This window comes from Oreochromis niloticus, linkage group LG22 (assembly GCF_001858045.2).
Source record: "Oreochromis niloticus isolate F11D_XX linkage group LG22, O_niloticus_UMD_NMBU, whole genome shotgun sequence".
Lineage (NCBI taxonomy): Eukaryota > Metazoa > Chordata > Actinopteri > Cichliformes > Cichlidae > Oreochromis > Oreochromis niloticus.
In genome coordinates this window covers 31,244,821-31,312,854 of record NC_031985.2, presented here as the reverse complement: position 1 = coordinate 31,312,854, position 68,034 = coordinate 31,244,821, and the positions used below count along the sequence as shown (strand labels likewise).

The 68,034-nt window shown below is 40.1% G+C and overlaps 2 protein-coding genes across 3 annotated transcripts; both read left to right on the top strand.

Annotated features, from left to right (window-relative positions):
- The first annotated feature begins 7,357 nt into the window (after positions 1-7,357).
- Positions 7,358-35,067, top strand: LOC100690188 (hippocalcin-like protein 4). 2 transcript variants are annotated; one of them, XM_003443761.5, is made up of 4 exons: positions 7,358-7,533; positions 26,106-26,279; positions 28,496-28,711; positions 28,792-35,067. In XM_003443761.5, exons 2-4 carry the CDS (start codon positions 26,118-26,120, stop codon positions 28,987-28,989), a joined length of 576 nt encoding a protein of 191 aa, XP_003443809.1. In that variant the 5' UTR covers positions 7,358-7,533; positions 26,106-26,117; the 3' UTR covers positions 28,990-35,067. The 2 variants fall into 2 exon arrangements, with proteins under 2 accessions (XP_003443809.1, XP_019206549.1); XM_019351004.2 differs by having other exon boundaries at positions 7,372-7,393.
- Positions 35,068-38,404: 3,337 nt separating this feature from the next.
- nt5c1aa (5'-nucleotidase, cytosolic IAa) lies at positions 38,405-63,505 on the top strand. The gene is made up of 7 exons (XM_003443806.5): positions 38,405-39,185; positions 43,030-43,074; positions 48,644-48,811; positions 48,902-49,031; positions 54,966-55,088; positions 59,811-59,995; positions 60,951-63,505. The coding sequence occupies exons 1-7, from the start codon at positions 39,027-39,029 to the stop codon at positions 61,305-61,307; spliced, it is 1,167 nt and encodes a 388-aa protein (XP_003443854.2). The 5' UTR covers positions 38,405-39,026; the 3' UTR covers positions 61,308-63,505.
- The last annotated feature ends 4,529 nt before the right edge of the window (positions 63,506-68,034 follow it).

Below are 68,034 nucleotides of genomic sequence, written 5' to 3'. Positions count from 1 at the left end.
CAGTAATCTCTTTACATCGCCACAGGCGGGAGAGGAGAAGCAAAAACAAAAAAGGAGAGAGGAGAACAAGGAGCAAAAAACCGAGGGTCGTCTAAAGAGGAGACGTGGGAAATCAGATTTCTCTCGTCTCAGTGGAGCCTGTTGCAGACACAGCGGTAGGTTTGAATCATGAAAAGTGACAGTAAAAGTTGTCGAGCGCTGTGTGAAGTACAATGACTTTGCCCCGTCAGTCCATAAAAAACTGAAACACACACACGCTCGCACACACACCGAGTGTTCAAGGCTGTGTTTAATCATCAGTGCTGGTAATTAGCTGCTATGTCTCCTAGACACTCATCATCTCCCTCTCGCACACCCTCATTGTCACCCTTGAGAGTTTGCGAGAAGGGGATTAAAAAGAAGAAGGAGGAAAGAAGGAAAGGTAGTGAGAGAGGATGAATAAGAAATATGGATCTTATACAGAAGAACCAAAGTTATAATGTCATCTACAATCACCTACAATATATATTTTGTCATATGTTACTCAGTGGTTAAGTGTAGACTGGAATAGATCAGTGTCCTATGACGCGGCATCTCTTACAAGTATTTGAGACTGAAATGTGACTGTGCCAACTGACATGGATTCTCTCCATATGGTAAAAAGCTGCGACGCATCATTCAAGTGAAAGTGTGTAGAAATAGCCTCAACAGGGCCTGTCCCCAGTGACGACGCAAGTTGACACTGAAATTAGTCGTTATTCTCTCTGGACTTGAGACCCAGGGAGGAAAAGCTCCAGTGAATTTATTATGTAACATCAGACAGACAGCAACAAGCTGTTAGCATGATATGATTTTTGAGTCAGTTTGATCACACAGATCAGCCTGAGCACTGATCTCTGTCACGGAAGGAGCCATCGTGACAGTTTCTTTTTGAGCCCCCGTGGATGAGAGGCTGGAGTGCTAAATTATTAGCTAATGCTCACAAACTTAGTAAACAAGTTGCATTCATCAACTCTATAGGAGCATCTCACAGACACAGGCACCAATTTAGCAATAAATGACTTTTAAAGAAAATGATTGAATTTTATTTAACAAAACTGGAGCTCAGACTTCTTAGATAGCCTGCCGGGACAAACACTGCACAGCACTTGGAAGTGGCAGACACCAGCCAGCTATTGACACGTCTGTTGGTATCAGTTTGTCCATCAAAGCTGTCACAGTGTGAATTTTAAGCCTTAATAAAGTTTCAGTCTGTGTGCTTTAAAGAATCTGATCCGTGAACTGAAATTAGCTATTAAATTAAAAATGTTGCTTTTGGAGCTAACGTCATGTGTGTATTAGGAAGAGTGTAATTTTTGGTACTTGGAACGAATCTATGTGTTTGGGTTAGTTTCAAGACATTTAAAAAGTTCTTACTGCATGATCAAATCACTTCAGGTGTTTACCAAACCTCTGAGAAAAATAGACTAATTTTATTAATTAGTCTATTAATAAAAGACTAATTAAAGTATATCAGTGAGCCACACTTTATTACAAAGACATGCTTTCTATAGGTTTTTTAAATAGAAAAGAAAGACTGCTGTCTTTATTTGTCACATACACAATCATACAGAGAACAACATGCAGTGAAATGCTTGTGTCCGAGGCTGCAGACGTGGCCACACCATCTCAGGGCTTGGTTTCAGCATGGGGGGTCTAGCCGGGATCCTTACCGGATACTGCTGCCAGGCAAGAATTGAACTTGCGTCTTCTGCTCCAAAGCTGTGCAGTCTTACAACTACGCTATCCATGTGTAGGGGATAGAAACCAAAATATTTGTTTTATCTTTGTGAGGACACAGATTGACATGAATACCCCAAGTTTAACTGCCACAAACTCATATTCTAAGCCCTGACTTAATACTTGACCCTGAAAAAAATCAAAGTGGGTGGAAAATTTCATCCCTCTGATTGACTACAACTCGAGTGTTTTCTTTGCAAAGATAGCTGGATGTGCTTTTGTTTTTCAGCGACAAACATCTTCAGTCACTCATCATTTGATGAGCGCTTCAGAAGCTTAAATAAACTATAAAGACTTCAAATATAATTTAGTGTAGGGCAGCACAGTGTTGTGGTGGTTAGTCGTGTCACCTCACAGCAGGTAGGTTCTGGGTTTGAATCCAGACTGGCCCCTTTCTGTGAGGAGCTTGCATGTTCTTCAGCTACTCTGACTTCTTCCCACAGTCTAAAGACATGCATAGGGTTAGCTTAATTTGTGATTCTAAACTGGCCCTAATTGTGAACGGTTATCTGTTTCTATGTGTTATCCCTGCAACACATTGGTGACCTGCTGTACCCTCCATCTTGCTGTATGACAGCTGGGATAGGGATAATGCCCAAGCTGAAAAAGACGGATGGAAAATAATTTAGTAAAGTACAAGACCTCCAGTTGTGATTCTCCTCACAAAACAATGAGTGATTGAATGACAGAAGACAACAGCAGGGAAAAGGAGAAGGGAGGGAATGGCAGGCAGGAGTTGCATGGGGTGGGGGGCGTCCTTTGTGGAGTGTGGAAAGGTCAATTAGACAGTTTACAGGACATTTCTGCACCTCACACATACACAACCTCAAACTTGCCCATCAGTTAGCATGATTTTGAATGAATCAGTTCTTGCTGAATTGGGGGGTGGCCTGTATCACAGCTACCTGTGGTTATTTACATGTAATATATCTTTCAGGTCTTTGATTATTATTATAATAGCACACTACTCTCTCTCTCTATATATATGTATATATATATATATATATATATAAAGATCAAATTTTGTCATACTTAAAATGACTTTTCTTTCTGAAGTGTCAACAAAATAAACGGGGAAAGAAGGAATTGAGCAAACACTGAACGGTGCCAAAGTGAGGAGATCAGTGGTGACAGAGGACAGGAGAGATGAAAGGGAGCAGAGAGGGATGAGAGGATGAGGACAGGCTGGATGGGTTGTCTCCCATGGCAACTCTCTGTTGCTGATGGACTTATTCACTCATGAATATTCATAGAGGTAAGAGGGGAGGGAGGGAGGTTCATACTAAATTCATGCCATTTTCAATTAAGCATATTTCAATTAGAGGGCAAGAGATTCATTTCATATCAATTAATGTGGTTTCAATAATACATACTTGAATTACAGGGAGGAGAAGAAAGAGGAAGACAGAAAGACGAATTGGAAAAATAAGGACGGGATTTTGTTAAAATACTTAGTGAAAAATGATTGAAGGACCTGAGACTTAGTGTTGAGGTCAGTGCTGGGGGACATTTTGGGGAATGTGTGCCTTCTTGCTGAGAGCTGAAAAAAGGAATATCACTCTCCTGCTGGTACATTAACAATAAAGCTACAGCCAAGTGCCAACAAGTTAAGTTTAATGATATTTGATTATGAAACCTGGTCACTGAACACAATGAAGCTGATTGGTTGGTATTTCAGGCAAGCTAATGTGCACTTTGGTACTTACACTTCCTGTCTTTGAGGTTAGCCTTAGTGCTGTTGTGAATGCAGGAGTGTAACAGCTCCAGATCCTGGATCAGGTTCCTAAACCTGACCAAGGGCAAAAGTCTTTTTGTAACATCTCGTTTTTAAGCCTTGGGATGAACGTTTCTGCTGTAGGCTTTTAAACCGCACACTAAATGGTTAAAGATGGGTGACTGACAAGTTTGCGGCCAATAAGCATGAGTAATCCTCCACTTTGAAACGTGGTATGACCCAGGTTTACAAAACAAACTTACATTTTAATTCAATATGATCCAAAATTGGTGACTGAGCCCATAAACTCAACAAGTTCTGACAAGTCAAGTCAGAAAGCTGTTTTCCACCAGAACTCTTTTTGTAACTGCAGCTGTTACCTTTGGTTGGCCTTGAGACAGAATGCAGGTTTAAAGCACTCATGCATTTGGCTTTATTTTATGATCTGGAAGCTCTAAAGCCATGTTTTATACTGTAAAAGCCAGCTTTGTATAAATCATGACCTTGTACTGGATAGTTTCCACCATCAAAACTGTACAGTTGGTGATTTAAAAAAAACAAACTGATGTACTTGGGTAATGGTAATAAGGGGGTAAAGTTAAGGACTTGGCTGTAGTCACTGATTTGGACTCCTCAGCTGTGTGCTAGTGGTGCTAGTGCCTTCTGGAACATTTTTCATGGGATTATATACTTTACTTGTAACTGCCAATTAAGGATTATGCCTACCTAAAATATAGTCACTTTTGGCTACAAAAAAATGACCCCCCTCAAAATACCATACAGTCCAAAAAAACCAAAGGGGCTGTTGTTTTTAAAAAAAACCAAACAGTTTTCTAAAAAACAAACAGTGTATGACTATTCAGGTTTTGCAGTCATGTGACCGTCAACCATGTACTATTAACCACCATTAACTTGACAGGAATTTTGGACATGTGATGCTGTAGGTCAAGTTAATAAGGTCGCAGCCACACAGACCTAGAGAACACTCAGTGACTGTCTGGTAACCACTATTTGCAAGGAAACAAAATCCATATTGTGTTGGGGAGGAGTGGTTGCTGGAGGTTAATGACTGTGAAATCAACTGCAAAATCTCCAGTCGCATAGGCCTAAAGACTGGTCAGTGCCCCCTCTGAAGGTGAAACGTTCTCTATTTCCTGTTTGCGCCACACTTTTTGAAGTTTTACTACTGCTCAGCTCCAGTTAGCAAAGTGTTTGCAATTTTCTGATTTCACCCAGCGCCCTCCTGGAACCACTTGGCAGCTGGTTGGGGGCTGCATGTTTTTTTCTGGTTGTCAGATAACTGTCAATTATTAATTAAGTATAATAATTAATCATGCACACAATGTAATAACATTGTCTACTTAATCTACTGTAAGCTTTAGGCTCCTATTTTTATATATTATGGTATTATAATTTACCACTGAAATCCAGGATCACCTTCTATTTAAATCTGCAAGAAAGAGATACAAAAGATCTTTCTTTCTGCTCAATGTCACATGAGAAACCTGAACAGCCATGGGTGAGCACAGTTGAGCATAACACTTATAGAATTATATGATTGCATTAATCTGATTAATGCAGCGGTATCAATGCAATACAATTAGATTTTCCAGGAGTTCAACATTTCACAAACTAGCTCCATAATTAAGTCTAAACACGCTGGTTTGTCCTGTTCTATTTCAGAGTTTTTCAGAACTTACCTTGTAGTGAAGGACACACAACACTCACGCCACAGAAAATAAGAAGTGTGTGTTGCAGTGCTCCTGCAGAGATATGGAGGTTAACCTTGTGCTGAAGGTTATGTCATTCTCAAACGAGAGGCTGTGGCTGACATTGGCTAATCACGCTGTGACATTTTATCTGTTAGAATTCGTTTTTTCACCTACAATATTAAATGCATTTTCATGTATTAGGAAAATAATAAAAAGGTTGCCTGTTAATACAAGTTCTGTTTTGCTCGCTGACATTGATTTCTAATCAAACACTCGGTCTGGATTCTCTTAGTAACAACAACACTGCATTAGAGTATTGGCATGATAGAAATCAATACATGTGTTAACTATTATGTAACTATCTGGGACAAGACTTGAGGCATTAGTGTTCAGTGACAGGGTTGCAATAACAATAAGAAGCTTAAAGACTCTCACCCATGACCCATGACTTCTCTTGTATATAGATTTAATAAAAATGATGAAGAGCTGCTGTCACAAACTGGCTTCCACAGGAGCTGCTTATAGATGAGCTATTTTTAATTTGGAGGTAGGATGTTCTAAATGGGCAGTGCAGTATGTTGCCATTTGTGCTTTGTAAGAATTTAGCCAAGAATAATTGTTAGTATAGTTCCATATATTACACCATATAAACTAAAAAATTATGAATAAAATGTAAAATGTATATACTAGTGCTGTCAGCGTTAATCTTGTTAAAATGACGTTAATGCTATAACTGTGCGTGGGCCTACATGGTGTCAACACGTTAGCGCGGTTAGCAGGCAATCCACGCTAACCTGCTAATGGAAATGTGCCGCGTTAATGCTGTTATGACATTAACATAATTTTAATGAGATTAACGCTGACAGCACTAGTACATACACCGTGTAATACTGCAACACATTTTAACCTCAGTTAAAACGATAAAATCTGACACTGTTAGCTTGCTAGTTAGCGCTAACATTTCCATCATAGCTGACAACCGAAAACTACATATCTAATAGGCATAGCCACTGTGACCTTAATTATTGGATACTGAACCTCTGGTGAGAAATTTGAGCTGATTGTTTTTGCAGTCACAGTCCTGGTGTTTTGAAACTGGGTGTGATGAGCCTGAATTTAAAGACGTGACATGCTCAACGGGACTGTAACTGTAGCTGTAAATCAATGAGCCCACCCTTCATAATATTTTGTATTAATGATCACAGTTTAGAAAAATAAACTTTATATTATGTTCATTGTGGCTTTAAAATAATGATTAGGTCTATAAATCATCTTTACTAGGCTCACAGAGCAAGTAAGCCAAAAGCTACTTTTAAAAATAGATTTCTATTCAACCGGATATCTTTCTGCAAACAAAAGTGTTGCCCCCTGCTGGTCATTATAAACAAAGCAGGTTAAGACAATTCCATGTTATCTTCACTTCACAGTCCCACAAACGACATCTGACTTTTATACAGTCTATTCTGACATGGTATAGGCTATGTTTCCTCCTAGCTGAGCCAAGATTGCAACAAATAAGGCTGAGAAGTGTACAAATAACTTTTTAGTATTACACCATTGTCACCACCATCAATCACCAGCCACATGGAAGTCCTGAAAACCACCTGTAACAGTTCTTTAACAGTGGAACAATTTCCAAGGTGACATTGATTGATCTCAAGGTACCTGTCATGAGTGTTACAGTTAAGAGTCCTGTAGTGTTGCTATTTTGTCTGGTGTCTAATTCTTTGTGAGCTTATGGGCCCAGGTTTCCTGTCTGTTCTGATAAGTAAATATCCACCATGTTATAGGAGCTAAAGGACTCATTTTACAAATAATAAAATAAAATAAAATAAAATAAAATAAAATAAAATGAAATAAAATGTGGCGAATTTGAGCGAGAAGTACCAGAAAATTACACAGGAAAACGAACATGTGTCGTGTGTATTTCTGTTTTCGCTGGAAATGTGTTGTTCTTTACAGTTTTTCACTACTGGGCTCTCTCTCTCTCCTGCGCACGCGGTGCTACAGAGACAGGACGCGAGGGCACAGGCGCGTGCGCTTGTTGTGCGCTCTTTGTTTTATTGACTTGCGGCTCCGTCGAATCACGTGAAAGGGGTCCACCTTTAAACGGAAACCTAGCCAATCTCCAGGCCGGAGAGGCGGGCTTTATGCAAATGTGTTGGCAAGGGAGACGCAGCGGTTCATTCATCTGCTTCCAGAGAGAGAGGTGAGTTAACGCGAAGGTTATTTTACATAAGGGAACAACTGTTTTGGAGCAAAACACCGCCGCGAGAATAGCTGGAAAGAAAAAGAGAGGCTTTTGTTTTCTGGCTGAAAGGAGCTTAATCTTCTTCCACACGTTACAGGGTAAGTGGAGGACATTTATTTGACATATTTGTAAATACTCTGTTTTCATCGTCATTTTAACGTGCACAGGTGGTAGTGAAAATGTGTCAAATCTGCCTTTAATTTCTAAAAAAGAGATTAAAACAAGAAGTCATGGACACTATTTTGCTGTTGGCTGTTATCCAGAAAGGATGAACTTAACTCTCTCCCCTGTTTGTATCACTGTGATACTCTATTTGTCACTGCAAATGAATCAAAGTCGGTGTTTCAGGCAGACTGGACTGTCTTTGTTGAGCAAATAGAGCTTCAAGTGTTTTGCTCAAGGACACTTGGGGCTGTAGAGGCAATTGAACTTGGGTCCACGTTTCCCTGTTCAAAACAAAAGAGGCACTCTGGTGACGACAGCAGTCATTATCACCCTGGCGTTTGTTACATTTGGTGAGTCATTTTTAAAGAATACGCTGTTTTCTTCTGCCTTTACCTGAAAATGCAGCTTTGGGAAGTCAGAGCTAGGATGCCCTTCATGCTTTAGGAACAATAAGTGGCTGAACAAAATAAAGCTCTCTCCGTGTTTCAAGACTGAAACTGGACTCTGACTGTGTTCTGTTAATGGCTTGATATAAGCATGCAAAAGGTGGTTGCATATCCTGCTGTTTTTAGCGAATACATGGAGGCTCTGACTGCCCCCTGAGTGGATGGTTGTGCTAAATGTAACAAGTGCTGTATATCAGGACTCAGTGTTTGTGTGTTTGCGAGAGAAAACTGTATCCATGAGTCATTTGTTGTTGACCTGTGAGAGTGCAGAGTGAGGCAGAGATGGGTGAACAAAGCAGGCTGAGCTGGTGGTTTAGTTTTATCTACATAATTCGGTCCTCTGGATGATACCAGGACAATCAATAAGACCAGCTTTAAATGAGTGTGTGTGTGTGAGTGCTTGTTCACATCACTGGTGGCCTTCTGGGCTTCAAACAGTCAAATCACATGCATCAAAGTATTGCACCGTGTGTTTCTATCTGTATTTCTATTATATGTATATCTATGATAAGTCTGCACATAATGTATGGTGTTTGAAATAATTTAAAAAATGCACTATTATATAAAAATAACAAGACACAAGCACATCTGTGACGGTATGGTTGTGGCAGTGACAAATCATTTTGGCTGTGCAGACTTTTGGCTGCTGGCCTTTAATTGAGGAGGAGCAGGTCCTTAGTGCATGACAGGTCTCAGACCCGCAGGGTACACTTTCACTGCTCTGTTTTGTTTTTAAGTTTAAGATGTAAGTTTTTTTAATGCACCGATTGACTGGCAGGGGCTGGGATCGGCCAGTTTCCAGCGTGGTTGGCCAGGACTGGTGACTAGCCAGTCAGGCTCATCTGTGTCCCATTATGAGCCATTTTGTTTCATTCATGTGCAGCACACGCACAGCTGCACAGGTAAATAGTTGTGCTAACACTCACAGCCAAATGCCAACATAATGTTAGTGTAAAACGTTTTATTGTAACTGCAGTTATAAAGTTTCCCAAAGTAAACTGTTCATAACCACAAACATAATACAAAACTTAAATCACCATCGCCCTGGTGAACATGGATGTTTTCATAAGCCAACAAAGGCAAAGTCGCTAAAGCTAAAGCTATCCAAAGCACGGATTCAAACACAAGCCAGCAGTGTGGGATCAAAAGGTGTGAGGAAAATGATGGAGACAAGTAGAAAAGGGGCGATGTGGTAAAGTTATAAACACACTGAAAAATAATGTAAGTAGCTGACTTTTGTTTTGTGATATAAATGCTGCGGGAGCTTTTGTTTGGTAAGGTAGGATGTTTGGGGTAGAGGTGGGTGTACAGCTACGCACATTAGCAGAGCAGAGTAAAAGAGAAAAGATCCCATAAGTCGCTGGAGTTTGGGAGAAGTTGTAAAGATTAATCGCTTTTTATTTTGAAAATTAAATTGCTGCATTAAACATAATTTGCTTGTATTTGCTTTTAGTTATAGAAAATCAATATCAGCAGGTCACAAAAAACAGAACTTCAAATTTGCTCGGGAAAATGACCGTTGGAGAATCTCTGCTGTTAGCCACCGAGACCCCGATGTGCATGGATGTTGTCATGGTCTCTAAAAAAATGTCCCATTACTTCTAAATTTGTTTTTCAGGACTGTGGAAAGATTTCTAAAAAAAGAAAGGACACAATTTCATAAGTGAAAGTTAGGGTTGCAATGATTCATCCTTTTCCAGTTCCACTAGGACACACATACCCTGATTTAGGCTAAATGCCAATAACAAGAACCAGTTTTATATTACAATTTGTAATAGATTGGGAGCCATTCTGTAAACATTCTGTATTTTTAATATATGTATATATGTATTTTAATATTTAAAAAAGGTTTTAAAGTTTTAAATTATATTTCGGTCTCATTGTGTGTAGCATGGTGAACTTATTAATACAGGCCTTTGGCCAGTCCAAACCTATGGCTTTTAGAGGTGTTGAAGTGAAAGTGTGTTCTTTCACTTTTCAACCATTTTTAGCTGTAAAGAGGCTTTTTATCCTTCACGATTTGACCATTTCTCTACATTTGGATGCAAAGTCATCTTCTTCAGCTTCTGTCACACAAGTTTTTGCTCACCGGTTATCAACTTATGGTTAAATTGTCTTTAAGTATGTAAAGGAAAACACAAAATATAACAGTTAAAAATATCATACATAATGCTGTGAAGCTTTGGCATTTCACAATAACAATACTGTTATTGTGAAATGTTAATACTATTCCGTTTTAATATTTACTGATTTACTTTTCTTTCCTCATATTTCTCTCCTTTCAAATACAGAGAAGTAAAATAAATTCATAAATGTAAATTTTTAACCCCTGGTCTAGATGATTTGTCTAGCAGGTTTGTTCTCCCACTGTATTTAGAAGTCCACTCCACTGAGCGACATGGGACTAACATTAGCATAAACACTGTATGCTGGAAGCCTCGTGGCATGGGTTTCTATGGCTGTGCAGCTCCTGTTGGTGTAATGTGTAGGTGGCTCGATACTTTTGTTCAGATTAGCAGTTTGGTTGCAGTATCATTCGTTACACTGCTGGTCATTCAGTTGCTCACTCATAGTTTAGAATTGCATGACTTAGCTTAGTGGCTATTAACCACCATTATGCCAGTTGTTGCTACAAGTTGACATTCGACGAACGCTAGTTGTGATAGGATATTCAATAATTTGCTATGTTTTGAAGAAATTGTTGGACCTTTTGCCGTTGGCTTCTTCCATCTTGTAGAAGAAGATCCGTCCTTATTGGTTCTTCTGGGAATCGGTGTACTACTAACGGATGGCTAAGTAAGCATCAAACAGTATGTTCAGTTGAATGGCACAGTTCCATAAATCAGCTCAGTGCTACAATAGCTAGCTTTGAATGAGCATCAGAATGATATCTGATCAAAAAATTGGCTGGGTGCATCCCTACGCCAATAACCCCAGATCCTAATCTGGTGAGACACGGCAAAGACCACCTTACAAAACATCTGATTGGCTCCTGCATCCGGTTCAAAGCATTAGGGGTATCCTGAAGTTGTATTTTTATCTGTCTACCATCTTCAAACATGGCTTTCATTTTGATCTTAACTACACACTTGTAATGTTTCCTGACTACATCTTATATGATTGTTATGTTTACATCGGCCAAAGTACTTGAAACAATCCAGTACAGTAGGTGTCTCCAGGGCCACATGTTGCCAGGATGACTTGTGGAAATACAGATAATTCACAAGGTGAAAACAGTATCAGCTACAGTACTGTGGCTGATTGCAAAACTGCCATGTTTGTTACTTAGTTTCAGAGCAATCCATAGCAGGGACATTTATTTTGATGTCCTTGTACTCATCACATAATAGGAGCAGCAGGCTGTTCCCTAAACATTTGGTAAGTTGATCGCCTGATCTTTGCAGCATTGTTAAACACAGCCGAAGCGCCACTGTTATTTCCAACAGTGGGTGGAAAGAAGCTACAGTTACACATAACAGCTGACTGAGTGACAGATCACTGGATAGGAAAACACATTATTATCGTTACATGCTCTTCCCCGGAAAGAAAGACCTATTGATCCACTTTCTGTGTAGTACAATAATATCAGCTCGCAGGAACATGTTACACTACAATTTCCTGTATGTGACTGTTCATTTGAATGTGTTGTTTGTTTTTCCAGTGTCCTCTTTTCCCCTTTTTTTTCATGTCCTACATCTGTGGATAAAAGATGCACTAACCCCCCCCACCCACCCACTTCTCCCTCTTTTTTATTCTCTCCCCTTGTATCACTTCCATTTTGTTGTAAGCCTGTGGCCAGGTGTACTGTGCATCTGTCTCATGCATCACTGGCTCAGTGTGTGCTTTGTGTTTGTGAGGGCGGCTGGCATGAGCTGCTGCATGCGCGTCTCTTGACTGATTGATTCGTCCATTCCTGTCTCATGCTTTATTAGCCAGGGAGGCAGATGTTGCAGTAGAAAAAAATTACTGTGGCAAGGGGTTGGGGGGCACAGTCCTAGCTCCTGTCTGCTTGTGAATGGCTGACACTGGCTGAGGAAAACAAAGGAATGTTGAGTGAAGGAGTTAGGTATTATTGATGAATAACTAATGAACACCCACAGTTACTAATGGACACCGCTGTTAGAGGCTCCCTCCCACACTTTAAAATAAGCAGTTTATGTGAGCCTTGATACTAAAATTGTCCTTAGTTGTTAAAGTGTCTGACTCCTCTGTCTGTCAGCCATGTGATCGTCTCTGGACACAAACGTTCTACCCTTATTTTCATGTTCCTAAAAACATTTTTTGTGCACTTGGTCTCATAGGTGCTGATTCATTTCTGTGTACAAGAAAATCAGTGATCTCCACTTCAATCCACCACATTGGTGGTGGAATCAATCATTTCCCTGTTTGAGTCTTGCATGTCAAAGATTTTTCCCTTTTTCATTTATGAGTTATTAGTTATTATGTTAACTTGTAATTAATTACCATTATAAACTGTGCTTTGGGTCACACAGGCCTAGAGACTGGGCAACTACCTGTCAACCAGTGTTTGCTAGTGAACAATGTGAATTCCCTTAGTGGTTCTCAGTTGGTTGCTAGAGCTGTTGGATGGAATTAATCACAAAAAAGTATACAGTGCACCGAAAATCTTCTTGTGATCACTGTGATCATCAGCAGATTGTTTGGATGCCGACTTGTCAGCAACAACTTGTCAACTGCTCTCTAAGCAACAGTTTGCTTGTGCCTTTTGAAATATTTGGGTTCAATTGTAAGATACAATTTTTACTTTGAAATTAATATTCTCTGTTTTTTGTCGGACTTTTTCAATAGCTTGGAGAGTAAATGGCAAGTGTTTGCAGACCTGTCAGTATCTGCCATGCAAACTCCTAGCGATCTTGACAATCTGCTAACGACCAATGCAATTGCAGCAGTGTGATGCAGCACACTCACCCAAACAACCTCCAGCGATGTAAATTCATGAAGGACACCCCCTGTACTAGTCCCCTTATTCCTCCAAATCTGTCTAACTATCTCACAACTAAATGAATTCAATTCAGTTTAATTCAGTTTTATTTATACAGCGACAACAGCAACAACAGTCGCCTCAAGGCGATTTATATTGTAAGGTAGACCCTACAATAATACATACATAGAAAAACCCAACAATCATATGACCCCCTATGAACAAGCACTTTGGCGACAGTGGGAAGGAAAAACTCCTTTTTAACAGGCAGAACCAGGCTCAGGGAGGGGCAGCCATCTGCTGCGACCGGTTGGGGTGAGAGAAGGAAGACTCAGAGGGGATTGTATGATTTTCTTTCTACCTTTTTGATATTTTTAGAATATTTTTATATAAAACTATCAATGAGCAAAATGACTAAGGAGGTATATATTGTGAAATTCTGAGTCAGCCACAATCTTTTAAACAATCATTTGGCCACCGGGTGCAGTAATGCCAATAGAAACATGAAAACAACAAACATATTTCATCACTTGAGGCAAAAACACCATCATGGACAACCAGGTTATAAAGACAGGCAAAGGGGGAAATATTAGCCACTGGTGACATGTGACCCAAAAGTAAACAACTGTTTCCATGTAGACAGACCATATAGATAAACCACAATATTTATCCCCACAGTTGCTGGAATACTTAAGACAACAATTATAGACATAGACAACAATTAGTGCAGCAGTCAGAAATGAATTATCCAAACTTCAGTAAATGTGCAGCAATTGTGGCAATAAATAAAATACTGATCTTTTAGATATGATGGTTAAAGGTTAGATGAGAAAATGATTCATAAGGGTACATGCACACAGCTGTTTTGTCCCCTGTGTTTCTCCCCAGGCTTTCCTGGTCCTAAATTAGCATTTGAACAGTGTTGAGGTGAGCTGTGTTTCTATAGCAATCTGTCCTTACTGCAGCACGTACCATGCTATGATATAACCTGATATAGAGATTAAATATGAGACTATATTTGTAGGAAACAACATGTCCTTTTATAATTGTAAGAAGTCATTTTGTGCCTTATATAAATGACATTAACCTGTGCAATCCTGCTGTTGTAGGCTGTCTCTCCCTCAGTTTCTCTGCAGAGACGGAGATGTACCAAGGCCAATACACCTCCGCTTGTTCGTCTGTGCCTCAGAATTAGCATTAAATGGGATTAATACCACTACATTAACTAAGTGCAAGATGAAATAGTCATTTCTGATGTCACTTGAAGGTGCCAAGGTTAATAACTTTTCTGGAAAATCCTGCTTACTAATAGTTCTTCTAAGGATTAGCTATGTAATGACTCTCAAACGTCATGGTTTGGGTTCATACCTCAAATGTTGGGTGCATGGTTTTAGTTCATTGCTGTCTGTGTGTGGGCATTATCAATGTTTACATCCAGTCATGCTGTCACAAGTGCTAGCCTTTTTTCATGGGTAGATGGACGTTTCCTTCTGCCCAGTGAAGACCTTTCACACCTGAAGTCTGTGTGAATATTTTTGCGTTAAAATATTTTTTGGACTCACCTATTTTTAATACAACCGTTCACACCGAACATGTAATTTCTCAGGAAGAATTTGCAGCATTTATAAACAGATCTGACCAATCAGTCACCTGCGTTTAGCCATATGTGTACTGAGTAAGGGCACAACTGTCTCATTTCTCTCTTTGAGGGACTATAAAACCAGGAAATATCATCTGAGGCTCTGGACGAAGAGCTGATAAAGAAAAAAAAGAGAATGCAATACAGGTAAGTGCAAAAAGGCTGCAAGAAAAAAGATCCCACTCTGATTGGAAGGACGACTAATATGCTTGAAAAGTTTAAACGTACCCATGTCGTTATTCTGAAAGCTTCAGAAAGCACAAAATAACTTTTCAACTTTCCACATAGAGGACGATTAGCCTTTTTTCCCCCTCCTTTAACATTTTATCAGATGACTGCATGAGAATTGAATCAGTTTGGATGTTTTCCACAGTGTAATGGCCCTCTCTTCACTTCAGCAATATCTAATCAAACACATCAGCATCAGGATGTGGAAGACTCTGGTACATATTTAGATTTTCAATAAAATCACAGATCCAGCTCATATATATCTGTCAGCCATTTCGTCAGGTCCAGTTGGCAGAGGGACTACTTCGATTGGCCGAAAGCCTCATTCTCCATCCCGGATGGTGGCTTGGCAGTGAGCTGGGCAGCTGTTGTCAAGGCGACATATTGTTCAATTTCATTTTTGATGACTTGGTCAGCTGCCATAAAGACCATTCTGGTTGGGGTTTCTCATTCACATATCAATAGGAAGGCAGTCCATGTCTCATCGGACATCTCTGTCTTCTTTTATTCACTTCCTTTGCTTTCTCTCTTAAAAAGAGACACACACACAGACACACACACACACACACACACACACACACTTGACCGTGCAGTTCATAGGGAGGCTGGTATTGGACTGGTATGTGATTGATTGTTCCTCTATTGCTGCTACGGTCCATCGTACTTTTTCCACTCTCACAAAGGTTATTGCCACTGCAAACACTGAGCACACACACAGACACACACACACACACACACACACACACACACACACACACACAGACAAAACTAAAGACTGTAAGAGAACCCAGCTTGCCATTTTTGCTTCCTTTCCAACTCAATTACAGCTTTTGCCAGCTAATCATTTTCAGTCGCTGGGACACCAACACATTGTCCCCTCTGGGATCTGTTTGGTTAAAGCCAGCCTGCATGAGCCTCATCATAATGACTGTGTATTCACCCTTGTTTTGTTCCTTGTGTGTAGTCTCTTGAGCGGCTGTGAAGAAAAATATTTGGACTCTATCGAAGAACTGTGTGAATTCAAATGAAGTATTGCAGTGGCACGATAAACAGCATCCCCATATGATATGGTCAGTACAGGCTACTGCTACAAGAGAATTAAAAAAACATTTATATGTACATGTAAATAAATGAATAAATCTGTTTTTGGGAAAAAACAATGGGCAGCCACCAAAGGTGAAAAAGTAAGCTAACATGAAAATAAAAAACTGCAGTTTCTTGAATGACCACTGGAGGCTGGCTTCCAAAGCTAGTCAGTCTCCATAGAGACGCCCAACTAAACGACACTGAAAAGCATGTTTACAGAGCAGGACAAAATGAGCTATTGGTTTTGATATTGGGTGAATTAATCAGGAAGGAAAGGACCCAAACGCAGACTCATAGGCGGAACGAGGGGGACACAAGCGCTCACATAAACACAGGTACAGAGAGAGACACAGGGCAAAGACACAAGGGGGAACCTAATAATACAAGAACTAAACAGGGACTGTAAGAAACTCCAAAATAGAATAACTATGACTATAAATGAACCTGAACATAAACTATAATACAAAATATTATTAAAACACACACAAATGACCCTGAACCGTGACAGCACCATCCTGTTTGGGGCAACAGAAGACCGCTCTAACTTGACTAGTGGTAAACCTGAGGTGTACACCAGTTTAGTTGCATAAAACAACTCCTCTGACATTTCCCGTATGAGCTCTGCCTTTTATGGCCACAAAAACTTTTTAAACTGACTGAGATGTACCAGTACTCTGTCACTGCTGGAGTTCGGTGTAGCTCATCGCTCCCTGGTGAGAACCCACTAGCAAAAAAATAAGAATAACCTATCAGAAGGCCAAGCAAAGTCAGGCAAATTATTTAAAAAAATAACAAATATGGATGGATGCCCTTTCAGGATTTCAGAGATGGCCTGCTGTGTCACATTCTGATATTCTGATCTAGATTAGACTTCAGAAAAGATGAGTCACTGCCATTAAACGGAAGCTCATCTTAATGTTCTCAGTCGAGGTTGAAATAAAAAAAATTTTCTCAGTGTAATGTTGACCCAAACACTAAAACTGAATTCTAACTAATCCCATCACTGTCACTACTGCTACAGGAAGGCTTTGTCAAATAAGAAAAGCTTATTTTAGGGCACTTGCTCAAACAGCTAACCCTGTTGGTTTTCTTGGGAGTACAATTACTTACTGCCATCTGATCTCACTCTGAGAAGCTTGGAGTGTAGCGCTTCGGTCATACATCAGTCTCCCAAAGTGCTGTGAATTTGTAAAGAAAAGGTACTGTGGACTCTTGCATGGTTTAACAGTTTATCCAGTCAGATAGATCATGCCATCATGCTGGGGAGACAAACACACACACACACACACACTGAGTGTCCTGTGCATTTACTTAGTGTTTACTATCAGCCTGACAGCTGGAATGAACATGCATTAAGGCCCTTCAGACTCAATAAGAAACACGTCTTTCTCTCTTGAATGCCTGTTGGGACAATTTTCTACAAGCTCTTCTTATCTGCCTGACGTCTCACATCTCTCTCCATCCTCCCATCTTTATCACCTTTTCTCTCCCCGTGGTTCTCCTTCTCTCTGTCTGTTGTCTTCTCTCTGAGAAGTGTGAATCCAGATTGAGTCATCCGCTCCAGTCTTTTCTATATGGAGCCTCTTCATTTTTTTCTTCTCCTTTTTCTCTTCTGTCATTTTCGTGTCAGCGTGTGAATGACTATAAGGGTAAGATTGTCAGTGTGTGATAGACCTAATAGGTCTGTGGTTGAAGCCGACGTGTTTGCGTGTCTGTCTGCGTGTGCATTTGCACTGTGTGTTGACGTGAATGGAATGTCGAAGACGTCATCGTGCAAAGCAACAGCATGTTGCCACACCAACTGATCTTTTAGCTAAGAGCTACAGAGCTGACTTTCCAGGGAAACAGCAGTATTTAGGCATTAAAACGTACTCGTATTAGTACATTAGGATGTGATGCCGATTTCTTATTGAATAGGATCCTTTGTTAGGTTAAGGATTTATTATGTCCCTGTGTAAAATGGTAATCTTGGATTCAGGATTCACTGATTGATCTGACTTGAAAATTTAGAAAGAGTATTTAACAGTGTCTTTGCATGCTAATGACATTCTCCATGGGGGTTTAGCATGTTGTAGAAATGGATGGATGTTTGGTTCACCTTGTGTCTGCAGATGATGTTTTTTCTTTAAGTGACTCCCTGGTAACCAGCGGTTGCTAGATAAAAAGTATATTCCACTACAAGTTAGCAAGTGGTTCCTGGAGGTTGCTGGCAGTCGCTAGTGTGAAATTGGTGAAAACATCCTTGCGAATGCTTTGGTTACTAGCAGGTCGCCACAGTAACCAGTAGTTTGGATGGAAGATGCTGACTTATCTGCATCTCTCTGCAAACTAGGATGGAAACTGCAAACTGCATTGAAACTGTGACGCAAACCACAAACCCAGACTGTTCCACTTCAAAGTAAAAGTTAGACATTTTGAAATGTGTCGGTTGGAACTCAGTCGCAACTGTGAAGGTGAACATTGTTCGGTACTGGTTACAGCTTGGAGAGTAAGTGGCAAGGGTTTCCTGACAACTGGGTGTCTCCCATGCAGACTTTTAAGAACTGCATTAATCAGCTGGCAACTAAATAAATCACAAAATATTTTTTTGGTGCATCACCCTCTTTGTGACACAGCCACAACATCTAGGAGCCACTCACCAAAAAAAGCCCAAACAAAGTGCCGAAAATTAAAGTCCAAACCTAAAGATTCTCCAACTGCCACACCTCCAACTTCCTAATGTGGCCCTTGTAGGTCTGTTAACCTCAGATCAGTAACAACAAAGGAAACTGCGTGGATTGGAAAGATGCAGGAGACATCTGACAACATTGCATATTGTTATTGTAATTAGTATAATATAATTATATTCTAATGATATTTTGAGAAAGTTTTGGCTGGCCAGGTTACAAGATGAGGAACTGACCGGAGAAGCAGCTGAATACTTTATTGTTATTTATTGTCACAAATTATAAATTTTTTATTAATTTATTTAAGGAAGTGTTGTTCTACCTTTTTTCAGGCACACATATGTACATGCACACTCCCCCCGTCCCTGCTACCCACCACAATCACAAACTAGTTGTCTAGGAAACACCATAATTCATGTTTAACATGCTGATGAAGAGTAACGATTTCTGTCTCAGTGTGCAGCTGTGTCATTCTCATCCACATTTGGTACCATTTTTGCGGCAGTGTTTCTGTCTCTGTGTTTGATGGGCACAGGTGGTTTTTTTGGGCCAGGCACCGATCTTTGATTGATCAGTTATTTTGTAGTTAGTAGTGCAGGTGACCGCAGCAACAGACCTTTTTAAATCACTTAAGTGGGAAGTGAGTCCGGGGTGTGGAGTCTGTATTTCATGCATTCTTATGATTGCCTTTTTGTTTCTTCAAATACAAATGGCACAGCCTTAAGCCCTCACATAAACCTAACTAAGGTAGCCTAAATGAGAAAAGGACATAGACACCTGTTAATCTGTGTTCTCAGTCTTTCACATTAGCTCTGCAGAGATCTGACTTATTTGCAATGAAAGGCGGCCTAAGCCAAGAAAAAGAAACACTGTAGCTCTCCATAACTTCCATCACCCAAATCTCTGCCACATTAGATCTCTGCTTCTGTAGGATGAGCTCAGAATACGAGAACCCGACCTCCAAATGATTACAGTGAACCCTCAAGTTGTTTGTTTTTGTGAGTTGTGAGCCATATATATTCTGATTCTTCTAGACGGAATAAGAATCCAGCGTTGTCGCTCGACTGACTAGTTTTTGCTTCTTGCCGGCTTTCTCTGGAAACTCTATTATCTGCGACATTTGCTTCACTAACAGAGCGATAAAAGCTCATCTTCCCCAGTAGGAGCCGAGAAACAACACTCCAACTCGGTGGATCGTGTGTGTGTGTGCGCCTTGGAGCGTCCAATCCAAAATAAATTGCTTGTGGCATAACTTGTTTTTTGTTGTCTTTGCTACCTTAGTCAGTGATGTACACATCTACTCAATTAAACACTGAATCATTTAGACTCAGACTGTTAAGAAAAAGTGTGCATATTCATTTAATGAACACCAAACTGACTATACCTTCCTTTTCTGAAGCTAATTAAAGGTTTGTGTGTGTGCTGACCTGGATATTTTGAAGGTTATTATAAGTTACAGAGATCTCAGTCAATTGGTTTGCATTACTGTCTCAGTGCTCCCTACCTAATTAATATTATTATTGTTAATACTTGTTTTTGTTATTTAAAGTGCTTTGCATCACTGCACACAGTGGAAAAACTCACCTGTTCTCACATGAATGTAGTTTCAAGGCAGTACTGAGTTTTAGATGGCAGTAGGAGCGTGGATCACTTATGACTGAGCAGCTCAGTCGTTACTTTCAGGTGTTTCAGGTGAGAGCAGTGCACAAGCACCACCTATTATTCATGTTAAGTTGAATCTCAGTTGCAGTACCATCTTTTATGCTTGTTTTTTTAATGTTATAAAAGCAAACAGATAGCTTGAGCTAGGTTTTATAGAGAACGTGGGCATGCTGAGCATGCTAGCTGCAGAGTGTTACTGCAACGTTGTGCCGATTTGAGATACTGGACAGAAATAATCTGGCTAATTTGTTTTTTTGTTGCTGTTTTTTGTCAGTGAACAGTCTTCACATTTTATGTTGTGCATTGCTTATCGCTGCTATTCTTAGTTGTTGTGCTTACTCAAGTGTTACCAGCTGATGCAAATGAGCTCAGAGTAACAGCCAACTGCCAGCTTGGTAACAGCAAGGCAAGCTGATGGTAACACCAGACAGCCTGTTTTGTGTTACAGATAAATAAACACCACTGCACTCCTAGAGTGATATATGACCAGGGTGTGCAGAGTGCTCCTTTGAATTGAAAACTATGGAAATGGACATATCAACATGTTTAAGCTGAAATATTGTGCTGTTTCAAGAAAAAAAAAATTTGCTCATCAACACGTCTAAAAATGAGCAAAAACCTGCATCTACAAATCATGGAACAGTTTCAGAATAATGTTCGTTAGCATAACATTGTGAAGACTCAGTATCTTTTGTGAATATATCATCATGTACAGTGCTTATTATAATTAAAAGATACAAAGAATCTGGAGGAATCTGTGGGCTTACACTTCTGAAAAGGTATCATCAATGCTGAAAGGTATACACGGGGTTTTAGAGAAACATGCTCTCACTGAGATGACCCTTTTTTTCAGAGAAGTCCTTGTATATTTCAGCAACACAATGCTGAACTGCATGCTGCATCACTTACAACAGCATGGCATTATAGTAGAAGAGCCACTGAGACTGCAGGCAGTGGTGCTGAACTGCCTGCAGTCCAGGGGTTTCACATTGAAAACAATTTGAGAATCGCAAAATGCAAAATAAGTCAAAATGTGACCCAGGACTGTGGAGCAGCTAGAAATCAGGATAGAGCAACATTCCAAAAGTCCAGCAGCTGCTGTCCTCGGTTCCCAGATGTTTAGGTGCTGTTAATAGAAGAGGGAATGCTACATGGTGGCCCTCAGACACGTTGCTCCATTCAAACTCAAAATGACCTTATACTTTCTTTAAAAGTCTTTTTTCGGTATGTTTTCTACATTCTGTGTAAATAAAATGTGGGTTTATGTTTATGTTTCATACACTGTCCCAATTTTGATGAAATTGGCGTTGTACTCTAAAAGTTAAAGCAACTCTAAACTAAAAAAGTCAAAGATGTCTGCAATGCTGAGTATATGTAGAGAGGAGCAGTAAAAGGTTGTGATAATACCCCAGTGTCTTCAATTGCTCCTACAATAATGAATCCTTTTTACAGCCTTCCTTTTCTCTTTGACAGCTGTTAAGAGAATTTCTTTTTGCTTTTTAACCTGATAAGATGACAGCCACCCTTTTCAAAGCGGGGTAATGCTAAAACAACCTGTCACCTATTGAAGTCCCTCATTACTTTTTCTCTGCACTACAGCACTTTCACCTTGTCACAGGTATGCAGAGTCTAAAATATTTCTGCAGTTTGCAGTGATTTGGGGTTCAGTGGCCTCTTCCTGTATGACTCACTGCTATAAAGTAAGACAGGATGATATTTCAGCCATTACACTGACCTCACACTCTGAGGATTTTGTGGGCACTTGGCTGTGGCAGTATTGGCTGTGTCCTGGTGTCAGAGTGTGAAAACTGTCAGACAGGGCCATGAGTCAGGAATGGCGTCACGAAGGCACTGCAGTGGTCCTCTGTGGTGTGAATATGTGCTTGGTGATGGGAGTAATGGGCCATTTTATGGCCAATATAGCGGAGATGCTGTCATGGGCTTAGCTCACATTAGGTGATCATGGAGGTACTGCAGAATGATATCAGTTGTTATGGGAATGGAAAGTTCTCTAGTACTGTGTATATGTTTGTTATATATTTCCTCTGCTATAACTTTCTATTCAGTACTTCATTAACAGAGAAACCACCTTCAGTTATTTACACATTTCTGCCTAATTGTACACGGTAATCTAACTTTGCTAAACAACACAATTTAACCGTTTGCATAAATTTGGTATTACAAATTATATTGGTGTTACTTATTTATTAATAAGGGACTTTTATGTATATATATGTATGTATATATTGTGCTATTCTTACTTAGTGTACTGTCTATCTTTGTTACTGTTTGTTTATACTGGAGCACTGTAACCCAAAATAATTTCCCCTAGGGATCAATAAAGTATTCTGATTCTGATTCTGATATACATAGTCAATAGAAATAGGGATGCTAGCCTCTTGCTAACATTAGCTAGGGTGACCATATTTTGATTTCCAAAAAAGAGGACACTTGGCCCAGTCATGAAGAACTTTAATAATACTGTTTGCTTAAAGAAAATTTTAACATATTTAAACGATGCCTTCTCTGTGCGGTTAATGAATGGTGAAATAAAAAATATGATATAGGCTTTCACATGTCAACAAGGGCAAAAAAATAACTTAAAACCAATGGAATGAAATAATGGTACAGAAATAAGGCCTCATCTGTATAAGAAAAATTACCAGTACCGGGATGGTACGAGGGAAATTTCTTTTGCAGTTCGTCTGAAAAGCTACAGTCGTGCTTTGGCATCTTTTAAACATCACCAGCTGCGCGCTGTCTGTCCCGTCTGTGAGCGCAGAACAACCACTCACAAAGCAGCAGCTCGGGGATGACATTACACATATGGGTCCTCTGTAGGAAAACCCGGACATTTTCATTAATCTCAAAAATCCCCCCGGATGGTCCGGACAGAACGTGAAAAGTGGACATGTCCAGGGAAAAGAGGAAGGTTGGTCACCCTACATTAGCACTACTGTAGAGAAATGTCTGGAACAAAACAGACCACTAGCAGTAATTTCCACTTACTGAATGTGTCTCCTCGTTGGTGACGACAACTTAATCTCTATTTTATATATCCACTTTTACTTCACTTTTTTTAGTAACATTTGGAGAATAGCATTTTTTCCAGGAGGCCAATCAAGCTTAGCTCAGTCGCTAATCAGCTGATCCCCATCTTAGCTCACATAAGCTAACGGCTCAGCTTATACCCTTCTCTGTTGGGAATTCATATATAATGCATGGTTTAGCCCAACTGCAGCACATGCTGCAACCCAACTTTGCAACCCACCCCCACTTTAGCTGCTAAACTAAATCAATTTAATCTGTTGCCATTGACTTGTTTTATTTGTCTTAGGGTCCTGCTACTGACTCAGAACACAGTCATGGTGCCAAAAATAAATGATTACATATCAAAGCCAATAACAATAATGAATGAAATGCGTTTAAAAAGTAATCTTTAAGGATCAGGCACAGTGCATTCCTGTGACAATGTAAAAGTGCTGTAGCACAGAGAAAAAGCAACAGTGGACGCCAATAATTGACAGGTTGTTTTAGCATTACCCTGCTTTGAATGGAGTAGCTGCCATCTTATCAAGTCAAAAAGCAAAAATGGATCCTCTTATTGCTGTCAAAGAGCAGAGGTACTGTTCAAGGAAACACAGGAAAAGATAATAAAAAGCAGGAGCCTTAACACTAGACTGAATAAGGTTGATGTTTATCCTTTTATTGCAGCTCTCTACATTTACTGTGCACTGTGGACATCTTTGAATATATTTAGTTTTCAATAGCTTTAACCTTTGGAGTGGTTATAATTGAATTCAGCATGTGTCAATGACGAGAGCAATTTTAAGGCATTTTTAATGTTTTGGATGGGTTTATTTTGGTTTCCGACAGCTCTTGTGTATTCCCACAGAGGCCCACACATGCTAATTAATACCGTTTATAAAGTGCATATGCAAATATTATAATTGCCAAGTACTTTGCGACAAATAGATTAAACGGCAACATAATTAGCTACCTCTTAAGTGAGTCTCTCCACGGATTTTAACTCCACACTCGGACTGCTGCTGGTAGTCCTTGTTTCGTCTGCAACCTCTTTGAACTCTTTATAGCGGCATATAAACGAGTCCATCTGCTGAGTCCATTTCCTTAGAGTGCTAGTACTAAGTGCTAAAGTCACATATACACACATATATTGTGCAAATCTCTGTTGCTTTATTGTTAGCATTAAATTTCAACAGTTCAATTGGGGCTAGAATAAATGACAGCTGCAAGTGGTTAGACTGACTACAAATTTAATATAATCTTCTTTTTAATTCAGGATATAAACATAATAGCCAACCCAGTATCACTGCAGAACATGTAATAGACATGCATGCATGACTAGCATTACTGTATGCAGAACTTGGATTACCAGCAGGGGGAGATAATATATTTAAAGCCAAGAAGTCAGTAGTGAGCAGAAATGATTAAGCTAGGCTAGGTCAGGGGTCAGCAACCTTTAAGACCCAAAGAGCCATTTGGACCCAGTTTCCACGGAAAAGAAAACACTGGGAGCCGCAGATACTTTTTGACATCTAAAATGAAGATAACACTGCATGCATTCTTTTTTACCGTTTTGCTTTGTATAAACAACTATAGTGTGTTGCTTATGAAATCCATGAAGTGCTACAAAGAAAATGAATTTTTATTTATGTAATGAACACATTTTGAACTCTTAAAAAATTATAACAAAAAAGAAAAACATCCAGTTGATGGTCTCTTTTAAATGAAATAATAAGCTGAACTCATCCACGTAGCAAACAAAAACTGAGCCGTCACCCTTATATCGCCTTTGGGCTTTTGGAGCGTGTAGCAGAGCCTTGACCTGAATTTTAAAAATAATTGGAAAAAAGCATTATGCTCCTAAAAAATGAATAATAAATATTCGCAAAATATCTGCATAAATATTTATTTTACCTGGTTAATGTGTATGGCGGGGCGTGGCCTGCAGTGCCGCTGCAGGAGAGGTGGTTGCAACAGAGCTTCATCCGCAATCACGTCTCGCTACCTAAAAGTCTGTGCTCTCTCTTTTACTTATACTTTTACAATTTATTTTCCCAAACCACGGAGCCGCAGTATAAAGACTAAAGAGCCGCATGGGGCTCCGGAGCCGCAGGTTGCCGACCCCTGAGCTAGGTGCTTAAATGCATATACATGTAAATCCCTCTGCTGTTACTGCAGCTTCCTGCAGCTTCCTGCAACTTCTGCATGCAGGACACTTCCCGCATGCAGAAGTGCTATATTATTTATTATTTATTATGCTATATTATTTATTTCTGATGCTTATGAGGGAAACACGATACTTTAGACCTTCTTACTGTTCACGCATGGAGGTCTGAGGAATCTACCAGGAATGGTGATGCTATTTTCTGGAGAATTGATTGGTTATCAGTCAGTGATTTCATACCTGTTGATCCCTAATCTAGATCTGCTCCAGAGCAGGTTATGTTCACAGCATAAATTATCATGGCAATTCATCCTGATTAGAACTGAACCACCTTCGTAGTACCGAAAACAAACCTAGGATTAACCCTAAAGTTATCTGGATAAGCCAAAATCTGGCTTCACAGTATAGGCTTCTGATCTAAACTTAAGTCTGAGTATTAAAAGTTGTTGATATAAACTAAGAGCAGAAGTTCCAAAGCATTAAATCTAAAACCAAACAGGAATAATATATAAGTAATTTCTTCGTTTGCATCCATCCTCAGAGGCCGAGCAACAAGCTCGGGGCATCACTGCTATTGCTGTTGTTTCTGCAGCACCTGTGTGGTCACCCTCCCGCTCTCTCTTTCTCTCTGCTTCTCTTCAACAGAGGTGAGGCATCATGGGGAAACACAACAGCAAGCTGGCTCCAGAGGTCCTGGATGACCTGACCAAGAACACTGAATTCAATGAGGCAGAGCTCAAGCAGTGGTACAAGGGCTTCCTTAAAGACTGTCCCTCTGGCATTCTGAACCTGGAGGAGTTTCAGCAGCTCTATGTCAAGGTGAGAGTAAGCTGTCTCAAGCATTGCCTCCTCATTCTGTCCCATAGTTATATAAAGAAAAAAAGTTACATCTAAGATGACTCATAGCATTGTTGTGCTGTTACATAGAAAGCCTTTGTTACTGAGGCTGACTAATCAATTGTTAAGCGCACAGAAAGGAGGAGGAGCCTGTATTAATGCCTCTGTTGCTGCCTAAAACTGCCTCCAAAAATATTTGGAGCTTTCAAAATGCCACAGTGCCGCAAAGAGGCCTGCTGATTTTTCATTGGTTGGATGGGGAAAAGATATTTTTAAATCAATTTTGCATATCCTCTCAGGCTCATTCACTCCCACTCGGTTTTAAAGGGCACAGAAAACAACTGCATTTTTTACGGATAATCTCTCCAAAGTTCTGCTGGCAGAAGGAGGAAAAAATCCTTTAATAAGCAGCATGTCATTGCTAACAGGTCTTCCATGGGTCTCTTACAGCCAGCTACCGACATCCTTTAAAAAATATTTTATTCTTAGTCAGTGCTGGAAAGGTAAATGCTGCATTTGCAAATTGCAAGAAATGAGGCTAATTTTCAAGCAATTAATGCTTCAAATCAGAGCTGTAATTGCAGCTCAGTATGTCAGTTTGATGTACAGTTTAGTCCATGTATTTATACACTGACAGCTTTTGTTGTTTTAGCAGTTTAGCGAAACATATTAAGAGTTTTATGTATATGAGGGGTTAAGTGCAGACTTCAGGTTTGAGCTGTTGAACAGAAGTATTGCATTAACTGTATATTTGGGGCTCTGTGACTTTTGTCTTCAGTAATTTAAATTTATGGCTGAGATCAGGTTGAGTTTAGGTGACCGTCTTGGCCGCTGCAAAATATTCAACTCCTTTACCTTCAAACACTCGTGGGTTTCATTCAGTTTGTTTGAGTCGCTGTCAAAGGGTCATTACTGTCAGGTGACATCTTATTAATTTTGCTGCATTTGGCTGAATTTTAGCTTTGGTATTGACAGAAAGAGTCTTTCACTTACAGATTGTACCACATCAACCTCCTAACTTACATGAGCATGACTGGACAAAACAAGAACTGAACAAAATATACTTTTCTTCACTTGGAAGGATCCTGTGGCCCTCCATAACGTTTGTCTTCTGTGGATGTCCAGCATTATTACATTACACTTTACATTATTTTATCAGGGTGGTTTTATTGCCCTCAGGATACTCCACAGTAGAGATTTACCCACTCCTAATGTCCCTGCTGTCTCTCTGATGGACTTGTCTTGTTATGCAGCTTTAGGGATGCCTGTTTTACTTATGCTGAGAGCGCATTTGATTACAGCAGTGGCGTCCAGACAAAAGTCCTACACTATCATCATAGCCCAAATCTGTCTATGTAGACTTTGAGTGAGTTACCCAATTACATTTGAGCCCCTGAAAATAGAGACTTCCTTTTAAGCCCACATTCATGATCTACCTTTAACTTCAATAGGGTTCGGTATATAGCTAAAACAATTTTGGCCTTGTTACTCAAAAAAAGTCATGTATTTGATGTTACTTATTATTTTTCTCAAAAGTAATGCAGTACGTTACTTGATTACTTGTCAGAGAAAGTTGTTACACATTACTTTGGCATTACTCCGTAAAAGTAACATGCTAGTACTTTTAATGTTTTATACACAGCACTGGCTAAAGCTCAAAAAGATGCGTCTGTGTCCAAAAATATACACAAATACAAAATTTTATGGCAAATTTATTTAATGAAATTTTAAAAAATGCATGATTTCAAAATTAAAATAATGTAAAACAAAAGTAGAAATGTAGGGTTGGTTAAACTTTTAGGTAATTTTTAGGGTTCTGAACATATTGGTTCTGCCAAGTACACAGTGAGATTAAATCAGTCAGTGGCAAATTACATGATGGGTAAGCTTTTGTCACCTGACACTGTCACCTTTGTTTTCAGAGCAAGTACAGTATAGAAAAAAGGGGGATCATTTGGTACTGGTACCAAAGGGAAGATACCGGTACCAGTACTGGTTGAGAGATGAATGCTACTCTACCCTAAAGTAACATCAATGAACTTCAGCACCCATGCTGTACTGCATTTGTTTATTCATCGAGGAAAGTATATACTTCAACAGTCAACAGTTGAACCTAAAGCGGCTAATGCGGTCTTATGATGCAAAATACCACAAATGTCTCATTGCAAACTTTCGTTTTTCTCATTTTTAAACTGCAGTTTTTCCCATATGGTGATGCTTCCAAGTTTGCTCAACATGCGTTTCGGACGTTTGACAAAAATGGCGATGGGACCATCGACTTCAGAGAGTTCATTTGCGCCCTGTCCATCACCTCCAGGGGTAGCTTTGAGCAGAAACTCAACTGGGCCTTCAACATGTACGATCTAGATGGAGATGGAAAGATCACACGCATGGAGATGCTGGAGATCATTGAGGTGTGTCTGTGTTAAAAATAAACTGTTAATTGTATTTAAGGCAAAATCGAGCATTATTTCCCCTTTTTTGCCCTCTGCAGGCCATCTACAAGATGGTAGGCACAGTGATCATGATGCGTATGAACGAGGACGGGCTTACCCCTCAGCAGCGTGTAGACAAGATCTTCTCCAAGATGGACAAGGACCAGAACGATGAGATCACCTTGGAAGAGTTTAAAGAGGCGGCCAAATCCGACCCTTCCATTGTCCTACTGCTGCAGTGTGACATGCAGAAGTAGACTGGGAGGGGTGGGGAAACAGAGCGAGGGTAATAGAGTTGAACTGAAATTAGAGAAGGAAGGAGGCTGAGAGAACAGTGAAGTAGGAGGAGAAACGGAGGGATGCTGCTAGAGAGAGGAGGAGGAGAAGGAGAGAGGCAGGGAATCTTTCTTTCCCCCTTTTTCTGAGGTAGTGATGTCTGGAAATAAGCCATGTTTGGAACACGGAGGCCCCCTGATTGATGCCATTCTTTTATCCTGGCCGCCCTGCTGTGCAGCTCTCCTGCAGCTCTTCTGCTTCAGTCTAGCTGAGCGTCTTTATAAATTCAGCCCGATCTGTGGAAAGTGGAAATCCCTCCAGCTCTGTTTAGCGCAGATCAAAGAAATAAAATAGAGATTTACATAGGAAATAGTCTCATTCAGATGTTCATGCTGTCAGGCTCTGTGCCTAGTGTGCAATATTACAAGGCTGCACCACGACTGAAGTATAAAGATCAGCTATCTTTTTTTAATCTTTTATTTGTGTAACATGTAAACTCTTTTCAAGACTTACAACATGTAAATGTAAAGTAGCTTATGTCCAAATTATGTAAGCTAACAAATAATATTGACATCACTCTTTATGGAGTCAAGAGATGCTAGCTTAGCATAGCATGTAAACTGATAACCAGGGAGACAGCTAACCTGGTTACAGTTTTACAGTGGGTTTTGTCGAGTCTTAAGCAACATTTTTCATGTATCAAATACTTTTTATTTGCCAATGTCTCAGAAGCCTTTAACAGCCTATGGAATGACTTTAATGTGAAGAATTTAGGACAATTTGGCATGAAAATCCATTAAATAATCCCCACGCAACATCGACAAATGACCAACTCTCGGAACGAAATAGAATACAACACAAACTCCATATTAGGACAACAAAAAACTAAAGTGTCTTATTTTGCTAGTGGCAACATTAGCAAGCAAGCAAGCTACAGTTAGCTAGCTGGGTCCCAAGCACTAATACACAACATGAATAACTTAATCTGCAGTAATAGTTAACACAGAGGTGGTTAGCTGGCTACCTAGCTACACAATATAGCTTTGGTTTCCAAGTGTTACTGTAATTATAATACTCTTAATATATACAGTACACAGTCCCACATATTAGTACAAGAACATCTCATGTATGTCCCTTTATTGTATTGGAACATTCTAGCATGAACACACCCAAATGTGAGAAACACAGTTTAGGTAATGACTGGAAGTGTTTCCGTGTTTGGACAGAGCCAGGGTAGCTGTTTCCCCCTGAGTCCTTTGGCTATGCTATGCTAAGTGTCGCATGGCTGTAGCTTACCCTAGAGACATTAGAGGGGTATTAAATGAGCACAGGGTGAACAGTGGTGCAGTGGTTAGCACTTCACATCGCAGTAAGTAGGTTCCTGTTGGGGCCATCCTGTGTGGCTTCTCTTAAGGTACTCCGACTTCCTCCCACAGTCAGTGTTGTTCTGCGTTGGTCGTAGGGGCAAATGTGAGTGTCACTGGTTGTCTATCTCTCTGTTTTTGCTCCATAGTAGTCTGGCAACATGTGCAGGGTGTGCCCTTGTCTTTTTCCCTAAGATAACTGGAATAGACTCTAGTCCTCCCATGAACCTCAGTTGGATAAGTGGTTAAGAAAGTGGATGAAAAAATTAAAATGTTGCTTTAATATCTAATTAGATCCAAGTATAAGCTCGGAAAACAGCTCAACAGCCCATGTTTAGATGATATACTCTATGGGCTGTTTTGTTTTATATTAGACCAATAAGGACCTGTTGAACATTAAGAAAGATGTAATGTGTTGCTAGAGGGAGAGAGAGTTGTAAATGAAAGGTACTCTGTGTGTTTGTCTTTTATGGTGTCCCAACGTGTGTATATGAATTCAAGTATATGTTTGTTAGGAGTAAACACACTTCATAAAGCCAGGTCAAACCACCCTGTCTGCAGGTGTTCATTAGTGCTTTTACAGCCAAACACACAGCCAGTTATATGGCAGTAATACATTACAGCACAGTGTCCACAAGCTTTAGCCTTTAAATATGAGGCAGGGAGGTGATTTGAGTCTCAGCATGGTGAGGCATACTGATGTACTGCTCAGTGACTTGTGGCTGCGTCTAAAGGTTTTCCATATTCGATTGAAAAAATCAATATGTAATCAGAAAGGTTAACATACATTATGTTTTCATAAAAGGTTAATAATCAAGTTAAATTTAATTTTATCTCCTAGATAATATAATCAGACCTTTTTTGAGCAGATGCCCCCTTCATGGCCTGCTTTATAATTATTTTATGCAATGATGTCTTGACAACTGACAGTTACATCCGCCTGCCATTTGCTACCACATGTAGAAATATAAGATATTTTTATGGTTTCTATTAGCTCTGTGATTGCAAGGGTTTTTTACTGCCAGAAATATGCATGTGCTCTTTTTTGGTGCATATTTCTCTGTAATTATCACTCTTAGTGGCTACAGTCATTGTAAAAAAATAACTTCCTCTTAAATTGTTTTTTTTTTAGAGTAAAAAAATCCCAAATCTTTACTTACCTGTTTAATCAGGACCTTTTTGGGTCTGCTTTGATATAATTAGTAGTTTGGCAGCATAGAGCACCCTGAGAAACACAGCTGTAAGATTCAGCTGCTCTTTCATTCATTATTTCATTAACAAGTTTAATTTTAATACTATTAGATTTTGTTAAGTCTGGTTTGTGAGGACTGTTTTGTCTAATAATGGACAGAAACTACAATATCTGGCATTTTCTGTTGGCTGTTAAAGTACCTTTAGCTTGCTTACTGTTGCTGCTACATCTGCAAGCTGCTTTGCAACCCACCTCTAGCCCAACACTAATGCCATGTCAATGTCGTGTGCTTTGTTCTGTACCAAGGGTCTGGTTGCTCCTCTCCACTAATGTGCAAGGAAGGATAGGAGATCCTAAAAAAAAAAGACCCCAAATATGCTAAATATAAATCACTGTATTTGGGAATAATCTTTTTTTAAAATAGTCCTGAATGAAATAAAAAAACATGCATCTTGATATAAAACATCCTTCTCTGAGACCAGCAATTTGAGCCGCAGGAGGAGCGAGTGTAGCAGCATGGAGTCGGGATAATCAGGACGGTAATTGCAGGCCTTATGACACAAACGGTATTTCTCAGAAAGGCCAAAGCTGCCTCCATGATTCACTGTTGTTTCACATTAAAAGCTGAAACGGGCATCCCCTCTCCTCCTCTCCCCCCTTTTTGTCTTCTTCCTCTTTAAATGTCAGGGAGGAAACGCTTTGATAATAGGTGGAGGGGGGAGGAACTTTTCTGAACTCAGCTTAGATCTAAAATCAATGTGAAAGAGAGCAAAACGCTGAAGTGAATATGAATGAAAGCAGGTAGCCAGGAGGGGAATTACTGTAGATAACTCATGTTTGCAGTGGTGCACAGACATGAGAGTGGTATCAGTCTTGTTTAAATCTCAGTAAGAAAATAAATGTTCCCCCTCAAAATTAAAAACTGTTATTGTCACAGTTTAAGTGGCTGATTCATCAGTCTTGAAATCGAGCTGAAGGAAGTAAATACTACAGTGGCCTTTTTATTAGTTAAAAAAAGAAGAAGAAATAATGGTCGGAAACCAGAGGATGAAACAAAGTGCTATAGCTAAAATTACAATCCAATCAACGTCATGATCCAAACAATCATTAAACCCATGTGTCTTAAATTTTAAAATATAAAGAATAATATCTTTTTTTTCTTTTTTTTTTAAAAGCATGATAGTATCTTTCAATTTAGCACCTCTGGAAGCCTTTAGAAGTGTCTTGATTCTTCCAGTCACACCTTTTGCACAAAAATATTGTGTTCCTGTCCTGTCAGCCAATCAGATGACCTCCTCCTTCTCAACATCCTCCCTCCCTAAAGCTTCAGAAAGAGCCTCCGTTGTGTGATACTGTAACGATAAACTTACATGTACATTATAATACGACTGTAATCGTATTTATGAATATAAACAAATATATGTAAATGTACCACTAGCTTAGACCTAATTTCATATGATGAAACAGCTACTGTGTGTGTGTGTGTGTGTGTGTGTGTGCGTGTGTGTGTGTGAGAGAGAGAGAGACAGAGAGAGAGTGTGTGTGAAAGGGTGAGGTTAGTGTGTGCAGTGTGTGCAGTGTTTGCGCGAGTGCTCACGTGTTTTGTATTTGTATCATTTGTGGAAAAAGAGATGCCTCAGTCTAGTTTAACTTTGTAAAAATCACCGAGTATTATTCCCCATAACTACATTTGCTTTTGTGGTCCGCTGGTATATATTCAGTATGTACTGTGCTGTCTCTAACGTGGGACATGTTGTTTTGTTAACTTACGGTTGCAGTTCTACAGGTTTCACTCATATGTGGAGTTTGTTGAGCAGGGGGAACCTGAAGGTGTGAGGAGAGGTGTGTTAGTTGGAAGAATGATTAAGAAATATAGTCCTGTGTCACAGTGTCACCCAGTGGATGAAAATATAATGCCACACCTTACTGTACAGTCTCTGTTTATGATGTAATGAACATGCCGGAAGATCAAATGATAAACATGCATACGGTTGTGTTTTTCTCCAAAGAAGTGCAGAAATCTGAAAGTAAATGAACATGTTTCTCTCGGCTTGTGTCATTGGTTTGAGTCTGTAAAGAGGCACCAATGTGAACTTTGATATTTGACACAAATAAATGACATCACATTCTCTTTTATGACAAATACTTTTTTATTTAAGTTTTCAGCAGAATATATATGTATATACATATATATATATATATGTAATGAGTATATGTGGAAAAACTGGAAAAACTATAAGTGAATTTTACTTTAGCTCTCATCCCTCTCCCAGAATATGGAGATTTTTAGCTAGTTGCTAATTGCTAGTCAAGAAACTAGCTAACCTACAAAGTTTACATTCCAAATTGCTAACTTTATAAGTCATCATAGGTTAGAGGTTGTAAACAATTTTGTTTAAGGTAACTTTGGAGAAGAGACTGGTGCTGTTAACCAGCTAAAGGACGTGGCTGCTGGTATTTGAGATATCCAAACATTCAAATACTAGCGCTAAACTAGCTCTAAGTTTAGCTAACTGTACACTGGGTATGTGTAAGTAAGTATTTCCTACTGGTTCCCCATGGCAACTTTATTGGTGATAATACTACGTGTTAGTATTGCAATAATGCGATGTTGCAACCAACGACAAAAAGACCTGTCATTGCAACTATAAGGCTCCTGTGTGCAACTGAAACCTGTGGATTTAAGTAAACCAAATCTCAGTTTTCAACTCAATTGTCGCATTTTTTAAAATGAAAATTGCAGTCAGAGTAAATTGAAAGCTGATACACAAAATAATTCAAACTACACTGTCTGTCTTCTCTGGAAGATGTTTTTGGACTTCTTTTTAAGTAAACCAGTGAAGTTAGGAACTAAAGGAATGGCCTTGTGAATTGTTTCCTGTTTACCCGTCCACACAGCCTATCTGCTTTGGTGCTTATTGCTTTGTTGTTTTGACTTGCTACATTATTGTCATCAGCTTGGTTAATCATCCAATTTTCTATTGACCAATATGCGGTCAAATGGTTTGATTAGAACAGATTGGCTCGCAAAGTGGCTTCACAGTGTGCTGATGTCCGCTACTGATTAGATACCGTCCATCCTAATTAGCCCCACATCGAAGCCGGGGAGCCACTTTAACTTTCAGCCCTGAGATTTGCCGACACAAGAGGCTTTTGTTTTTGTGATTACTTTGTCATGCAATGCCCAACTCAAATATACGTTGAAATCTAGCCGTGCCAAGGACAGGATAGCGTTGTGATGACTGCTGCGGTTGTAATAGGCACGTACACACCGAGCTCTGTGACATGAATATAAATGCTTCATTTCGATGGAGGCTCATTTGTGCTCTTTTGTGTGATCTAATTAAATTCAACCTTTCTCTTTGATGTTCACATAAATGTCTGATTGTCCAGTTGGATAACTTTTTGCTTTTCTTTTGTTTTCAATATTGTTAGACTCCTAGAACAAAGACAATGTCATTATTTTTGTTACATAGAATAAAACACGTGAATGTTGAGAGTGACTTCTTGTTTTGGTGTTTCCTTCGGACTGCATCTTCACACATTTCAGCGTCCTCTCTCTTCCCTGTCTCTTTTATGCTCACACACAACATAAGCATGAGTCACCATCTAGCAGTGATGTCACACTGCTGCAGTGATGTCACCATTCATGCTGTTCTCATGGTAACCGTGCCCAGGCCAAAACGCAGGGATGCGAGTACACAAAACACGCCGCTTCACTACACGTATTTATGCATAAGTGTGCAAATTTTAGGACTCCAAAAATTAATGTCACCGCCGGTGTCTGCGGACTCTCATTAACTCAGCTGGATGGCGAGGACAAATAATGGAACACGATGAAATGACTCATGAGATTTGAGCTTCGGTATTGCTCTCTGTAAGACACGGAAACACTAAAAGACACATTTCATGCACTTGTTTTAGTGCCTGTATTTTTTACAGGACTCTGTATTTGTGGAAACATATAAAGACAGAAGCCCCAGAAACCCATCACAGAGATATTATCAGCTCTCTGCTTTTGGTTCACTCCTCAGTTTAAACTGCACTTACTTGGCCCTTTTTTTTTCCATCACCCATTCCCTAGCCATCCATCACGGATCAATATAAATCTATTCTGAGCCTTGTTGCATCAGGCTTCAGCTCAGTGGAAAGCCAAACAGCCCAAATGTGCACACACACAGGCTGTGAGCAGCAGAGAAACCGTGAATCACACTGCAGCAATAGAGGTCACGGTGAAGGGGGGTGCAGTTTACTGAACAGCCACCAGATGGAGCTGTGAGCCAAGTCAGCTTTGAGGTCCTAACAGCGTGTCAGTGACATTTTAAAAGAAAGTCCTCACAAAGACCACGCAAAGGTCATTTGTTTCATTCCCCAGCGGCGGTCTTGTTTCCATGTAAAAGCAAAATGGTACAAGAGGAGGACAAAGGTAAAGGCATAAGAAATAAGTTCTATATTCAATGCAAAAATAATCCTTTTCTGAATAATGAGTTACCTCAGGGATGCTAAACAGAGTTTACATTGTAAAATTACAGAAAAGCATCTGGCAGCTCTTTCTCAGACTGTCCTGTAATTATTAAACAGGACGTTTTTATTAATTCAGAGAAAATGTTCTGTTTCTTTCTTTTCTCTTAGACTAATGTAGATTAAAAAAACAGGAACTCGTCTGACATTTAACGGTTCATCTTTTACATAATTACTTTGGTGTAGCATGAACTGCCATGAGGGAAGTTTTTATCAGTAAAACCTGTGAAAATACAGTTAAAAATCCCAAATTTCCGTCCGCTTTCACATTTTCCAAAGCCATCCAGTGGACCGGATTGGAGTCCTTCCCAGGTCGATTCTGGCCCCAAGGCCTTATGTTTGACACCCCAGAGTTAGATGGACCAGCCTGCCAAGAAACTTTCTGTCGTGCTGTGAACGGATGGCCCTGAGTGCACAGTCATGGATGAAAGAGCTACTACGTCCTTTCAGCATAAATGTTAGCACCGACAGAGCAACACTGGTGCTTTTTTGATATACTTATTCACAGCAAGTTGCACTATAAATCCAGCTCACATTACAGAGTGAAACTGCAACATCTGCAAGTGTTAGATAGTTTGACAGAGCATGACCATGTTGAAATATTCGCACACGTATGATTTTGAATTCATTTTCACAGGTATTAAACTTAAGAGTTTGGCATCAACCCTTCATCTCACTTGTCTCATTGTTAGGGTTCTCTAATATGACAGGGTATTCAGCTTTATAAAAAACTTATTATGACTGTTGTGAAGAAAACTCCTACAGCTATTGTCCCTCCATCCTCTGTCTACCATCAGCCATAGGTCCAGTTATTCAGTTAAAGGGTGATGATTGGTCCAGATATCACTAGAACACCGGCCATCACATGTTGACTAGTTAACAGTGTTAAAGAAGGAGTAAGCAACACAGATTTCTTGGATTGAAATGTATTAATGCAAAGGTTAAATGACACTAAGGGAAAGGCTACAATAGAATGAGTTCACAAGCAGCAGATGACCATTTGGTAAGTTGAGAACTTGAAGTGGATGAGGAGGCTGAAGAGGTGAAGTAATGGAGAGGGTACTGTACAGTACTGCTCTGCTGTATATCACCTATACTCCGTGTCCCTCCATACTCTCTGTCCTTCCACTGGATGAAGCTGGAAGCTGTTAGACTGGCAGCCCCACCAACAGATACACAACACCACCAAAGGCAATAGAGGAGGACTGTGGTCATTGTGGAATTACCTCGTTACATTTGATGTGGATGTGTCCTTTCTGATGATGATGCTTCTTCTTCTTACCTGTGATTATTTTAGGTTCAGTCGAAAGAAGAAGGAAAAGATGAAAACGCATCAGTTTTAGCTGTGATCTCTGTGAACTTTTTAGGTATATGTCATCATTGGTGACTACGGCAACCCTACCCCCCTAATCTAACCCAAGGCAACCACACTGCAATGAGAAGATTGCATCTACGAGGTGGGAACTCCGACTCTGACCCTGCTGCATATGCATTTCCGTTATATTTAAAGCAAGTCTTATTTTTTGTGCTTGATACTGAAATGAAGTGACAGCACCTGGGTTTAAAAAACAGTGAAACTTCTGTAAGTCACCTGTGAGCTATCATATTTGGGGTTTCACAAATCTGGCCCTGTGTGACAAAAATATTGGTGAACTTTCTTTGTTAGTCTTTTGTGAATTCAGAAAAAATGTAATAACTTTTTCTAAATCTAAGTTAAAACATGTAATACTTTGGTTGTTTTTTTTTTTTTACATTTAGCCTAAAACATTTATGAACTTGTAATTTTTGTGTGTGTATAAAATACAGCAGCAAACCACAGCAGCACTGAGCTCGATGCTGGGCTGTGTTATTAGGAGTACGGCCACTAATGGGCCTGCGTTTTACTCAGTGTGCAACCTTGGTTTAAATGAAGGTTACATCCATTATGTGCTACCTTTAGGCTAATCTATCCCCACTCCCTTAACACCCCCTCCCTCACTGCCTCTTATACTCACTCGCACTCAGTAGTCGAGCATTTGTTGTTTAAAAAGTTGAAATCTATTTACATGTTTCTAAAAACACAGAGTTAGCTGATGTTATAATATGACAAGTTCACTTTTTTCTCTAATGATTTTTCCAGTCTTTCACCTGACTTGCCTTCATCAATCAGGTCACGTGGATAAAAAAAAAAAAAAAGCAGGCTGGTTTGCCTGTAGATAAAATGGCTCATCACTAAGGCTATTTTCTGCTGTGTACTTACCGTGTGCCTGAACATCCCATGAGCCTCTGGGGCAAACTGCATCGTCAACACACGAGGGACGGTGTTGGTGGCGAGGAGGGGGGTGTAGAGGAGGGGCTGTGCTGAATAAGGAAGCGGGGCTGTGATTGGTCGGCAGGAGGGGAACGAATGACACCAGGGAGCTGAGAGAATGATTGAATGGGACAGAGAGGAAGGGGAAAGGGAGGGAGAGGGCAGCGAGGGGATAGAGACAGGCAGAGAGGTAGCAGCAGATGGATTGCTGCACAGCCCGCAACATACTTACCGAGGACAGACTGTATGTGTGACAGCGCGTGTGTGCATGTACGCTGTCACAGAGGAGCACGGTTGTGAATGAGTATTTCATGTCCTGTGGAAGTGGATGCAAGGAGCAGTAATTCTCTTGAAGGGGTGGGGGGAACAAGGGATACAGACAAGTGAAGAGTCAACACTTTCGCTCTTCACACTTGGACTACTTTCAGGGCAGGTGCAACACCAGCAAACCAGTTTAGTAAGCCAATCACCAATGAACGTGACAGAAGAGTCTCCGTAAATGCTACAGACTGAGGCGGGACATATTCTGTGTTTGATTGCATTTTTTTAAACATTTTTCTTTCTTTTTTTTTCGGCTGAGGGGAGGACAGTGTCTTTACCAAAGGTAGAGTAGTCTGGATAGCTTTGGGAGCGCAGACAGAGGGATCCTCTATGGTGAAAATGAGTCTGGAGCCTGTGCAGGTGATGAGCGGACAGGTCGCCGAGTTGCCCAAAGTTGCCCCTTCGTCCAACGGCGACAGCGGAGGATCATGGGAGGGGAAAAGAGAGTTTGACAAAGACCACCTGGGCCTCACTGCCAAGCCAAAGCCAGTAAGTCTCACTCTCCACCCAGAACTGCATGTGTCCCACTTTTATTATGTAATTTTTCCAGATCGCAAGCGGGCGAAGGCCTTGCTGGTTGAGACAATCACATGGAACCAAACAACCCTCTGTTCTCCACTTCCTTCTCTCCACCCTGTTGCTGCCCCCCCCCTCACACCCGGCTTATTCTCTCGCGTCAGCTGTTGACATTGCCCACGTGCGGTTTTAAGCACACCTTATAAAAAGGGGTGACTGGGAATCAGGAGCGGTCAGGCAAACTGTGAGTCTGGGTGTGTTTTTGGGTCCACAGACTATGAGTTCAGAGTCTTATTTCATCCTTTGGCTCGGTCATGAATGAATTGAAGAAAAAAACTGATATCTTCTGTGTCTGCCAGAGTTTCGCATCTGGGCAGGCAAGCTGATAATGATGATCACTCACTGGACGTGGGTGCACAGGCTCATTTACACAAGATTTACTGACAGCAATACACACGATGCCTCGTAATGATGTATTTCCAAATAAATCTAAACATCCGCCAGGTCAACGTCGACCTGTCTAGCATTAGGGTTGCAGTTGCCACATGCTTAATAGGCACACTTTAAGAAACTAGAAGATACAACCTATCAAAATAAATCTCCTACACGTCATTAAAGTTGTTCTGCTTAAAGCTTTTCCATTTGGGAATTCCTAACAGGCTGGGATGAACCGCACCTTTCACGCTAATCCTAGATGGGCTGATGATGACCTGGTAGATGTCAAGAGGATGTTTTATATAATAGATCTAAACAAATGTACTGTAGTGAAATCACATAGAAAGCCAGCAGTCACTTGCTTTAATCTCTTAATGAACAATTCGAATATATTACAAAGTTTGCTTGTCCAGACTGCAGCTTTACTTGATCGCTGGGTCCACAGCCTGGACTTATATTAAACTGTTGAGATTAAAACTCCAGTTTGTAAATGTTTAGCTTGGATCTCAGCTTACAATTAAAAGGGATCAGATCACCCTCTCTGGCAAAGGTTTTGATTCTGTTTATAGCGTTGCAGGATATTGAACAGAACATACTGTATCATTTTCAGGGAATCACGGAACAGGCTGCTAAACTAATCCGAGTGACTCTGAGAGGGCATTACTGTAATGTCACTAACAAAGTGTTTAGTAAGCTCGTACGGTTAGAAGAATAAGGGCAGGAAGAAAAACATTAAAGACTGAGTTATGTATTCACGAGAAATGCAAGCTGAAGTGAAAGGACTCAGCTAAAAGTGTTTAAAAGCTGAGTAATCTGTGCCGCTCGAAGATTAACGCGGCCACATCGGTGTATTTTCGGACTGTAAACATGCATCACCATGTGTCCCAATGATAGCGCTTAGCTATCAGTCTAAATATTACCGCATCGTATTACGGTGTAATGCATTCGTCTGAAAGAGCACGTACCTACATAACAGCATTAGAGAAAACTGCATGTGATTATTCATCATAGGAACTGCACCGAACAGATTACACTGAGTTTATTTCAATGAATGAACTTTCTAATTGAACAAAAGAAATCACCACCTGGTTATGATCTTGTTCTCTATCAGGTGGTATAATAAGTAATCAAACACAATGAAATGAACTTTAAGCAGAACATATATAGGAGGACAAATAAAGGGTCACATTTGGAAGGTGTTACTTCTTTTTAGTTGTGCACTTTTAGTCATGTTACCGTGTCATATTAAATGATTATTTAATTAATTTAAATGGTCTGACAAGTGTAACCAAATAGCACTGACAGACGTTTTCATTATATCTATGCTGAAACAGAACACGTCCAAAGGCAGGTAATGAGGTTTTTTCAACCCTAATTTATTTAAAAACAGTTTAAATGTGGTTAACAGGTTTTATCTTAACTTGTTGTCGTTATTTTAATACAGGAAGGTCTAAAGCAATGCTGCAAACAATTTTTAAATCCTCCAGTATTGTATGAACACAAACATGTCTAACTGTGCAAGTAAATATCACACAGTTTCTACACTTTTTATACCTTTAGTTTTTTATGTTATAGATCATATGAAATGCTAAAGCAAGGTCAAACTCATTTTAGTTTGTGGGAAACACACAGTCCAATTTTATCTTACTAGGCACCAGAAAAACACAGCTTAATAAACCTTTTGTTGTTTTTTTCCTTTTACTGTAAAGACTTTTAAGCACATTCTGAAAATGCTCACATTAAAAAAAAATCAAAACAACAAAAACATCCAAACTAGCAAACTGATGATAAAACAGTTTTTGGTAGAAAAGTTCAGGTTCAACCACACATCATAGTTTTTCCACATTCAGTATAAAGAAATGCTACTGCGGTAAATCAGTCCAACTTCTTGGGCTTAACAACAACAGTTTGGTGCCGCCTGTCAGCAAGGAGGCTGTAAAACTGAATAAATTAGATCAAGATCTCTGACTACATAAATAAATAAATCTGGGTAAATTCCCAGATGAGTAAACATGCAACTATTTTGCTGTTAATAACTGAAATGAGTAATTTATGCAAGATAATTCATAATTTTATTGGGGGGTTTATATTGGTTGGGTCTGATTTTTTGGGGGGTCATAACCCCCCTAACCCCCCTGGAAATTACACCCCTGCCCCTATGTTAAAAGACTGAAATTAGGCTTGTAGACAGAGATGGGTGAGATTAATGATGTAAAATGACTCGCAACTCACAAAAAATGCGTAGTGATGACACATAAAAGGACGTGTGTTATCAATACCCTACTCAGTGATGCCAGGCTGGTCTGTGTCACTGTCTCCCGTGACTTCCTGTAAGCCGCTTTTACACGTTTATCTTAGACAAGATCAAAAGAAATCATAAATGAGTAATTATACCGTCAAACTTTCAACTATCATACCCAAAGTCTGGGATAAAAAATGCACAAACACTAACCAAATACCGTGCACGTTATTCCATGATGCATAACTGTCAGTTAGGTGATAATACTGGCCTGATTTTTAGACCAACTCTCATAAACCCTGTGTTAGCATTGCTGTTTCTGGCAGTGTCCGGTCACTCTGCCGTGTTACCATATCTGCCGGTGTTGGAACAGACTGCATCATCACTGGCCTTTACCTTATCTATAAATATCTGCACCCCCCCATCGCCTCACCCTGCCAGTCTCTGCTCACACTCTCACTGCTTTCATTTTCCCACCACTTCCCCCTCTCCTGGTCTTCCTGGAAACCCCTTTCACCTTTTTTCTCTCCCCACCCCTGCTCCCCGTGGGTAGAAGGGATGTCTCTCAGGCTGTAATATGTAAATAACACATGACTCATGGATACCAGTCCGGGTATCCATGATCTGGGAAGCTCTAACGGGATTAAAATATAAAGGGGGGAGCTGAGCACCACTTCAGAAACACACTGAGGATTTTCTTTTTCTTTCTTTCTTTTTTTATCACCATCAACTTTATTTATACACTTGCCTCTGCCATCACAGACGACAGTGGGTTGGAAATGATTATAGTTACTCTGAGTCCCCAGTGCAGAGGAGCCATATGACTGGGTTTGGAGGCCTGCTGAGAGAGGGCAGGCAGTTAACACTACTGGTATCAAATCACAGCAAAGCACTGGAGTCTGCTCTGGGATCACTCTCACACTGTGTGACACATTATTCACAGAGTAAACCGTGTACCAAAGGTCTGGTACACCTGCAAAACTGTCTGAGATTTTGTGCACGTTAATCACGTTTCTCGTTTGTCTCCATAGCTTTTAGAAATATGTAGAATTATGCGTCAGGCATAGCAGGACATTATTTAAAGGAAATATTGAGATGCTGAAAAAAAGCTTTGTGATGAATAAAAACTGTCATTCTGCTAAGGTGACAGGGAGACGAGCCCGGAAGGTGGAGGGAGCCGTGTTCTTCGTAAGTATGTCCCGGTTGAAAGTTGGTGTCCAGTGCTTCTTAATGACCGTCAGTGCCACACCTTTCACCCTGTTTGAACCTCCTGTGATGGCTGTTGATATACCTGCATGATCACGCCCACTCTACTAACCAACGGCCTGATCTAAAGCATCATCACGTGTGCTGTCATGTCGATCCATTCTGCACGTCTGTATTGGCTGCCATCGGCTGGATCGAGCCAATGAAGGAATATACAGTCTCATAATCACCCTTCACTACACTGAATGTTTTGGTGACTTTGAAATTATAATAGCAGTTTTTAGATGACATCCTCTCCTGCAGGATCTGAAGCAACTCTCACGGTGCATATGAAGCTTTTTCTTTGCTTTAGCAAGTCACAAACCTACTGACATTTGCAACTACGCCAATAACTAAACATCCAGCCTTGGAACCGAGCCTTTTTCAACAGTATCATGTGTGGCTCACTATTAGGAAGTGAATTTGTTTGAAAAAAAAAAAAGTAATGATCTAATATTGTAGTTTATTAAATATTTATTCTTTGTGGCCTTTAATTAACACCATCTCCCAGTGGGCATTCGTGTTACATCAGAGGTACTGATGGGAAAGATTCTCGTGTTTACAACTTCTCAAGATGACAACAACTTGAGCTGGCAACTGTTAATCTGATTGTGCTACATCCAGCGCTAACCAACAAAACAAAGAGACATGAACATTATTAAAAAAAAGATATATTATAGGCAATACTATTTAAAGAGTAAATTAATTACAGTTAGGTCTATAATTTGGCCAAAGACATGATTTCTTTTGCAGCATTACCTCTGCAAACTGCCACAGTAGATTTTTAAATCCAACAATATGCGACTGATGTGCAGACTTTCAGCTTTAATTCAAGGAGTTTAACAAAATCTATGTACCTATGTAAGAATAGAAAATATTTCTATACAAAGTCCCTCACTTTCAGAGGCTCAAAAAACCCTAGATAATTGACTGACAAGCAGTTTTTTGGCCATCTTTCCCTTGATATATATATACATATACATATATATATATGTATATACATACATATATATATATATATATAAGTGTTGAATTTGCATTTTATAGCTTTACAATGTAATTTTTTTAAAAAGGCCAAAGTGAGGGACCCCATTATTAGGCTGAAAAAACAAAGTTTAGAGTCAAGAAACACTTTCACGAATGGAAATACAAAGGGTTTACACTAAGGTGCAAACCACTGGTTGCACAATAACAAGAAGGCCAGGTTAGACTTTGCCAGAGAGATGTAGAAAGAAGCAGCTATCGAAGGTGGGTTCAGGCCTGGCAGAGCATCTCAGTGGAAGAAACACAGCATTTGGTGATGTCCATGGGTTCCACACTTCAGATAGAGTGCAAAAGATTTTCATCAAAGTATTATTTAATGCAAACCTCTTGTTAAAGCCCTTGAATTCAAGCTGAAAGCTGCACTTTTGAAGTGCAGACTACGCAGGATTGATCTATTACAGGCAGACAGTTCTGCTTATTTCCAGCTTCATTTTTATATTCTTGGAATCTACTAGAGTAGTGTTGCATGATTCACAGTTCAAAAGAATCTTTATTTAGCCCCTCAGTTTATTTACCGTGTGTAACATGCCATTTCAGCTCCTCTCCCTCACTGTAAGCCAACTTTCTTCTCAATGGCTATTTTTTTAAAGACATTTGCCAAATTGATGCAGACCTTCTGCTTCCTAACAAAGATACATTTTACTTTGACTAAAACACAAAGCAGATTTTCTTACTTTTCTTCTCTTATTAAGTCAGCAAAAGGAACACTCCACATTTTGTCTATTTTTATGCAGTTTTATTTTAACCGTCACTCCACTCTTGCACTTCTGAAGGTTTTCCTGGTTTACTTAGTTTTGCTAAGACAGGCTGTTTTGTCAGAACTCGTGGACTCGTATGCCCGTGTTTGTATACACTGCCATAGGAAAATCCTTCAAGAAGGCGTCAGGTTTAGAGTCGTGTAATTCCTCTGTCATCACATTCATTGTGCTTTGCAGCCTGTGTTGATGTTTCATATACTGAAACATATGTGGATTAGAAATGCATTACAACTAATAACAAAAAGAAGAAAACAATCATATTTTTGTATGATATGCATGCACGTGCATGTATGTAAAACATGTTTTTCAGTTCAGTGGACACAGAAATATAGAAACTGTCAAAATTAAATAGTGTTTCATCAAATCTATCCTTTAATCTGACTCCCATGTGGGATTAAGCCTAGCCAGGTGACGTGTGTGTTAACAGGTAAGTAGGTGACAGGTCAGCAGGCAGCAGGGTTGTGATGGAAAAGAAGCTAAATGCGGGAACAATGGCACGGCGCACATGTCGGCTTGTGGCCTATTTACAAGTACACAAGCGTCAAAGCTGAGATGCGAACAGCCAAACATCTCAATACACAGAATCCAACCCCTCACTCATCCATGTGGAAACATACTGACTCACAAGCACAATTTTAGACACACTGAAGACAGCTGAAGATCACAGTATAAACAACAGTAAATATACAGTAAAATAATGAGCATCTGATTCAATTAATACTGCATCAGAACAGTAAATTAAAAGACCCATAAGCAACACTCCATTTACGCAGTGTCACATGACACACTTTCACTGGCACATTAGTGTTCTTTGCATCGGCTGAAACGCTTTGCCCCTTCACCCCACTCTTCCCACTACACAGGCACGTGGTCCTCTGACCACTGTGGGCAATTATTGCCAGCTAACCCAGGAGGAATGCAGCCCCCCCCCGCCAACCCGTAAACACACAGGCCTGAGTGTGAACACACACACTGGGCAACATGAGCACAATATGACACCACTGCGCCATCTAGCAGTTCATCTGAGACCATGGAAACAAAACACACATGTACAGACAAAGCTCCAAAGAGCTCTACATACACTGACTCATTGAAATGGACCTCTCAGTTATTGGACCTCCCTGTTTAAATGTATAGAATCTGAAAAGGATGAGGAAACAGGATGGGAGTCAGGAAGTTTTTTGTCATTGTATTCTGAAGGTTTGACATTTTTGCCATTCATATTAAACAGTATGATTCCACAAAAATAAATTACTATGACTACATGCAATGTACTTGTAGTCTTGTTACCTTTGAAAAGGTTTCTTTGATAGGAACTGTTATTAAATAGGACTATGATTGGAATACAACAGCTTGGAAACCAGTTGAGTTGTTGAGTCGAGCTCCCTGTTGCAAAGAGACACATTGCAAATGACTTGTGTTGATCAGTGCAGACTTTCTCAGACTGCTGCCTACGTTTAAAAAGCAGCAATGATCTGCAAGCCTCCAAATTCTGAATGTCATTGGTCTATTTTGTCCTAGTCATAAGGACGTTTTTAACCTACTGCGGCTCAACCATTAGGCTCCAGTTGGTGACGTCCAATAAAAGTAAAAAGTAAAAGGAGTAATACTTGGTTAGTTGCGAGGGGACTGGTAATCCCTGTGAAACCGATGACTGAAGCCCCACTCACACAGGCTTAGACACTGGTCAGGTGTCAGGTTTCATCCTAGTAACTATAGGTTGCTAGGGAGAAATGTGGTTGCCCTGACCGCTTGGTGAGTGGATTTGTATTTAAGAACATTACTAGAACGTACTTTTTAGTTCAGAAGCAAATTAATGCGTTTGTGCATCAACCCTCAACTTCTGCTAACACACTTACTGTTTGACTATCTTTTTTGCACTGCATGTAAATCCACGGAGCTCATGAGCAGGGAAATTTTCTTGTGAGACTTTTTCACGTGTTTGAGGCATAAAAAAGACTTTAGGATTTATGATTTAGACATTTGTCACCATGGTTACATTAACATATGTCACTAACAGTCACAGAAATATGGAAAATAACAAACAACAAGCAGTAGAAACAAATATCGGTCTTTGGTTTGGTCATAATTAATGCTGTAAGGTTGGGGTTTTTTAGAACTTTTTATATATTTACAAAATTAAATGTCTAAAAATCTATTTGGAGATAGATTATTTGGCCCTGCGAAGGTTCTCAAGGACAGGCTTGCTTCTTGTTGACAGTGCAGGGACGAACTATGTTTCTTTTAATTCTAGAGGGTAAACACTGGATGGAACTTGTAAGATGAAAATTCAGGAGGTGTGTGTGTACCACTTCTCCTTAATATTGTTTTGTGTCCCATGGTAAATATGTCTTTTCTAGTTTTATTATTTTATGTTTTGTACTTTTCACTTGCTTCTGCACAATTCTAAATCTGATCTCTGCAATATTTTCATAATTACTACAGCCACATGAGGCTGAGGTGATATTGAAAGCTAACAACAAGCTGTAATCACAGACTGTATATGAGAGATGGACATATTCTCTGTGTCTGAAAAGAGGAGAGAATTTCAAACCTGCATTCATTCTAAAGCTCCGTCCACACAGGAAGTGATTCGCTCACCAAGCTTTGCATTAAAGCCGTTTGGTCATTAGAGGACATACCAGGCTCTGGTAGCCTCGCTAACCCTCTAATGCATTAACTGCAATGTCATATGTGAATCACCTGTATCCTGTGTTCTCATTGGTACACATTTCAATCACTTGGTTCGAAACTGAGAGTTTCAAAAGTTTAACATGTGACCCGCCCACTTATTTAGCAGACAGTCCCTTGATGTTGGCTAACAGCTGCAGTAGGTATGTACTCTATTGGATTTCTCAGATTTCCACTTCTTGCTCAAGATTGTGACAGCCAAAGTTTGAGGTTTTAAAAGGAGAGATTATAAACCAACACATCCACTTTTATATATTCTCAGTGCTCTGAAGCCCAATTTCTTGTTTTTTATATCTGTATGTTAAAGTGTTTGCTATAAATGTTGAAATTATTACTTTAACTTCATATGTAAATAATCCCTGTGCATATTGTTATTAGTAACTCTTAATTTAGAATTGCTTTTATGAGTGCACCGTGTTTAGTTTAACTGCAGTTTGTACTTTTTCTATTATAAAGGGATTTTGCCAACTAGATACTCTATTCTATGAAATTACATTATAATATCAAACAGCTTTCAAATTCACCCAAGATGACACATTCTTTCATCTATATTCTTAAAAAACATAAAGAGACAGTTCCATAAACTCAAACAGTCACAATGTGATTGAAGTGAAGACTTCCATCTCTAATTCAAAAGTCATGAAATTGTCTGATTTCTTTTCAGCCTCTGAAAATGGTTTTAATTCATAAATAGTTAATGCCGTACCTGTAAACAATTTTTGTGACACTACATAGTTGAGTTTCTGAATATACATAGCCTTCATTCTCTATCACTGGAAATGACTCCTGTAATGTAATGGCATTCAAAGACGTTAACGCCGATAGCATTTAACACACTGATGAGAAGATAACAACAATAATAGACCAAAACAGCACGCAGTCTTTAAATAACGGGCACGCATTCCTCTCTGTGTTTCCCATTAACCACTTATAACCTTATCATTACTCTTTAGTTTTGTTTTGTTTTTTTTGTTCATCTTTGTCTTTCCATTGCCCACCTTGACTTTGGTTTTCTGCAGCCGAAGCCAGAGAACGCAGTGACTGTAGCTGTTTCCTCTCGGGTCCTGTTCCGGACTGAACGGGAGCAAAAGGTGTTTGAGCAGAAAGGTGTGGAGGAATATCTGAGATACCAAATTGAACATGAGAACGAACCCTTTGCTCCTGGGCCTGCTTTCCCCTTTGTCAAGGTTAAAGTCACACACAGATGGTATTTTTTAATTCTTTAAGTTTTTTTCGGTCTTGATTTTTCTCAGCTGACTGTTTCTCTGTCTTGACAGGCTCTGGAGGCGGTCAACGCCCGTCTGCGAGAGCTGTACCCCCAAAGTGAAGAACTGTTCGACATCGTTTTAGTAACATATAACCATGCCCACGTCGGAATCCGGCTCATCAACACCATCAACCACCACAGTAAGCCTAAAAACTGTCAGTGTATGGCACTGAAACTGAATTACTTGCCTTATGTGGCACTATTAAAAGATGCTATGCAGCAGACAGAGTTCTCAGTTTAAATAGCTTCCTGTCATGGGATAACAGTCCATTGATAGGTCAATTATATATCTGAAATTTCAAGCACCCACACAGACACTATCAGTTTGACAAGCTTATTATCGCACTTTCCATGTTGCCAGTCTGAACTATGCCCACCGCCCCCCACATCACATCTTCGAAATCAGAGTCTTTAAAGACCTCATTTGTTTTATAATCAGGAGAAAAAATGTAATGTGCTCAGATCTGCTGTATGCAGTAAGTAGCTATCAGCCATTTTTCTTTATGTCCATGACAGTGCTGACACAGACATTGGAATCACCTCAGTTCATATCATAGGTAATAACTGCAAACCTTGAATTTTGGACCAAAACTGACTTTTCTTTGTAGAAATAAAAGGCTTGTTTTTGATGAATGTCAGTTACAATTATGATGATCAAAGTTTCCTGATCTATTAGAAACAAAGAAACATAAATGTTGCTCCCTGTGTGCGCAACAGAGGCAGAATTCACTGGGTACTGATCCCTGTGTAGAAATGTGACTAAAAGCCTGAATCACTGAAACCCACGAAAAAGGAAAACAAGATGTGGCCTTGTATACACTTGCATCTGGATTCTCGTCCTCGCTCCAATGCTTCATTATATTCAGTTTGCGTCTGTTCTGCCTCAGTAAAAATCTCAATGTTAGTGCAGAACAGGAATATTTGGAGCAAACACTGACAGTAAGGACTGAATAAAGAGTGATAGACCAGAGCCAAGGTTTTGGAACTGCGCTCAGAGGTTTGAGCCGTCTAGCTGTGCCAATTGCACATTTATGCTGATGACATCTCTCCTTCGCATTACAAATAAATACAAATATAAAACACTCGTAGTCAAAGGAGTTTGCAAAGAAAAGCGTCTGGACTTCTTGTTGCTTGAAGACGTTTCACCTCTCATCCGAGAAGCTTCTTCAGTTCTAAGGTCAAAAGGCCGAGAGTCCCAGATTTAAACCCAGTGGGAGTATCCCCCCAAGGAGGGACAAAGGACCCCCTGGTGATCCTCTAATCACATGCGCCAAGGTGTGAAAGCGGGTGTGGGACCTAATCACCCAGGGTTTCGGGTGAGCTCATTGTGAAACCTGGCCCCACCTTGTCATGTGAATTCCTGAGGTCAGATGGCCCAGGATGTGAGTGGGCGTTAAGGCGTCTGGGGAGGGAACTCAAAACTGGATTATAGATGGCAGACAGTTGGTGTCGTAAACCACCGCCTCTGTTCAAAGATGGTCGCTCACAGTGGACATAAATGGCCTCTTTCACTCCTCTTTCAAACCATCTGTCCTCTCTGTCCAAAATGTGAACATTGGCATCCTCGAAAGAGTGTCCTTTATCTTTAAGATGCAGATGGACTGCTGAGTCTTGTCCCGTGGAGGTGGCTCTTCTATGTTGTGCCATGCGCTTGTGAAGTGGCTGTTTGGTCTCGCCAATGTAGAGGTCTGGGCATTCCTCGCTGCACTGTACCGCATACACCACGTTGTTAAGTCTGTGTTTTGGAGTGTCCCACCCGCTTTCACACCTTGGCGCATGTGATTAGAGGATCACCAGGGGGTCCTTTGTCCCTCCTTGGGGGGATACTCCCACTGGGTTTAAATCTGGGACTCTCGGCCTTTTGACCTTAGAACTGAAGAAGCTTCAGTTCTAAGGTCGTGAAGTTATTATCAATGATCAGAGGTAAGCTGTATGAAGCTTTTTAGAAAAGAAAAATAATAAATAAATAGCATTTTATGTGTGTCAGTTAGAATCTTAGAAAAAAAGAAAGAAAAAAACTGACATGACAAAAAGCTAAACAATTTTACTTAGTTTTCCTCCAAAATATAAGTTTAGGGCTGCTGCTGATCAATCACAACTAAGTGAAGCAGGTAATCCCTGTATAACTTAAAAATGTAATAAAGTCTATAAATGCATCTGCTTTTTAAAAAATGTAATGCTTCCAATAAGTGCACGCTTTCCCACTAACGTCCAAACCCAGCACCCAAAATGTAGCATGCACAGTTGCATCCATACATCATCCAGAATCTGACGCAGGCTCAGCTGAGAGACAAACAGTGGAGTGTATGAACAGCTGACTGACAGGATCCTTCCCAGGGAAACTCTCAGACCCCGTGATGACATCCCTCTCACAGACCACTTCCTGTTCAGTTCCTCTAATGTTTTCAGATCCTCGGGGCTTCATGACGGGAGTGAGTTCAAGCTTATTTCCCTTTGGGATGTACGAATAATCCAAGGGGCCCGAAAGAAAAACAAGTCTGAGCGAAGCCACCAAAGCAACACTCGGCTTTCCAGATGCCTCCATGTTAGATCCTCTCTGGTGGCTCTGTGTGAGGCATTCAAACAGTCGCTTGACCTCTGAGCGTTCCTGCACACTTAAAGGAAACATGGCTTTTCTGATAACACTGATAAGTGTTTAATGAGCATCTTTCCTGCAGTGGGTCTCTCTGATCAGCACACCCAAACTGTTTTTCGAGGCAGAATCAAGTATTAAATTCCTGTGCTATACACCTATGAATAATGGACATGTGCAGGCATCCACCTGACTTCTATAGGGGCAGAATTTTACCTTGGATAACACAGTAGCTTGTTCTGGGTGCTCTGCTTTGTCTTTTCAGTCATGTTGATTTCCTGTTTTATTACCATGTTTCAGATCTTTTGAACAAGCAAATAAATCATGCAAAGAAGATAGATGAAAACATTTTTCTTAATAGACAGGGGAAAAAAAGATACAAGAACGTCAATGGCAAGCATATTTCCCCTCGAGTGACTCCCACGCTCCTGCACCAGTCTGAAACACAGGATGAGGTGCGGTACAGCGTAGGGGAAGAGGAGGGGGTCAAACTCACCAGGGTCCGACTACAAAGCTAAATAAACCATTAAGAAAATCTTCAGAGGACAGTTGGTTCTTTGAGTAACTGAGAGGAGATTACTCAGGGGGCTTAAAGCAACACAGTTCCTCTGTTCCTTCTAGAGTCCAGCTCGTTTTGCCTAGAGCCTGATTATGAGTCACACTACATTTATCTGCCTTTGTTTCTTTCCTGTGTCTTTAAAAGTGAGCTTCACATTTTGAACTGATTACCAGAACAGCAACAGGCAGGTTTATACATACAAATGTTCCAGAGCAACCAAACTGCACAAAAGTATTGAACTTTGCGTGTTTCAGCCTGAAGAATATTCACTTTGTCTGCCTGCTTGTCCGTGTGTTCTGTATTCAGCACAGAGCTGCACCTGCCTGGTTTGCCTCAACATTTACTCCTATATTAATATTATATTATTATAGTCGACAGTGGGCTCTGCAAATTATTCGCACTGGGGTATATATTTTCCCACATATTTTCCCAGTGTTTTGGAATGACTTGGGATAAACTTACTGAGCCTATAATACATTGGGGCAAAACTTGATCAAAGCTTTTTTTTTTTATCCAGCTTAAAAAACAAACAAACAAACAAACAAACAAACAAACAAACAGACGTTTCTTATCAGCTTGGACTCATGACAAAATGGAAAAGTCAAGAAAGAGCATCTACTTGCTCATCTACATGGACGTCAGTTGTTCTGTGTTTTTGTAAGGTCTCAGTTCCACCGGCCTAGAGATGGATGGGTGATATCCTTTAACCTCAGGTTGGCAGATGGTTGCTGGCAGTCTCCAAGCAAACTTTATTTAAAAAAAAAGGTTTACAAGCAAACCAGAAACGGAGAATGTTCACCTTTGCTTTGCACTTTTCACAGTTTAACCACTGCTTGGAGAGTAGCTTGAGAGTGTTTGCAGACAATTCATTGTCTTCCATGCAAACTACTGGAAATTGCGTCAGTCTGCTAGCAACTATAACAAATCCAAAAATGTTTTCGATCCGCCACCTGTTTTGTGCCCAATTTTCACCTGAGAGCGAGGAACCTCCAGCAACCACTTGCCAACCTAATGGGGGATACATGTTTTTACCTAGAAAATAGAAGTTGCCTGGGTATTATCAACTGATCTGTAGGTCTGTGTGACTGAGGCCTTAGACCAAAGATGGCAAACTCATTTGGCATCGTGGCCACGATAGAAATAGAAATTGGTGTAGAGAAAAAACCCAGGGACTTTTCTGTCATCTAATTGTTTAATTGATACCTAATTACTTTGCTGTATGAATATCCACGAGGGAGGTCTTTATCAGTAAGAAAAGTTGTAAAACTTATGAAAATACAATTAAAAGTCCAAGTCTTCATAGGATGTTTCCGGCACCCGGGCCTGGTGATGGACACCCCTGCCTTAGACTTAGCACAGCTTTAACCTCCTAGGACCTGGCGTCCACATATGTGGACATCACATTTTGGGTTGTCTAGACCAGAATACTAAATTTTGCTCTACATGGGCCTGATATGCACTTACGAGGACATTATAATGCCATTGTTCTATCGAAATTTAAAACGAATGTCCTCATATGTGGATATCAGGCCCTTGTAGAGCAAAATCAGGTAAAAAGATCATTCTTTGTTTTTACATTCATCAGGTGCCAATCAGCCCAAATAGCAAAGAGAAATTAAAAATGCATGCCATGAAAGAGTTCCGGTTTTAGGAGGTTAAAACTGATGCATTTTAATAAGAAGAATGTTTCCCTGCTGCAGCATGTACTGTATGTTATTTTTGGAGTGGTTACAACATATAAGACAAACTCAGTTAACATTCAGGCTATCCAGTTACTGTATCCATATCATCTGCTTTAGAGCAAATCAAATGTGTGTTTTCACTTGCAGCTGACTTTTTACACTAAAGGTCAGTGAGTACAGCTTAGCCTGGAATAACAGTTAGCTTTGCAGCTTTGCAGTCTCAGAAGGTCATTATGATGTCATTAGCTGCTGCGGTTCAGGCTCTAAAATGACAATTTTACAACATATAGAAGCAAATTACATGGTGAAGTAGTTTTAATGTACTCTGATATTTTATTTGCCTTTTTTAAGTTCCCAAACTTTGTGGAAGCCCGGTGTAAAAAAGGCCAGTGGACCTTTATTGTGGATGAAGATAAATTCATGCCTCGGCGATTGCAGCTTTAAATAATTGGAATAACCTTGCCATTTCTCTTTTTATAAATCTCCCACCCACACTAACCTCCTCCTCTTACTTCATCTCCATCTATCTTAGGTGTCGCCTACCTTTTCATTCTATTATGACCTTCAACTCTAATCAAACTCAATCCATCACCAGATATTACTCTATTATTTTACTCCCGTGCCCTTTCTAATAGCCCCCCATCCTCTGTTCCCTCATAAATACCAGCTCATTTTAACCGAGGACACAGATATAATCCGCAGATCTGTACTCGTGGATCTAATTACCTAATATCAGTCTCTTCTCATTTTCCACATACCGACTGTCCACTGCTCGGTGGATCAGTCCACAGCAGCGAATTAAAAGGCCTCCCCAGCCAAAATGTAAACAGACACTTTCCCACCAGTCTTTTCGCTTCCTCCTCTCATCTGCACAGCCTCCGTCTTCCCGCCCTAGTTAACGCCCTCTCTGGACCCTCTCCACGTTTTAAGTACTTGTAAGTTTATCCTCTCACCATGTCTTTAGAACATCTTCGGTCCTTTTTGCCGTCCACGGCCCCCGAAGTGACCCCTTCGTGAACTCCCTGACAGTCAGAGCCCCAGCTTCTAGTGCAAATATAGATTATATAAGCGACTCTTTGAAGTCATGCGGTGTTTGCTGGTATGCTAACATACAAATAGATACATGTATCAACACTGTAATGGATCTGTAATGCTGATGATGTACTGAATGCTGACATTTAACACCAGATGATGTACTGAAATTAAAAACATTGTTGCTATTTGTTCCTCTCATCCACAGACTTGTTCATTGAGAGGTTTTGTATGACGGGGGGAAGCAGTCCTATTGGCTACCTGAAGGCCTGGCAAACCAACCTCTACTTGTCTGCTGATGCCAACAAGGTTAGGGAGGCGCTGACTGAAGGTAAGGCCAGTCCTGCCACAAAGCTGAAAAATACTTAGACGTTACTAAAGTTTACAGCTTTTTCTACGTTTCACACCAGATTTATTTAGTTTTTTTGCATTATGTGACTCTTATATAAAAATGGTTGAAAGCTGTAGCACAGGACTTTTACAAGCTAATAAATAAATAAATGTTTTTAGCATTTTAAAAAAGAGTTTACAGAGTGTTAATGAAGTGTATCGTTGTCTGGTGACTCTGTATTTTGCACAGTTCTCAGCCTGCTGTCTTTCATTGACTGTATATAAAAGATGGCCATTGTGTCGTACTTTATTAGTTTTGGATTGCTCATTTTGAAGCGTTAATGCTAGCTTTTTTCCCCACCATTTTTTTGTGTGTCTCTCTCTCTCTCTGTGTGTGCGTATGTCAGAAGTTTTGTATGAAAGGGAGAACCAGCTTGACAGCTAAAGCTTGTCAGCTTGGTCAGCAAGCGGCATCCATAAACAGTGGCAGTGTTAGTAAACAGTTGACCTTTGCTCCAGGAGGGGCAAAGGGCCTAACCAACCACTTAAACATAAACCATAAACTGTACGAGTGCAACACACAAAGATGGCTGCTAACTGGTAGTAAGTGATGGACAAAGAAAAGACTAGAAAATTCTCTTTCAAATATTAAAGCACAAACGCCTTGCTGGCCCACACAGCAGATCATATTGGAATTAATATTCTAAATTCCATTAAAAAGTGCAAACAGCACAAAAATTAAACTTGAATTAAAGTGAAATGAGGTCTAATAAACAGTGATTGGACCAGAGACCAATACACAGGACTATAAACATGCTTTTAATTTTTGCATTTTAAGATGGGATTTACTGGGGTTTAAATGGCTTTTTGGAACGAGGCCTCTTGTAGTCCTTAGATTAACTGCAGATTTTGTCACCTCAGCATTGACCTAATTTTCTAGTCGTAGAGCGTGGGATGATTGGTTTACCAGAAAAACTAGGAACAACTAAAACAGGAATAGAAAATTGCTGCAAAAAATCTGAGGAATCTCCTGAGGATGGGTTACCGAATAACCACTAATCACCTGAGAGGAGTACATTAGTACAGCATTTGGTTTATGTTCATATAATTACCATCAGTACTATAGTGGAAGACAAAAGAATTCAGATCTGATAACAGTAGATGGCAGTGATCGTGCTCGTATTTGACTCCAAATATGGGGTGCATTGCCACAATAGAAAAATATATTTATGCATGCTAGTATCCGGGTGTCCTCATAGGGATCGGAGTAATTTAAATGGAGTAATCCAGTTATATGTTTGGACATTTAGAAAGTCTCACAGAGTTTAGCATACAAATTAAAGGCAAACCAGTAGCATCAAGTCGTATACGGCCCTCACACACTCCTTTACTTCAGCTTTATTATGATCAGGGAAATGTGTCCGAAGGAACGCCACCGAATCAGAAAGCTTTCATGCCTCACATTTAATGAAATCGTCCTCCCGAGGAAGCTTGATCTTGAATTCTTTTCAAAGCACGCGTCATGTAAGCGCACTTGTTGGTTTGGCCTATTTGCATGCATTTTATTTACATGGAGTTTCAGCACACTTGACCTTTTCCAAGCTGGATAACAAAAAATAGTTTTTGAACGTCTTTCCTATTTTTCAGACACAGATGGAAATGTTTTGAAATATATAGGTTCAAGTATGATTTGAAATTCATAGCAATAAAAAACTGATGTAATCCCTAAATCATAAATCCCCAAATATATGCCATGTCAAACATAGAAAAAAACTACAAGACAGCCTGCAAACACACACACACTGTGCTGGGAGTGTACATTGTGAAATATTTCCATCCTGTTTGCATAAGAAGTAGCAATGACTGACATCTTCTGCAGTGCTGCTGTGACATTACCATAAATCGGCATATTGCTTTTTTTTAGTCTTTGCATTCTATTTGATGGTTTCCATGGTGCCATGGCACCGTGAGGGGTTACCAACATCCTATTTGTTCTAGCTTTGGCTAATTTGTGTCAGTATTTGAAGGCACTGGTCATTTTCTGCCAAAGAAATAAGAGCCATTAAAATGCAACGATGGAAAACTTGTGGGACTTGAGGTGACAACCACGTCCAAAGATTTAAATCCGTTCAGTGCAGCGAATTTCATGCTGCATTATTACTGCAGCCAACAGAGAGGAGGATTTTGTGACAAACACTTTATCATTGCGTGTGAAAACTTGAGCACTTGAAGACAAATTTAAGGAAAATGAACTGGCTGTGTAAAGCTTCAAGTGGCTATGTGACACCTGAGCAGTGCAACTTAGTATTGGTTCAACAAGTCATTGGAACTCTGGGTGATGGAATAACCCTTTTGCTGTTTTGATGATGGTGACGGAGCGTGCTGTATAACATATGGCTGTACTATGAAACAGGATTTGGGCCTTTCAGGTTTAACTTCTGTCGCACAATAAACCTGCTCTGGAGCACGTAAGAAATCCACAAGTGCAAAATGAGTGCCTACTGACCAATCAGTTCGCTGGAAAATAGCATCACCATTTCTGGAAGATTGTTTTTCTTTCCCGACAAGCACCGAGAAGAAATATAAAAGCTCAGGAGCAACATTACTCATAGCTTGTTTTTCCCCGTTGGCCGCAAGCAGCAAATCAGTTTTATTTTTCTATAAGCCTTAACATAGAAATGTAATCCCAACACAGGACGGTCTAAGCCATGCACTTTATGACCTTATATAAAATTTGCAGATAAACCCACTTACTGGTTTGAATTCTGTTTTTATATTTGCTCTTTGTTTGCTCTCACATAGTTCAGCCCTGCTGGGATTGCAGCTGAAAGAATTCATGAATTTTATCTGAGACTTAATTATGGGCTGTCTGTAAATGGACTGCGTTTATGCACCACTTTTGCAGTCTTTCTGACCTCTTGAATCACTTTGCACTACTGTCACATTCACACATTAATACAGCAGGTTTTCATAAGGTGTAGAGCTTTCAGCTGTACTGTGTTTAACCTCGCTCTATTTTTCTCACGTTATAATTTTCGTTTTGTTTGTAAAGTATCCGCTCTGCTGCCAGGAGACCTGTGCATGCTTGTGATTGGTCATATGTTGCAAACGTCACCCTCTTCACTGGGAAGGCCAAAGAACAATATAACCTAAAGGGATCAAGGCTTTCCTTTGAAATGTTAACCATCTGTAGCTGTCAAGGCATCTCCAGGGACTTTCTTCATGTCATTTACGAGCTTTATGCCAGTAATGCACAAGCAGTGAAGCAAAGGAAGTGGTTCTGACATTTTACTTGAAAGCTCTTAATTAGCTGTAAATCCATTTGTTAATACTTCCTCTGAGTGTTAGAGCATGTTTTTAAGGACTGCGGCTATGAAGGTGACAGTTAAAACCTTCCTGATTTGTTCTGTTTCTGGCAGGAAATTAAAGAAAGCACTGAATGAAGTGAAAGATGCTTTTTGCACCTTAGAAAATCAAAAGATTTATTTGTGAACTGAAGCGATGTTTAAAAGCTGATTTTACCTAAACAAGTGATGTCTCTGTTTACTGGATTCTCAACCACTCAATATGCAAATACACTGCTCAAAAAAACATTAAAGGAACACTTTTTTAATCAGAGTGTAGCACCAACTAAATTAAGATGCCTCGCTTTGTCTCCCAGCACAGTCTCAAGAGCATTGGGAAGATTCCTGGAGACAGACAGTTACTCTAGGGCCCTTAACCCACCAGCAGGACTGTTATTTGCTTCTTTGTACAAGAAGGAACCGAATGAGCACTGCCAGAACTACAAAATGACCTCCAGCAGGACACTGGTTTGAATGTCTCTGACCAAACAATCAGAAACAGACTTTATGAGGGTGACCTGATAGCCTGACTTTCTCTAGTGGACCCTGTGCTCATTGCCTGGCAGCGTGGAGTCCAATGGGCATTTGCTGTACAATATCAGAATTGGCAGGTCCACCGCTGGCACCCTGTGCTTTTCACAGAGAGAGAACAAGTTCACCTTGAGCACATATGACAGACATTAAAGAGTCTGGAAAAACTGTGGAGAACGTTATACTGTCTGTAACATCGCTGGTCTTTCAGTGATGGTCTGCAGAGAGATATACATGGCGGGTACGGCTAGGTAATTGCAGACTGACTGCCATTAGTATTAGTATGAAACCCTTGGATCTTTGTCAGGCCCTACACTGGTACACTGGGTCCTGGGTTCCTCAAGGTGCAAATGGCAATGCCTGCTCTCATGTGGTGAGAGTATGCAGGCGGTTCCTGAAAGATTAAGAAATTGATATCCTTGACTGGCCCCCAGTTTACCTCAAATTGTCCAGGAGCTCACTGATCCTCTGATCCAGATCTTGGGGGAGATCCTCCAGGACACCATCCATCATATTATTAGGAACATCCCCCATGAGCCCGTGGGGGCCATACACACTATTCAGTGAGTTGCTGCAATGAAATTACAGGAAAACAGACTAGCCATGAACTGAAACGTGAAGTAAAGGAAGCAGGGCAAAATAACTGATAGAGAAAGCAACTCCTGACTCCCTCCAAAGAAGAAATGCAGAGAGTGCAGTAAAGAATTACGTGCAGGGAACTGAAATGAAGGAATGAATATAATGTAGTAATGTTAAAAACAAATGAAGTGTACAAACACAACTTCCCTTTAGCTGTAATCAACTAAGTGATAGTTGAGCCCTTTATTGTCTTATGCATTTGTGTTCAGGCATCGCAGCAGCCACCATGTTCATGCCGGAGAAGATGACAGAGGTATCCGAGTCCCAGCTGAGAGTGGCATTTGATGGTGATGCTGTCCTCTTCTCAGATGAGTCAGAACGCATCTTCAAGGCCCACGGGCTGGACAAATTCTTCGAACATGAGAAGGAAAATGAGGACAGGCTACTGGACCATGTTTGTATTCTTTCATTGAAATTCTTTGCATTTGTTGATTTTTATTCTATTCAGTTTTATTTATAGAGCACCAAATCACAACAACAGTGACCTCAAGGCGCTTTGCATCGTAAAGACCCTACAATAATAGAGAGAAAACATCAACAATCCTTTAAACTAGCACTTTCGGACAGTGGGAAAGAAAAACTCCCTTTTGACAGGAAGACAGGCAGGGTGTTTTTTAATACGTTTCTCTTAACAGCATCTGTGGTGTTGGTGACAACATAAAGTACATCCTGCACCCTAACTCTCTGAGGTGTAAGTTGTCATCGGTCACAACCCATAACCCTATGAGAATATATAATTTTTGTTTTTGTTACATTGTTCTTTCAAGGCAATCAGAGAACAAAGAAAAAAACATTCAGGTGACAAACTTCCTTGAAAATTCTGTTTTGTCTTTCTTTAAAATAGGATTAGCAATTAGGTTGGACGTTAGAAGGTTAATACCTGAGGCTAAATTTCAAAGAAAAAGTAATTGCAGATTACACGCACAATATCCCAGATTGAGATGACTCCAAAGAGTGTAGCAATCCTTGAAAACATTATATTCTTCCTAGCACTACATTATCTTTTCCAAGCAGCCCCAATGATGAGCATGCATATGTTCTCCACATGAAATCCATTTCAGTAACTGATTATTCTATGAATATATTATGCAAAATGAAATGAAATAATAAATTGTTTCAAAAGACTGTCAGTTGACATGTCATTCTCCTTGACAACCACTAATTTCAGAAATTAGCAGTGCATGCCTCACGCTGTGCTACATTACAATAAAATGGTGCTAGCTCAATCAGGGTTTGTATGTGTTACATACACATAAAGCTGATGCGTGACAAGTCAAAGATGAGTCAAATCTTAACATTTACAAAAGAAAACAGATAGCACATCCTGACTAGCTTTTCCTCTTTGGCAGGGTCCCCTGAAGGGCTTCCTGGAGGCACTGGGGAAGCTCCAGAAAAAATTTTACGCTAAAGGCCAGCGTCTGGACTGTCCCATCCGCACCTACCTGGTCACAGCTCGTAGTGCGGCAAGTTCTGGGATTCGGGCTCTCAAGACACTTCGGGCCTGGGGGCTGGAGATCGATGAGGCCTTGTTCCTTGCAGGAGCACCAAAGGGCCCTATGCTGGAGAAGATAAGGCCACACATCTACTTCGATGATCAGATGTTTCATGTAGAGGGAGCGGCAGAGATGGGTACCGTCGCTGCACACGTTCCCTATGGCATTGCACAGAAACATAACTCCAAGCACAACACCAGCGCAGGGAAGTAGACAAAAGGACTTTGGATGTTAGTGGCCTGGTAGAGGGAGGGGAGATTATATTAGGAGAAAACAGAAAGTTGTTAAAGTAAAAGTCAGATGATGAACTTTTTCTATTTTTTAACTGTATGGAACTACATGTTTGCTTGACCACAATATCTACTGCCTCGGCTTAGTGCTACTACTTTAGGAGTCAGATAAGAAATCCGGATAAAGGTCAACAACAGGTCTGGAACCTGAGATGGCCCAAAAACCAAGGTGTCCAATAACGAGTGTTTCATTAAATCATGCTTTGGTGCTTGACTAAGTATTTCTCTTACTACTCCTTGTCTTCATAGCGAAGACACCTAAGTGAAAAACTGAATTGTTTATATATATGTAACAGTGCACTGAATGTTAATAAATGAACTGTGAGCACAATGCAGAGATATTATATTGTTAACCGTTATGGTGATGTACTATAGCATGAAAGTAATAATTTAAAGTTTTGTCAAACATTTTATAGTTTGATTACACACAAATGTAAAAAGATTAGGGTGCAGCTGTACAAAATGTGTTGTATATTACTGAAGCCTTCAATGCCATCTGTTCTTGTGTTCCAAAATCCAAATCAAATATAGAAAGCCATTTGGTGCCTTAGGAGTGGAATTATACTTCTCTTGGGTGAACACAGGCAGGAGGGCACAGACGGTTTGTTTTATACTTCAGTGAAATATGTTTCTAACTGTTTTAACCCCACGTGGCACCTGACAGGATCTTTGACACTGTGATGTGTTTTTATCCAAAATACCCTCCACTCCTTTGTATTTGGAAATATTTTAACTATAACAATATTTGAACTACTGTAATGTGGACTGATACGAGAAACTCGTGGGAGCTCTGGCTTTGCATGATGCTTCACAGCTCAGAGCTGTTCAAATGGTACATAATTAGCATGCTATATTGATTGATTTCTTTTTTTTTTTTAAAGATTTGTGTCTTTTTTTTGACTGTTTTTTTTTTTAGAGAGAGAAAAGAACAATGGAAAAGAGAGATGGATGAGATATGCAACAAGTTGTCCCTGCTGGCAATCAGACAGGTCACAAGTACTGTATGTGGTATGCAACTTAACCAATAGTGACCACACGGTGTTAGAAATATATTAATGTAGTGAATAAACCATGTTATTTACATTTCTAGTAGCAAACTATGGCTGGATGCCATGGCTGTAGAAGTTGCCTTTATGAATGTATAACTTACAGCCAATTATGTTGTATGGCTTCCATGACGTTTTATGCAATACCATAAACGACAGAAAACCAAAGTAAAGCTTGGCAATTACATGTTAAAACCTAAGCTTGTTAAGGCTTTCACAGTTCATGGCATAGCTAAACTGAATTTCGATCCGTTTTAGCTGATATGTAGCATGCTAAAGTTTACCATGCTAGCATGCTAAAGTTTACTGTGTTAGCATGCTAATGTTCCCACAAATATGTGATCCTAAGGACGTCTTAGTCTAACAAAACACTGACTTAATTGAATGAACCTGAGTTTTACCTCCATATTTAACCAGTGGAGCAAGTGTCATATTTTTACAGGTTTGCTAACCTTAGAGACTTTAGCTACGATTTGAAAGCTAGGTCTTTTGCTAATATTCCAACTAGAGCACACAGGTTACAGGTAGACATATGCCAGCCATCTTGGGTTGAATTCTCTGTCTTGTATACCCAGGTGACTTTGTTTAATGGTGTAAAGTTTAACCATCATAACTCCATTTCTAAATTGTAGTTGGAGAATCTTGCTAATCTTTGATAGAAAAATATTAATTTTTCTATTATAGACAAAATCCCTGCAGTGACCTTTAGAAAATGCCAGTCTACTTCGCATGACTCTACTTGCTACCAGTGTATAATTACAGACGCATCATTTCGCTTAATCAGTCTTCTGAGGACCACGGGGTTCAGAAAAGTGACAAGCAACCCGCAGGTTTAACCTCACAGGCAACACACATACAGTAATTAAACAGATGTGTCTCTTGGCAAACTAAAACAACTGCTGACTTGTGAGCAGATAAAGTTTCAGCAGGACAAGCTAATCAGGGAACTCTGGGCTTCAGGGTGACATTCAGTTTCAGCTTGAACAGATTCAACAGCACTTTGATAACTGCTTTATTGAAGGATTTGCAAGATTAAGAAAATGTAAATGGACAATAAATAAAGATTACAATTGAAGTATTGGCTTTATTTTAATTTGTTTGTGAAAACTGACATAGATTCTGGTTGGTTCTGTTTTCATTTAGTGGCATGCACTCCTTCAGTCCACCATGGAGTGGCAGCATCGCACCATGGTGGAATGATTAATGAGCTGCAGCAGTAACCACTCTTCACTCAGCGCAGCGATGAAGATGGAAAGAAACGACCACTTCGCTTTGATTTAACAGCTCCACGCACATCAAAGTTATCCTAATTTATGTCCGTTTTTTTAATCTTTGCATCCTTTATTATTATCTTTTTGTGACAAATCCTCCCTTTCTCCATCTAATTTATCAGTCTTCACACTGAGCAGAATCACATTACGACCCACACTTTCATCCACATATCCCATCCACATATCTATGATAAATGTGCTAATATTTCCAATATGGTTCATACCCAGCTGAATTTGATCTTTCCAGCAGAGTGATAAAAGCCACAGAGAGCCAACATCCAGCACTGGACTACCTGGCACCATATCGCTAACAGCTCCACAGGGATGGGCCCTGCTGGTGAACGCTGACGGATTGACATCCACATGGATTTTATAAGCTCCAAATCAGCTATGAGACAATGTTGTTGGCAATCCTTTCGGTGAGAGAGTAGGGACAGATAGAAAAGATATGGCCAGCTGGCACACGCTGCAAAGTCTATGCACATTTAATGACACATGTGTAAGGCTGCCAGCTGTATCCATAAACAGACAATAACCATCAGCGTGGAAGGAGACGAGTAAAAGAGGATGGCTCTGTGCTCTGCTATGCCTGACTGAGATCGTGGCTGTGGACTAAAATGACCATAACGACCTGACGTCCTGTATCTTATAGGTAACTTCTGGAAGGCACTCAAGTGGAGTGTAAAGAGAAATTGCCAGGATATATTTTCATTTGAGGTGCTCAGCAGTGCAGTGATGGGAGGACAATCATGTAGGTGCAAATGTAAGGAAAAGAAATGAGCAGAGTGAAGAAGGCTGCTGTTTCAAACAGGGATACCATTCACAGCAAGGGATGACCAAATGTAGAGCTTAACAGCCCTTAAGCTCAAATATAAGCTGCCTTATAGCCAGATGTGACCTCCTGCAGAGAGGCTGAGCAGGAGGAACCTGGGTGGGTGCAGACTGCTTTTATCATACTCAAATAACAACGCAATAAACAATGACAATGACAGGAAAAAATCTCAGCATTAAAGACAGAAACAGATGGAGTGGAAAGCAGCACTTGCACCAAAGACACAGATATTAAGAGTGTTGTTTTCCTTCTGCTTGGTTACAAAGCAGAGCAGGCACCCATGGAGAGAAGGGATGCGTGAGTCACTCTGACTTGGCTGAGATGCCGGTCAGACACAGAGGGAGTCTGCAGTGGGAGACCACTCCATAAAGTGTTTTCGATCTCCTCTAACACGCTTCTTTATGTCTCTGTTGTCTTTGTAGCTTTAAAAAAAAATTTCAGTGTTCAGTTCTTAAAATAGAGACTTTTCTAAAAGTGCTGCAAATACTTTAAATAGGAACGAAAGCAAAAACAGGAAGCTCTTTTCACTGTGTGGTATTTCCAGGAGAGTCATTGTACTCACTATATATATAGACTGTATAGTGAAACTGGGGCTCTAAATATAAAGAAACTTAACATACTTTATTCAGATTTGACTGATTTTGCCTCCTTGGGAATTACTGGAATGTTTCCAGCTACTTTTAGATTACTTCCATAGACTGTATGTAAAAGATGGATGAATCTAAAAAATTAAACCTGTTAGGGTGCCTGGGTCGTCAATCCAGTGTTTTGTGTTTTTGGGTCTTTGATTTTGTTTATTTCATTATATTATAACTTTCTTTGTCTAATGGGTTATATGATTGTTCTCTAAGTTTAGGTTCTCTGTGTGGTTTATGTTAGATTTTTGTCTATGTTCCATAGTTGCCGTCTCCCCTGTCAGCTGTATCTCCTTGTCAAGTCCGCGTCTCTGTGTTTCCTGTTTTACTTTGAAAGTCTATGTCTCATGTTAATGTATCTGGCTTTGCTTTCCTTGTCTCATTAGCCCTGATTTGTCCCAACTGTGCTTCCCTCCTGTTTAGTTATTGTTTGTATTTTCAGTTTAGTTAGACTGGGTCTCAGCAATAAAGCTGTTTTTGGAATGTACTTTTCACCTCCTGGAGTCTGCACATTGAGTCCTCCTCTCCTGTTGCACACCCCTCATGACAAAACCAGTCCAGAATTTCTTCTGCATTTCTTCTTATTGCCAGCTGAACTCCAAACTGAACATCAGAATGAGAAAGAAAGATGATTTAAGTGACTTTGAATGTGCCATGGTTGGTACCAGACTGGCTGGTCTGGGTATTTTAGAAACGTCTACACTGTTTACACTGAATGAAAAAGAAGTTATCTGGGTGAAAATGCCTTGTTGATAGCTAGATTTCTTCAAGCTGATAGGAAGGCAACAACAAGTCAAATAATCACTCTTTACCATCACAGTATAGAGGAGAGCATCTCTAAATGCACAACATACTGAAACTTGAAGCAGCAAATAGTACTTGTATTGCATTTTTCTACTCTATTTGAGCACCTGAAGCACAGGGATAGCTCAGTAGGTAGAGTGTCTGCCCCATGATCGGAAGGTCGGGGGTTCGACCCCACTGAACGGCTACCCTGAGGTACCCCTGAGCAAGGTACCGCCCCTACACACTGCTCCCCGGGCGCTGCACTGGTGGCTGCCCACTGCTTCACTGGGTGAATGGGTTAAATGCAGAGGAGTAATTTCCCTTCGGGGACTAACACAACACACTTTACACTTTACTACAAACCTCATTCACCTGTTCACATACACATTGATACAGGTGCTTTTTTTCTATGGCTAAGTGCATTTAAGCACTCTCTTCCCTGCACTTTCTCTGTGCCTTTGATTACAGGGGTGGTTTCAGGTGCACTAGGGGTCAGACTCTGCTGCCATCTAATCACTTGCAACCTCTTGCAACTTGTATAGCTGTTCTCACTGCTAGATTGTAGACTCAGTAACTATCTTTTCCAACCCTGTGTCTCCTCTCTTGTCTTTCAGCTATTAGCTGACAGGGCTGAATGGGCAGTGAGTTTATGCAACAGTGAGGTGTCTGCCTGTTCACAACAATCACTACTCCTCCTAGAGTACTGTTAGATTTTTGTGAAGTTTTCTCATAATCATCACTTAATGGGTCTCATCCAAAGTGTGCTCGAGGTAAAGGTCATATTTGTTGTTTTATGGAATCTCCACTCCTCCCAGAGTCCTAGTGGTCAGATTTCATACGACTGCTTGCAAGCCTTTTTGACTTCTTAGTGGATTTTAATTCAACCAATGACAAGAAAACTTTCTTTATGTACTTCACACTCTTACAATAACTTGCGAGCTGTGATGGATCATGAGCCGGTTGAGGTACTACGTCATCGATATTCTTGTTATACCTACCATACTCAACCCTCTAAAACAGCGGGTTGAGTATGGTATGGCGCCATACCATTAAACCTGCGCCACGGACCAGTTTAATGTCAGAGATTATTTTTACGGATCGGCCTTTAAGGTGTCGTGGATAAATACAATAAAATAAAATGATACGACCGAGACAAAAACTGTGGTATTTTGTAAATATAATAATAAACCCGAATTCACTGTATAATTGTGTAACTTTATTAGCAGCTTCCTCCTGAAATGTGCCAACAACACTGAGAGTAACATCCTCCTCTCTGCCCCTTAATGCGCTCTGGTTGCTATGGTAACGTGTAAATATTTCTTTCAAAATAAGACGCACAACTACAACACGGAAAACCCAGGGAAACCGAGTTAACCCTGAAAACCATCAATTTCACACCCGAGCCTCAGCTCTCGCGGCCCGGTACCAAACGCCTCATGGACCGGTACTGGTCCGTGGCCCGGGGGTTGGGGACCGCTGCTCTAAAACACTCCAACACAGTTTCTTCAGGAGCACCACCTTATCCTGTAACTTCACTCAGGATCAACTCATTACATTTAAACAACACAACATCTGTCTTTGTCTCTCTTGCTCAACCACTGGAAGATCCACAGACTTTAGATTCTACACTGAATTCTTGCAGTCTTCCTCCGGCCTCTTTAGTTTGGTCCTTGCAGCGCACAGCTCCCTGCACTTCTTAAAGCAAGCAACTTTATCACTCAGTACTTTTGTGAGTTTCACTGAGATGGATGACTTTACATTTGGTAACATTACCCAGGGTAGGAGGGAGAAGTTGAAAGCTTTTATCAGTGTTGGACTTTATATGGTGTTACGGTTATTTCTTGGTGGCTGACTCAGCTCCTATCAAACTAGGAAAAGAAGCCATTAAAATATTTAATCTTTCACATTTGGCAAGCACTATTGCACAGTGCCACTTCATAAAACTGAATAGGGAGTCAGTGGATGGTAAGCTGATTTATTTAAATCTCTATCAGATTTGTAATGCGCAGCATCCTTGGTGAAATCAATAGTCTGCTGCTTCAGAATGTGAGTCTGTGTGGCCTCAGTAACTGAGTATTCA

Excerpts from the sequence above, each read along its gene's own strand:
- LOC100690188 (XM_003443761.5), top strand. The coding sequence starts at position 26,118 with ATGGGGAAACACAACAGCAAGCTGGCTCCAGAGGTCCTGGATGACCTG. Across the intron at positions 26,280-28,495 it reads TTCAGCAGCTCTATGTCAAG|TTTTTCCCATATGGTGATGC; the intron begins GTGAGAGTAAGC and ends TTTAAACTGCAG. Across the intron at positions 28,712-28,791 it reads AGATGCTGGAGATCATTGAG|GCCATCTACAAGATGGTAGG; the intron begins GTGTGTCTGTGT and ends TGCCCTCTGCAG.
- nt5c1aa (XM_003443806.5), top strand. The coding sequence starts at position 39,027 with ATGGTGAAAATGAGTCTGGAGCCTGTGCAGGTGATGAGCGGACAGGTC. Across the intron at positions 48,812-48,901 it reads CTGCTTTCCCCTTTGTCAAG|GCTCTGGAGGCGGTCAACGC; the intron begins GTTAAAGTCACA and ends CTGTCTTGACAG. Across the intron at positions 59,996-60,950 it reads AGGACAGGCTACTGGACCAT|GGTCCCCTGAAGGGCTTCCT; the intron begins GTTTGTATTCTT and ends CCTCTTTGGCAG.